The sequence below is a fragment of the Castanea sativa genome, chromosome 1 (genome assembly GCF_040712315.1).
Source record: "Castanea sativa cultivar Marrone di Chiusa Pesio chromosome 1, ASM4071231v1".
Classification (NCBI taxonomy): domain Eukaryota; kingdom Viridiplantae; phylum Streptophyta; class Magnoliopsida; order Fagales; family Fagaceae; genus Castanea; species Castanea sativa.
This window is the reverse complement of record NC_134013.1, coordinates 85,910,823-85,982,626: the sequence shown is the minus strand read 5'-3', so window position 1 is coordinate 85,982,626 and position 71,804 is coordinate 85,910,823. Positions and strand designations below refer to the sequence as shown.

The window sequence follows — 71,804 nt, the reverse complement described above, 5'->3', positions numbered from 1 at the left end:
TTTTCTAGTCTGTAGTCTAACATATGTATAATGTGGAATTTGAACACGTAGGTCTAATGTGGCTGTAAGAAAGGAGCTTCACACTTCTGAATCTGATCGTTCTTGCATCCACCTGGAATTTGATATTTCTGGCACTGGACTTTCGTAAGTTGCCTTTTGTGCTCCCACTTTTTATTAGCTGAGTGTTTTGATTAGTTGCTTTAGTGTGAATGTATTGTTAAATGGTGTAATTACAATGTTCCTGTATGTTTATCATCTATCTCTTGTTTATTGAAAATAGCTGCAACTTGAAGATTAACAAAAAAAAAATGAAAGAAATGCTTGTGCGTTGATAATGCATTAATATTTTCCTCATGTAGTCATACTTGTGTTCTTTCTCAGATATGAAACTGGGGATCATGTTGGTGTTTACTGTGAGAATCTAAGTGAAGTTGTAGACGAGGCATTGAGCATATTGGGTTTGTCACCAGATACTTATTTCTCTGTCCACACTGATAAAGAGGATGGTACACCATTTGGTGGAAGCTCAAGCTCCTTGCCACCTCCTTTCCCACCCTGTACCATAAGAGCAGCATTGACGCGATATGCTGATCTTTTAAGTTCACCAAAGAAGGTTTGTTTTTGGTCAATGTGCCATATGTGTACGTGAAATTAGTTCATTATTTTGAATAATTAACGAACTCAGTGCATATGTTATCCAGTCTGCCCTACTCGCTTTAGCAGCTCATGCTTCTGATCCAACCGAAGCTGACCGATTAAGACATCTTGCATCACCTGCTGGAAAGGTTGTGAATACTTTGATATGAAAATTTGTAGTTTGTTTAGCTTCTCATTGTACATGGGGATAACTTTTCCTGTAAACATGTACAGGATGAATATGCACAATGGATGGTTGCTAGTCAGAGAAGCCTTCTTGAGGTCATGGCTGAATTTCCATCAGCAAGGCCCCCACTTGGTGTCTTCTTTGCAGCAGTTGCCCCACGCTTGCAGCCCAGATACTATTCAATCTCATCATCCCCAAGGTACACATACATGTCTCTCTAGTTTTTAGTTTTCCCTTTTCTTTCTTGGGAAAATCAGAAAGTGTCAACTCCAACCATGTTCTTTGGAGGTGGTGGTTTTCTGTTACATGTGCAGTAGGATGGAGAGCCTTTGCTCCGTGCGAAGTACCAAAAACAAACTTCACCCTGACAAAGGATGTTTTGATATATTTAGATATTAGATTATTGTGATTACAATAGAGGAAGGGAACTTCACTAGGTTCAAAGGATGTTTTAATGTGGGAATACAATGTACTATTTGTGAGTCTGTGACTTGTGTTTAACTACCAGGCACACTCTTTCTGTAGTTTCATTTACATTCCTCTCTATTTTTACTTTCTTACAATAGCCAAATATGTTCTGCAGGATGAATCCGTCACGGATTCATGTTACTTGTGCATTAGTTTACGAGAAAACACCAACAGGACGGGTTCACAGAGGAGTGTGTTCGACCTGGATGAAGGTACTTGGTTTGTTTATATTAAATCTTTCCATTTTTTGTTGAGAAGTTTTACAAACAAGATGAACATTGGAAGCAGGAGATATATATATATATATATATATATATATATATATTTGTGTCAATACTCCAGTTCTGGGGGATGTTGTTCTGTGTATACATATGTATGTACATTTAGTTTTTAGTTTTTACATATCATGTTGTGATTTTCTTTTTTAGATTCATTCTTTTGTCAATGAGCAATCTAATTATGGTGGTGTTATATATGTCAATTGATTTCTTGTGGTCATGCTCTTTTCGCTGTTCCTTCCAGAATGCTGTGCCCCTGGAGAAAAGCCATGATTGCAGTTGGGCTCCTATTTTTGTTAGGCAATCAAACTTCAAACTCCCAGCAGATACTAAAGTGCCTATTATCATGATTGGCCCTGGCACAGGATTGGCTCCTTTCAGGGGTTTCCTGCAGGTTTTACTTTCAAGCTTGATGTTCAGTCACTCTGCTCCTTGTTGATCATATAGCATATGTTAGCTGAGCTAACTGCAAGCAATTATGTAATAACTTTTTTCAGGAAAGATTAGCTCTGAAAGAGGCTGGAGCAGAACTGGGACCCTCCATCTTTTTCTTTGGATGCAGGAACCGTAGAATGGTGAGACATGAACCTATAAAAATTTTATTCTCCCAAAAATAAAAAAGGATTTTACTGTGCCAACGGCACGTAATATTTTTAGAAAAGTATTATGGGGAATTGAAAAGGTTTTATAAATTTTTTAATTTTTCATAATATATTTTAAAAAATAGAAGGTTTAATGTGTACCTACAAATAAAAAACTCCGTTTTCTATAACGTTCTACAAAGTTCTATGGTTCAGTGGGTGGGTGGTGGGTGTTAGGTATGTGTGCAAGTCAATCACAATAACTACATATTTTTTCTTTGTTCAGGATTACATTTATGAAGATGAGCTGAACACCTTTGTTGAGACTGGTGCTCTCTCTGAGCTGGTTGTTGCCTTCTCACGTGAGGGACCCACCAAGGAGTATGTGCAGCATAAAATTATGGAGAAGGTATTGGACCCATGTCATTCTTACCAACCCAACCCTAATATCTCACAATTAAATTTTAATTAATCTACTAGCTGATGAACGCTAACTCAACTGACACCTTCTCCTCCAGCAAGTTCTAGGTGGAGGGTGGAGTCGGGGGTTCATGACCTTATCAAATACGCTTGTAACTTACCAATGAAAAAAATTAATCAGTTGACTAAAATAGAAGCATTAAGCAATGTTTGTTATGTATATACAGGCTTCGGATATTTGGAACCTGGTCTCTCAAGGAGGTTACATTTATGTATGTGGTGATGCCAAAGGCATGGCTAGAGATGTCCACAGAACTCTTCATACCATTGCGCAAGAACAGGTATGTCCACTTGGATGAATTCTGACCAAATTTATTGATTTGACAGATACACGTGGTGGTGTTGAATCTGCCGGTACCTACCCACTATAAAACCAACCTAGTTAAAGAATTACAACCACCCATTGCATTATTGTATATATTAAAATAATATATATATCATAGGCAAAAAAGGAGTTTTTTATATGGTGAAGGGCCATGTAGCGTGGTAATTGGCTTGTTTTTTATGAGACTGGAGCCCCCATTAGAGTCAATACTTTTCTCAAAAGTAATCAATAAGTCTGAGGATACAATGATTTTCTTAGTTACTTAATTTATTTATTTTTATTACAGTTGAAGTGGTATATTGTGAAGTGATATCATAAAATGATACAACTCATGGCAAGTTGTGAGTGGTAGAACTATAGAAGTATCTCCACATGGATCCACTATCACACTTCTACTACTCATAACTCGTCATGTGATAAGTTGCGATAAAAATTATGTCATTTATGTCATTTTATGTGATCTTAGCATTACTTTTCTCCAATCATATGAAAAAATTTGTGGCTTGAATTATTGATCTTGAGTTGGGTTTCTAGTATTTGAAACATGTGACTAATCCAGCTCATTGACTTGTGAATTTCCAGGGATCTCTTGACAGCTCCAAAGCTGAGAGCATGATAAAGAATCTGCAAATGACTGGTAGGTATCTACGTGATGTATGGTGATTATTGTTTCTCCATTTGGAAGAGGAGGATGAAACCTATAGGAATTTGCCGTAAAATACAAAGCTGCAAGGGGCCACCTTGTTTGGGGGTTAGATAAACATTGTGGGGCTCTAATTTGATGCCTTTTCAATTACCGCCATTTACTACCTTTCAAGGACAATTGGAAATGTTGTCTCCCTAGAAGTCGGTTTTGTGATTCTTTTTTTACTTCTACCATATGAAGGATTCTTTTGTTCATGTAATTTAAATATATACATAATAATATATAATAATTATCATTAGGCATATGAGTAATGGATTGGGCTCTAATATTCCTTGTATGAAATGAACCAACAAGATGGTTCAGATGACAAACAAACAATGTTCTCCTTTTATGTAATTGTATTGCATGGATTGAAAACTTGGTATCTGAAGTAAACCAAGTTCTTATTGTCATGACTTATGATATAGTTACAATATTGGAGATTTCCGAGATATGGGTCACATTTATCCATGGTTTTCTGATTTCCTTGAATTAGACCATCAATTGGGAAGGATTCTCCCACTGGGTTTTACATTTAACAACCTTGGGATTTCAGAGAATTCAAGTTGAAGAACATAATTTCTGTAGGGCTGAAATAAAAAATTAAGGTTATGTTTGGTAATAATTTTTGTTTTTTATTTTCAAAAACTTGATTTTGGGAGTATAAAGAAAAAATAATTTTGTTGCATTTTTTTTAAAAAAAGGACATGTTTGGATAGTTGAAACTAAAAAAAATAGTGTTTTGAAGGAAAAAAAAAAATTAAAATATGTTGTTACTATGATTTGAATTCTAGTACTAACTCATTAAATGAGAAAAAAATATTAAATTAAATGTGTGTCTTCATTGACTTATGAAAATTATAAACTGAAAATAGCATTTTGCATGTTTTTAGTTTTTTTCACAAATTGAGGTTTTTATTTTTTATTGTCAAACAAGTTTTTTAATATCAAAACTAAGAAATTATTTTTAAAAACAAAATATAATGAGAAAAACATTTCACAATTTTCTTGTGCAATACTTCTGATGTTATGATATGTGATAAAAATAGACACGTGCAACTATCACATTGGTATTGATAAAGGAACTGTCCAAAACAACTGATTCAGTGATTTGGTATCAAGAGAATAGTCAAAAGGAAAAAGTTTCTCTCCAAATTAGTTTGGAGAGAAACCTTTCAAATTTATCAAATATTTTTTATATTGAGTGTGAAATTTGAAAATCTAACCGTTGGATTGCATGTTTTTATTATATTATTCATACTTGCAAAATTTCAAGAAAATCAAAAATTAATTGCTATGTCATCAAACATATGTTAAAATTTCAAGTTTTTGTAATCTAAAATTGTGTATAAAAAATAAGTTCATTGATCAAATAGTAAATAAAATCCGATTTGAACGAAATTTGATATGCATGTTAAGAACATAAGGAACATGAAATTTAACGGTTAGATTTTCAAAATTCACACCTAAAAAAAAGATATATGATAACTTTGAAGGGTTTCTCTCCAAACTAGTTTTGAGAGAAACTTTGTTCTAGTCAAAATGAGATTTGGAGCCAAAGACAGCTGTTGAATAGTTGAAGAAATTAATAAACAAAAGACATCACTGAACCTAGACATGAGCATATTAATTCTTTTTTTCTTTTGTGAGAAAGAGACATGAAACTTATTGAGGTGGCCGATAATGATATAATAATAGACAAACAATAATTTGCCAACCAATTAATGATTTTGATGATGCAACTGTTGTGGAGCTATTTAATAAATAAATAAATAAATAACACTATCCGGTAGAAATATCTCATTTTCATGTCTCAAATCTGTAAATAGATTAATGGAATATAGATATTTTTATTTAAAAAATCTCATGCTTTCAAAGTCAAAATTGAATTTGAGTGTCAATTTGAGTGTTTGGTTATGATTATGTACATTTTATATCATGTCATATTTATAAGTTCAAGTCTTTCTCTAGTTTTCTCTTTCAAGCAAAAAGAAAATTTAGATTCACAATTGAAAAGTATTTTTCTCCTAAAAGAAAGCATTTTCCTTTTGATTTCTTTTAAGAGCATTAGTACAAGCCCCAAAATGGTATTTTATCTTTCATAAACACTAAAAGCATGCATTACCTCAAGTTGTAATTGTAAAAAATTATACCATTGTGCTACAGTAGCCTCTTACAGTAAGAGGCTACTGAAGCAAGATTGTATTCTTATATAATATTATTTTATTGTGTTTCCAGTTTTTTTTTTAATAGAAAGAGGAGAGATTGTTTTGTGTTGTATATTTTATTGTGTAGATATATATTATTTTAATGTATTGTATAGAAAAATAAAAGTTGAGATGTTGGGTGTGTTGTAAAATAGCATGATATAATAGATAAAGTAACTTTTGAGATGGTAAAATTGAATTTTTTGAAGAAATCAAATGCAAATGCTCTAACTTTCTCTTGTTCTTTAAGAAAACTTCCTTCCTGTAATAGGTTTATATGGTGGTCTATTCATGAAAATATATACTAGTAATAAATAACTTTTTTTTTTTTTTAATTATTGAAAGTAGCGTGTGATTGATAGGAGTAGGACGTTTGAACTTGCACAATTAAAGATGTTTAAGATTTTTTTTGGCCTTTGTCAACAAGCCTGACATTAAAGATGTTTAAGATTTTTTTCCCTCCTAATATTGTAATACGAAACCCTTCATATTGGATGACTATTCTTTTTTTAACACATACACATGGAGAGGAAAGAAGTTTTTTTAAAGAAATTTACAGTGGTGTATATTCAAAAGGGCGTAATTCTTGGATACGCAGCACATACTTTAAAAACCTCTTTAACTTACTCTCATTTTTCAAAAGGGCCTGACTAGTCATGTTTAGAGTCTTGGGGTCGAATTTTATATTATATATTATATCATATTATATACTATACTATATAATAAAAATTGGATTTAGAAGCCGTGGTTGTGTTAAGTAGCTACTTTCACCAATTAATAAATTAATTATATATTTTTTGTTATAATATATTTCCTTAATTAGGGAATAATACTTAAGAACTATTTAATCTAGGTAAAACTTTATCATTTAAATTTCAACAAATTTAAATTCTATTCAAAGTAAAAGTCTTTTATAAAAAATTTCGAAACTTAAATCTCAAACAACTTTCTTTCTTAAAAAAAAACCATGTTTTGACAAAGAGATAAGATTTACAAATAATTTAATACAAATTTAAATTATTTTCAAATTAAAAGACTATTATTAAACATTTATAAACTTAAATCTCACAAGGCCCACGTTTTTGTTTTTGTTTTTACCTCAAGTTGCATGATTTAACATTATATCATTATATCATATCATATATATAAAATAAAAGTTGGACTTAGAAACTGTGGTTGAACCAAGTGATTATTTTCACTAACTAGTAAATTAATTATATATTTTTTGTTATGATATATTTTCTCAATTAGGGGATAATATTTAACAACTGTTTAATTTGGGTAAAACTTTATCATTTAAATTTTAACAAATTTAAATTTTATTCAAACTAAAAGTCTATTATTAAAAATTTCTAAACTTAAATCTCATACAACAACCTACATTTTCTTTCTAAAAAAAACACCTTTTGACTAAGAGATAAGATTTTTTTTTTTTTTTTAAAAAAAATTTAAATTCTATTCAAATTTAAAGTCTTATAGAAAAACTTTCTAAACTTTTTTTTTTTATTATTTGAGAAACACACACACACACACATAGGATAAGGGGGATGAGATAAGGGAAAAACTTTCTAAACTTAAATCCCAGACAATCCACGTTTTTTTTTTTTCCTCAAGTGGCATGATTTAACATTATATCATATCATCGTATACTATATAATAAAAGTTGGGTTTAAAAGTTGTAGTTGCACGAAATAGCTACTCTCACTAAGAAGTAAATTAATTATATACATATATGTGTATATATTTGGATATATTCCCTCAATTAGGGGATAATATTTAGAGAAATGATATGTCCACAACATTTTTACAACAAATCCTAAGTGGCAAGTTGTTACTGGTTGTTATTGTTGGGACAAAAAAGTAATCTTAGTGTTAGATTCAAATTTGAACTTATAACAACTAACCACCTATGATTTGTTGTAAAATTGTTGTAAAAATGTTGTGGACGTAGCACCTCTCTAATATTTAACGAATGTTTAATTTAGGTAAAATTTTAATATTTAAATTTCAACAAATCTCATACAACAACCCACACTTTTTTTTTCCTATATATATAAACTCCACATTTTGACTAAGGGATAAGATTCAACAATAATTTTAAAAAATTTAAATTCTATTCTAACTAAAAGTCTATTATCTAATATTTCTAAACTTAAATCTCACACAACCGACGCTTTTGTTTTTGTTTTTTCCCTAAGTTCCATGATTTAATATCATACATATCATATACTACGTAATAAAAGTTGAGCTTAAAAGCCGTGGTTGCTCCAAGTGACTACTCTCACTAATTAGTAAATAAATTATATATCCTCAATTAAGATATAATATTTAACAACGGTTTAATTTAGGTAAAACATTATCATTTAAATTTTAACAAATTTAAATTATATTCAAACTAAAAGTTCATTATAAAAATAAAATAAAATAAAAAACTCCACACTTTGACTATCTTTTTATATTCTCAATTTTTGAATTCTTTTGTGTATGTTTTGATTTTTGGTTTTGGTTATTGTATTTAATTTGTGAGTATGTTAAATTCTTTCAATTAGACCTATTGTATTCATATATAATATTACTTTATTGTCTCCAAATTTTTTTTTAATAGAAAGAGGAGAGATGGTTTTGTATTGTATATTTTATTTTGTAGATATATATTATTCTAATGCATTGTATAGAAAAATAAAAAGTTTGGATGTTGGGTATATTGTAAAATGATATGATATAATAGATAAAATAACTTTTAAGACAGTAAAATTAAGATGATTAGAAACTGTAGTTTGGCTTAGAAAATGATATGATATAATAGATAAAATGATATGATATGATATCATATATATAAAATAAAAGTTTGGCTTAGAAACTGTAGTTGAACCAGGTGATTATTTTCACTAACTAGTAAATTAATTATATATTTTTTGTTAGGATATATTTTCTCTATTAGGGGATAATATTTCACAACTGTTTAATTTGGATAAAACTTTATCATTTAAATTTCAACAAATTTAAATTCTATTCAAACTAAAAGTCTATTATTAAAAATTTCTAAACTTAAATCTCATACAACAGCCTACATTTTCTTTCTAAAAAAAAACACCCCACTTTTTGACTAAGAGATAAGAATTAAGATTTAATAATAATTTAAAACAAATTTAAATTATTTTCAAATTTAAAAGTCTTTTATAAAAACTTTCTAAACTTTTTTTTTTGTTGAGAAACACACACACACACACACACACACACACACACACACACACACACACACACATATATATATATAGGGGAAAGGAGATGAGATAAAAGAAAAACTTTTTAAACTTAAATCTCAAACAATCCACGTTTTTTATTTTGTTTTTGTTTTTGTTTTTGTTTTTTCCCTCAAGTGGCATGATTTAACATTATATCATATACTATATAATAAAAGTTGGGCTTAGAAGTTGTAGTTGTGCCAAATAGCTACTCTCATTAATAAGTAAATTAATTAATTATATATATATATATATATATATTTGGATATATTTCCTCAATATGGGATAATATTTAACGAATGTTTAATTTAGGTAAAATTATATTATTTAATTTTCAACAAATCTCATACAACAACCCTCTCTCTCTCTCTCTCTCTCTCTATATATATCTCTCTCTCTCTCTCTCTCTCTCCACACACACACACACACACACACACACTCCACGTTTTGACTAAGGGATAAGATTCAACAATAATTAAAAAATAAATAAATTCTATTCAAACTAAAAGTCTATTATCAAACATTTCTAAACTTAAATCTCACACAACCGACGCTTTTGTTTTTATTTTTTCCCTAAGTTCCATGATTTAATATCATACATATCATATACTACGTAATAAAAGTTGGGCTTAAAAACTGTAGTTGCGCCAAGTGACTACTCTCGCTAATTAATAAATAAATTATATTTCCTCAATTAAGAGATAATATTTAACAATGGTTTAATTTAGGTAAACCTTTATCATTTAAATTTTAACAAATTTAAATTCTGTTCAAACTAAAAGTTCATTATAAAAAATAAAATAAAAAACTCCACACTTTGACTATCTTTTTATATTCTCAATTTTTGAATTCTTTTGTGTATGTTTTGATTTTTGGTTTTGGTAATTGTATTTAATTTGTGAGTATGTTAAATTTTTTCAATTAGACTATCACTAGAAAAAAATTGGTATTGAAAAACTATTTTGTTTATTATTTATTATGCTGTCTAAGACATAGATGAAACATTACCCAACTAAGAATGATCAAACCCATTCTATATATCATATTAAGAAATTAACCTAAAGCAAACAATAGAGTAACCTTGATAAAGTCTAAACTCTAAACAATCAAAACATAAAGTACTTTTTTCATCAAAATTATTTACTTATTTATAATTTATTATAACTATTTATTTAATAATTTAGTTTTAATTATTTTAAAATTTTTGAGCTTACATATATATATATATATATATATATATATATATTCATTAAGCCGTGCATTGATGAGAATAATACTAGTTTTATACTATTTTGTGTGCAAATCATGCTTTTTTTTCTTCTTCTCCTTGAATAAATATTTGGACAAAATTTAGCAACAAAATTTGTTGTAATCTTAGGCTACAACCTTACTTAGGACATATTTGGTATACTGTAACGGTAATTATATAGAAATAAAAATAGATATTACAAGGAATACAAAATACTGTAATGTAATACTTATTATTATTCATTTGTTTGGTGATAACACAATAATATTACATTGAAGACAATGGAATGAAAACATTTTAAATAAAACTTAAGATATATTTTAGGAAATATCTTACTTATATAATTATATATCCTAAAAAATAATATATTTTAAATTTGAAAGAGAGATTAGTTATTTTTTATGATGTTTTATTTTCATAATTATTGTGTGCATATAGAAAGTTTTTTTATTTGGAAATATATTAATTTTATAAATTAATACACTCAATAAGGAGTAACTATTACAACCCTTTTAGAGATGAATATTTATTCCTCATTTTAAAGAATAATTATTCATAAGGAATGACTATTAAAAAAAACTATAACCAAACTACTGAATAGCTATATCATAGGAATAACTATTACATTATAGTTCTAATTACAGTCTATCAGACATACCCTTAGGGCACGTTTGGTAGATTGTAATGATGATTACATAAGAAGAAGAATAGATATTACAAAGAATGCAAGATGTTGTAATGTAATAATTATTCCTACTCAATTGTTTGGTAACCCTCTAGTAATAGAACCTTGAATTTGTATTCCACATGTTTGGTACAACATCTTAAAATGGTGTAATGAAAGCTTTTTAAATCAAATTGCCTAAAATACCCTTGTTATAATAAATACATTTTTGATAAGGATTACTTTAATGAACCCAATCTTGAATGGAGACCTCTAATGAGAATCTTTTTTTCTTTTTTCTTTTTTGGTTTAATAATAAAGTGTTACTTTCATTTCATTGCATTAAAATTAACTTGTCCTCATCTCTCTTAAACAAGTTTTGCTTCTCTACGTGTCCAGGGGGTGGGAAATTGGTTAAATTTTCAATGGTCATGCTCATGTCTCACACTTGTAAAATTTTCCCAACAAACACTTGTGGCTAAACTCAAATGGGCCATAACTGCAAAAGATAGCATTGAACAAATTCAAAAATACCATTAATAAAATTTGTACACAATTTAAATAATTGAACAAGATGATAATTAAAATAATATATTAAATATGAATGACCAAGTGCGTGGGTAACCCACCACCAAATTCCTTGAGACTAATGTTCACACTTCAATAGATAACTTTGACACAGATCCACACTTCAATAGATAACTTTCAATTCTTAGCCTCCTAATATTAATTAATTGATTTTGAATTTTGATTATTTAAAGTCATCCTCATAGATTACATTTTGCTACATATCAAACACGTTAATATATATCTGTCTGTGTGTGTGTGTGTGTTGTGTGTGTATCATTGATATGCTTTGTCACTAGATTGGCTAGCTGATCAAGGTCACTATTTCCAATCTAAGTATCAGAGGGCAGTACCAGTAGAAATTGTAGATCTACAGGCAAAAAAAAAAAAAAAAAAAATCCTGAGAAGAGAGAGCAACAACTGAGGGTGAGAAAAAGGAAGTGCCCGTACAAATAGATCTTTAGTAGTAGAAAAGAATAGAGAAAAAGAAGAGAGAAAGGGTGCAATACTTGTGGGAATCACAGACCTAAGGGAAGAAGGAAAAAAAAAAATCGTTGAGAAGAGAGAGTAGCAACTAAGGGTGAGAGAAAGACAATACCCATATAAATAGATCTCTAGTAGCGGGAAAATAAAGTTTTAGAGAGGAGGGAGATAGAAAATTTAGGAAGGAGATGAAATTTTGGAGAAGATGCAGGTAGCGAGGGATTTTGGGAATTTTGTTAACAGAGCAAGGAGAAGGAATTTTGGAGAAAATGCAAATAGTGGGAAATTTTGGGATTTTTGTTAACAGTGCAAGGAGAAAGAAATTTTGGAGAAGACACGGGTAGTGGGGGATTTCCGAAATTTTGGGAATTTTGTTAAATAGAGCGTATTACATAAGGGAATAGGGATTCAGTATTTTTAATAAGTAATGTTTATTCCTCATTTTAAGGAATAGAGATTCATATGGAATGATTATTACATGTAATAAAATCATAACCAAATAATTGAATAGCTAAACCATATAAATAACTATTACATTACAGTGTATATTATAGTCTATCAAACTACCCTTAATATTTTTTTATATTAGAAGTGAATTTTAACAAATCCACCATTGGATTACATCTTCTTCTTATATTCTCTATGCTTGCAAAATTTTCAAAAAATTAAATATCAATAACTATGTCATCAATAAATGTTTAAATTGCAAGTTTTTATACTTTAAAATTATGCATAAAATATATGCTTATAGATCATATAGTAAATAATATTCATTTGACAGAAAATTTGACATGTGTGTATTAAGAGTGTAAAAAACGTACAATTCAATGGTTATATTTTCAAAATATATATTAATTATCATTTTATTGAATAAAGTTGTTGCTTTAGACTAAAACCAAAGTGGGCCTCAGCTATCTCCAACCTTTGGATAGAAAACCCAATCCTATTACGAAGAAGGCCCACTGGGTCAAGTTGTTTGGGTTCACCAGTTTTGGGCTTTTAATTGGGTCAAGTCCAGGTGTGGGTTTGGGTAAAAGAGAAGCTGACCCGGGTCGAGTCTGGGTCAGTTTGACCCGGATTCAAATAGTTACTATAAATTTTAGGTTTGAATAGTTCGATACTCTCTCTCTCAGATAAAACCCTAAAATAGGCCAAAAACCCTCTCACTCGGCGCAAAGCTCAGCCCAGTTCACAGATTCGCCTCACCTCTCTCGTTCCCAATGGCTGTGAGTTTTTCTTTTAATCAAATTTTCAATCTTTGGTACTGTGTTTGAATATTAGGACACCATTTTATTCCAAGTATTTTCAGTTTTTGTTTTTGTTCTAATTAATCAATTTGTGTTTTGGGGTTTGAGAATTAGTACTTAATTTTTGTTGTTTTTTTTGAAAATTTCAGACTATACCAGTTAACCCAAAACCATTCTTGAACAATTTGACTGGGAAGCCTGTCATTGTGAAACTCAAGTGGGGAATGGAGTACAAAGGTTTGTTCTTTTTCTGTTCTTTCAAAAAATTTCATGTAATTTTTTTGTTTCTCTCTCTTTTTGTTTTGATTTAGAAAATGGGTATTAATTCTCTTTTGATTTGGTGTCTATTCAGGTTTTCTTGCCTCAGTGGATTCATACATGAACTTGCAGGTGCTACTTTATAATCTTTTTTATTTATTTTTTTCTTAATTAATATGTACCCACTTCGTGTTTGTGCCTACTTATGTGTTTTTGTGTACTTTAGAGACCTTAAATTGTAGTTTCTAAGCTTTCATTCATGTCACATAGGTTGCTACTTTTAGCAATTATGATGGAGCATTTTAATGTTGCTTTAAGGGTCCGTTTTGTTAGGTGTTTTAGGAGCTTAAAAGAGTGTTTTGAAAACCCAAAACTTTGTTTTGTAACCACAACTCCCTGTAGCTTTTTACAAACGCTCATTTCAAACTCAAAACACCATTTTCTAACAGCTTATGCAAATGCTCCCTAAGATACACAAAATATGTTTACTCATTATAGTAATGCTCCTCGTATATTTTCATAAATTCAATTATCAAGGTTGGTTGTGCTATGTGGTTGGACACTTTCAAATTCTTCACTAGCAGTGGTTCTTCTTATGGAATAAAGAAACACGGAAAAAATCTAGTAGGCTACAAAGTAATATTTACGGTAGAAGATTCTTTTGCACTACACTGAGTCCAAATAGAATAAATCAATAAGATTGGGCTATTATTCCTTGGACGTTTTCATTGTTGCATCTTCTTCTACTAAAAAACTGTAAATTACTGGCCGATCCTCCCAAGGTGAAGAATGATAACTAAAACATTCATCCATGCAATCCAAAATTTGAAAGTACTTACTCTTCTTTACATAAAGAAAAGTGAAAAGATATTAATAAAAGAAAGCAAATTTTTTTTTATACCAAATACTCATTTTTAAGGTTGATGGCACTATGTGATACCATTTAAAATTGTATGAGAAATGGTAGATATAAAATGATAGACTTCTCATCATATGTTTGAGTATGACTTTATACTTTGAATTCATGCCTTTATAGTTTGATCTTTATTTTTGGATCATATATACATGCCAAAAAGAATTAATTGTAATTATGAATAAGACTTATTTTATAGTTTCACATTACCATCTAGTCCAATGTATTATGTTTGAACTATGTTGACAGATGTGAGTAAAGGGGGAAAAATCCATTGTCTTATATATGAAGATGCATGTTTTTTGAAATATGGTTCAAACATCCTGATAATGTCTGAACTTGGAAGTTTCATATACTGGGCTGTTTTCAACCTTCTCATTCATTCAGTACATATCAGCATGTTTTTATTCTAATTCTACACATTTATGATGTGCAGCTGGCTAACACTGAAGAATATATTGATGGGCAATTCACTGGAAATCTGGGAGAGATTTTGATCAGGTAAATTCAGCCTAATGCTGGAATCTCTCTATTATATTTTTACATGAGTATTCCTTTTATTAAAAGGCTTCTCTTATTTCAAGCATATGTTTCCATATGATAAATGAAGAGCTGCTTATAAGACACGATAAGAAGTTACAAACTACTTCATGGTTTTTAATAATGGTGTCACATCATTTATAAGCTTGCTTATTTTCTCCATAATGTCAACAACTGGATTTGAGAGTGAATCTTTTAATATTGTTGCAAATTCACAAGGTTGTCCGGTAGAAGTAGATTTAGTTCATATGGGAAAATCAAGATAGACAACCCAGAAAGATTTGTGAATTGTGACCACCTTGATTTGAAATTGTAGAAGTGGAACAGAAATTTAGTGAGTGTTTGGATAGCATTTTGCATCCACGTTTTGCGCATCTGGCTGAAAATTACCTGGGTCCCATGTTACTGTTCACGAACCCCACAAAAAGATGAAAAACGCAGATCAATTATTCTGTACTGTTCACATTACTATTCAGCTTAAGCTATAGTACTTTCAGCCCAAAAAATCAGCTAGCTTATAAATTATTTTGCTACAATACTTTCAGCAATAAGTTTTAAGTTTTCTTATTTTCAGCAAAATAAGCGGTATCCAAATAGACCCTTAGTTTCTCAAATAAATTTTGTATTTTTATGTTACCTTTAGCCATAGAACTTTTGAGAACACAGTATTTTGATCAATTTGTCAATTTTGGGTGTGCTTTACGAGTCATCAAAACTATACTGTAGTTCAATGGAATAGTCAAAGAGTATCCAGTTGAGGCCTCCAAAAGGAGCGAGTTATTACAAATAATACTTTCACGTCTTTAATAGTTATAATTAGTAATTACCACAAAATATAAAGCCATAGTACCATACTACTGGAGTTTAAATGGAATAGTCAAAGGCTGGTTCAGTCCAAGGCTCTGGCTCATTGGAGTATGGGACAATAACTTCTCCATCGAAAACTTGTAAAAAAGCAAATATTGCTTCCATATCTTTGATGAACAATAGTAATCTATTTATGATTAGAAGAATTATAATTGATGCAAAATTCAAGACTCAATGTTCAGACAACTCACTGCATCTTTTAATGTTTTTCTGGCTGCAGATGTAACAATGTTCTCTATCTTCGTGGAGTACCAGAGGATGAGGAAATTGAAGAAGCTGATCGTGACTAAGTAGGATTCAGTAAGCCTAAGTAGGATTCCAGTATTTTATTTTGCTTCTTCGAGTCATGGCACCTACATTGTACTTGTATCCCATGTAGAGGTCTTCTGGATGTTCCATTGCTCATGCTAACAATGCCTTATAAAAGGACTCTCATAGATGTATTGTTCCCTTAAGTTTGGTTTTGATTGCCTGTCCTTTATCATGGTGAATAGTTCAATGCACTGCAAAAATATTTCACTTTGTGTTAACTTCTCTTCCATTGCATTTCATGACAATGAGAATCATATGAGATTTTAATTTATGGTGTAATTCTTAATTCCGACATATAGAATAATTGGTTTACATATCCACTTTTGGAGATGAGGTCAAGTTTTTACATCCACTTCATTTTATACTTTGGATCTTTGAGTAAACTCTATCAATCAACAAGACAAGGTGGTATTAAATCACGGATGAAGCGAGCTTGTAGGATTGCAAGAAAATGTGATTTCTAATTTGTTTCCAAAAAGATGATTTAAAAAAAAAAACCAATTTCATTTAATCAATGAATGAAAATGAACCTTAACTTTGCCTACTATCTGTCTTGCTGTAAGTAATAACAAAACCAACGTGCATACACAAATGATCAATGATATGTAGAGTGACCCTACTCAGAAGCAGAACGTTTATCTGCTTGTGAGCTCGGCTGTGAATGTGATTGAAGCTTCACTGAAAATTCTATGCTAGCAGGCAACCTTCACTATTCTATTTCTAGCAGTAAAGCCTATCGTGATTTTTGACTAGGCATCTTCTTTCATCTCTCTATTTTTTCCCCCTTCTTATACGGGGGTGTGGGGATTTGAATCCTAAAATGTCTTAATTGCAAACGCCAAGAAATGTTGGTTGAGTTATTAGTTAAAGCATATTATGTATCACATCTCAATGACAAAGCCACCAAATGCATTCCCGAATTTGAATCCCAATACTACACAAGAACTATTAGTCTATTACATAAAACATATTTTTATACACTTGGGTTCTTCGTACAGCTGGCCGGTGAAGTTTAGAATTATTTATTGGTGATTAGGATTAATAAAATTTTGTATTATTGATTGGGTCCTAAGCAATGTAATTTATCTATTGGCTCTCGAAAGACAAAAGACACGAAATCCCACAGACCATCCCATCCCAATGACGGAAACTTATGACAAACTCAATCCTTATGCAGAGAAGAGCTTGCTTTCAGGTGTTGATGAAGTCAATGGCCTTTTGCAAGGTTTCAGATGGAGACTAAAGCTGTATTTTACCTTTCTGTGCTTGCCCGTTTTGAGAAGCTATCTTTCATAGCTTTGTATAGTGATTTGTGTAAATTGTGTGATCATGCATGTATGTTTGTTCCTAAAAAAGAAGTAATTATCAGATATAATATAACTTAAGAAACTGTGTTGTGCATGGTATAATTTGTTCCACAATTTCTTAAAAGTTACTATTACTTGTTAGAATAGTTCATGGTGTATCTTTGTGTTAAAACTTATTTTCTTTTGTATATGTATCTTTTTTTTTAGAGAGGTTTGAATCTAAATTCTCCGATAGCTCAATATCCTAACGAGCCTTTTAGATCACAATGACATGGGCACCAGATTATTAACCTAAAAGGAATGTAACATAGCTTTTTTTCTCCACTCATTTTTTGTTTTGTTTTGTTCTCCATCTACTTCTCTACTTTTACTAACTTCTAAATTTTAATCTTTCATGTGGTTGGCCACAGAGCTATGGTGCATTCTTTTTGGGTTACAAATCTGGTGCTCATGATGTCATTTGAACTCAAAGGGTCAAGGCTGGTAGGGAGAACAAAAGATGTCATCTAGAAGGTATTCAAGTTGGAAATTTGAAATCTCACTTCACCAAATTAAAAATAGCTAGTTTAGTTATTTCTCAATTAAAACATGATCATATGATTGGATGCCTCGTATGATTGAATTAGACATGAACAATGATTTATAAAATTTTCTCCCAAAAAATTCAAATTTCCACTAACATTTAAAAAAAAAAAACCCATTTGGTAAAATCTGTTAAAGGGACTATTAAGCTTCTTGAAGAACTTTTCTAGACCCTTTAATTTCATAAACTTTCCTTGGACCGTATAGAGTAACAAGTTTTTATTGTTCTTGTTGAGGTGTAAACACAACCAAAGGAAACTACCATATGCAATGAGTTTTGGTTTGTACATATATAGGGTCAATTATATCTGGTGACCAAAAGGAACATATGTTTCTACAAACAAGACACCCCATCAAGTCCTTTTCACTGTCCCCATTAAACTTAAGCAAAGCAATTAGGTGATTGGTGATGGTGAGGCCTCACAATAGGCACAAAGTAGGAATGAAGGCTTAAAGTCCTGTTGAGATAGAATAGTTTAGTGGTTTTAGGAACACAAAGTTACAAATTATTTCACAACTTTCTTGTCAGAATTCTAACGTGATAAAAACGTGATTGCCTATTATCACTTATACTCTATTACATCACATTTGTGGCAAGAAGTTGTTAAAAAATTTGTGGTGAATAGTCTTTTAGAAATAGTGATGCTATCCACTATCAATAATGTAAGTGCCCATGCATGTGAATACTTATTATTTTATTATTGTTTGAGAAAATGTGAATGCTTATTAGTTCCGACCATCTGAGAGTCAAAGCAGCGAGCCGTTCGGCGAACGCAGCGTGGTCGTCACCTTAGCCCATGCATTTCAATTTACAAGATTGTGTATTTTCCTTTGCTTTATTAATTTAATCATCCTTAGTATTATTTTACATTTTAATGTTGCTTTTTCTTCACGCATGTAAATTGTTATCACCATCCCCAAAAATATTGTGTATATTATTATTATTCATTCACAACAACACCTACCCTACATAATGCAAAATATATATATTATAAAACAAAAAAGTTTTAAGACACTGACACACCATCTTTTCGCATTTGCATTCACAAGCAAACATCCCCCGCACACCCATTAATTTATTTCCCAACTTGTAGGGGTAGTACCTATTTTATCATCCCACCTCAGAGTAAGTACTTACTCTCCCTCCCAATATTTTTCTTTAATTTTATATAGAGTAATGCTATGAATATATATATATATATAGTCTTGATTTGATTTTTTTTTTCTATATATAAAATTTCAACTTAGGACGTTTGTTTCGGATAATTATACTCTTTATCAAGTTTTGATTTGATTAAATAGTCTTTATAAACCAATGTGTTACCAATAAAAAATCTTTCAAATATTAATTTATTATATGGTTGAAGTAGCATAAATTATATTCATTATTATGTCAATTTATATATTAAAAAAATTAATATTAATTTTAAACATTCCTCTTTTCATATTACTTGTGCTCTTTATTCATTTGATCATAATAAGAAGAGGAGAATAGAGACAGAGTAAGAGAGTAAAAGATCAAAAGAGTTTGTTTTGTTATTTACTATATTACTCCATATATAGATAGTGAGTAATTCACATAGTACATACAAAGAGTTTTATTATTTAATTGTTATCTTATAGTGTTTCTAAGGAAAGTGTCATTTAGAATTTAAGTTCTCTCCCAACTATCTAATTATCAAATGTATATCACGTGGAAACCATTAAGTGACCGTTTGGATACCGCGTGAATACCGCATTTCACGCGGTATCCAAGTCTTTGTATTCTTTATTTTTTTTCTTTTTTTTTGGAAAAGCGCGTTTTAGTGGTTTTATGTCACACCATTAAGTCCATGTACTGTTCACGTGATCCACAAATCTCTTTTTTCAGTAACTTTTTCATTAAAAATGAGTCATATGGTACTATTTACACATTTAAAAATTATTTCACTACAGTGTTTTTAGTTTTTAACAAAATAAGCTATCCAAACGGACCCTAAACAGCACCCTTGAAAAAGGAAAAGGAAAGCACTAGGGCGGTTTTAGACTCTCTACGCTTATGACATTTGTTTTCTTATGAGGAAAAGTCATTGATCTTACTCTTAGAGTCTTCGTGATTTATTTTGTTTTCCATCAACAACAATATATCATATGTTTGATTTTCTTTTATTTTTAAATTTTTTTGATTACTTTATCAAATTAATAAAAAATGTAACAAATTAATCAATATATATATATATATATGTATATGTATATATAAAAGCAGAGACCTTATGCGAGAGTGCATAAGGTCCAGTGATGTGGCGCTCAAATTTTACATTTAGAATTTTTTTTTTTTACATCTTTTCATTAAGTTTTTTTTTTTTTTACTGTTACCCAAAATTTCATATTAACTTATTTTTACTGTTATCTCATTAATTTATTGAGTCACTATATTGGTATTAAAAACAAAAGCATACATACATACATACATACATACATACATACATACGTACATATATATATATATATATATATATATATATATATATATATATATATATATTAAGGACTATTAACTGCCACCTTCGTCATACTGGTCTCCCACTACCATTAAACCGTTGAAACTCTTATAGATAATTTTTTTTCTCTTTTCTTTTTAAATTAGGGGCTTTAATATGATGTAAGTTTGGGTAATTTGGTTGGATTGTTTTTGTTTTGGGTGTATAAGTAGAGAGAATATTTAGTACGTAATGTAAAGTCATATTTTACCACGGTTTTAAACTATCTATAAGACAAATGCATATGCATTTGTTCACACTATGTCTTAATGTCGCACCATTGATGAGTGGAAGAAGGTAAGAGATTTGAACATACTTTCATTCATAGTATACAATTTGTGAACACAACACAAATTAGTTAATTTTCATTATCCTATTACTCTATTGCATTTATTTTTGTTTTCATGATTTAAAAAAAAAAATTACCTATGCAGTAAGTTACTAAACTAATTTTTAATATCTTAAAATGTATATGTTTCTTTACTCTAATTTAATTTTTTTTTATAATATATTTACAACATTCTCCAAAATCGTTTTGCATAAAATATCACAAAATAATCCATACATCATACAGATAACTTACTAGTTAATATTAATGATATTAGTATAAAGTGGAACAAGTGAGACATAACATTTTTATTGCTCTCTCTCACACCCGCACACTCGTGCACCGATCTCATTTATATATCTCCACCAAAAAACTACGTACACACACACACCCCCCCTTGTCCCCCATAAAGCTTTACCATATTTGCTCTTACTGGTATAGTATACTCTCTGACTCTGTCCAACCAAATACCAAATTCTTCTTAGCTTCCCAACTGAATTCCTTCACCTCTCTCTCTCTCTCTCTCTCTCTTAAATCCCACATAGAAACAAACCCATTTCAGCTTCTTATCTATATCGATCTCCTCCCAGCAAGCACACAACTCATACTCATCCATATTTCCCATCAATATAAAGAGACAGAGAAGAAACACTTTATCAAAAAAAGTAAAAAAAACAAAATGAATAGTTTTGTTGCTCAAAGACAAGACTCATCGAAAAGAAGATGGCAAGAAAGGAGATTAATGGTTGGTGCAACTCCAGTTACTTCTTCTGGACCCTTCACTATGGGAAACCCTAAAAGCAACAATCTTATTCAAGGATTCCCTGCAGGGCTTGATGATGATGATCTCGTTTCCACCGTGATTCCACCGGTGACAGTCGTGCTCGAAGGCCGTTCGATCTGCCAACGCATCAGTCTTCATAAGCATGCAAGTTACCAAAGCCTAGCTAAGGCCTTGAGGCAGATGTTTGTGGATATTGGTGACAGTACTAATGGAGTCGCTAATTCGGAGAGCACTGATCATCTTGATCTGTCTAATGCTATTCCTGGTCATCTCATTGCTTATGAAGACATTGAAAATGATCTCCTTCTTGCCGGTGACCTTAATTGGAAGTACGTTTATTCTCTGTCACATTCTGAATGTTTTGCTTTATACTTTCTAATTGTGTCAGACCCATTATATATACTGTAATTGGTATAGTACAAAGCAAAACACTAAAAGTAGATAGAAGATTTTACTCTTTCTTTTTCTTTTTAGATTCTGTTACATCAGCAAGAGCCGCTTAGTCTCATATTGATCCATTGGGGGTGAACTATTTTCCATGACCTTTTAAGCATATGGGTTTTCAAGTTTCTCTCTCTTTTTTTTCTTCTTCTTCTTTTGCAAAATTTGGTTTTTAACTAGTTTTCTTACACTCTTCTTTGTATTCTCTTTGGTTCTTAGTTTCCAGGACTGGATCGACCTGAAACTTTAGCATATAAGTTTATTTTCTTTAAGTTTCCATTGTTGTCTTACCTTCTAGGTTGCGATATGATGGTTTTGTGTTATTCTGACTCAGTGTGTGTGTGTGTGTGTGTGTGAATACACCGAATAGGGATTTTGTACGAGTGGCTAAGAGAATCCGAATACTGCCAGTGAAGTCAAACTCAAGGAAGGGAAGAGGAGTGGCATAGCTCGCCGATTTTTGGCATTTTTTGGTTGGTATTGGCAAGAAAGTCAAGAAGTTACATAATTTAAAAACCAAAAATTATTGGAACTTGTAATGTCATGGTAGGCCTTGGAAGCATAAATATGTGTGTACTTTTCTAAGTGTAGAGCTCCTTGTTTCCTTATATCATGAATAAATTACTCAATAAATTATTATAATCCAAAAAAGTTTAAGTTACTTAAAATATGAATTTATTCCTTACAAAAATGGATTATCGGATTTTCTCTTCTCATCAAAGTTTGTTTTCCACTACTTAGAAAGAGAGAAGACAAGTTTCCTTAGAAGAGTACAACCTCTACCTTAATAATGTATCTATTTTTTATTTACCTCATTTTCTTTTCTTGGCAGGTAGGAAACAAGCTTTTGAGATCTCATATATTTTCATGTCATGTTTCTACATCATCATTTAAATTTGTATTTTTAAATTTAGTTTTCTTTTAGAGTTTTTAGAGTAAAGCATAGTGTTTAACTATGTTAATTAAAATTACCTAAAATAATCGCCTTTTTAGAATCTCTTATTTTTATTTTCTGATTAAGGTAGTTAACAAATTGACATGTTCATGAATAATTTGAGTTGGGCTCGGGGAAATACTTGTTTATGTCTACATTTATTTAACAATATATTATGTAAACTATGTAAACTTGTCAATAAGTTTATAGACTCAAAATTAAATTATGTAAACTTGTCAATAAGTTTATAAGATATCAAATTATTATTTGTAGTTTATTTAAAATATAAATAGTCTATTTATAGTTAAAATTATATATGATTTTAACACCACAAGGTTGGTGAATCGAATTTTCCTAAGTTCATAAAGGAAAATCATTCTATCTAATTAAATTAAATAACTTTTCAACTACAACTTATTAATTATTAGCATATATTTATGAAGGGGTGAAAGAATTAATTTAGCCATTGTTTTACTATATATAAGAAAAGAATAAGTTAATAAAGTGATTTATGAACAAGCTTGATATTGATCAAGACGAAAATGAATTAATTTAGAACGTGAAAAGGTTACATTGATCAATATACATGGACAAGGAAGTATCTGTCATATTAATTAAAATATGAACATTAGAATTGAGCTTAATTAACAAAATTTTAGTCAAATTATATATTTAAAGTTTTTACACAGTACATGAAATTAGGTCTTTTCTATTACAACAGTTTCCTTAACTGTTGAAAAAAGGAATAATGCTTATTTTGTTTTAGTGACATACACATGCAACTTACTATTTTTTTTCTATATTCTTATTTAAATATGATCTTTTAATCTTACTTTTTTATTATTTTCTTTCTTTCTCTCTCTAATTCTCTCTCATCTCTCCCTCTTTTTCACGAACCAAACACACAAACTACCATTGCCATCACCTAATGCATCAACCCCCATCTTCCTATATTCCGAAGGGGTACAAAGCATTCTTGTAGTGCAGGAGTACCTTAAATTTGTGACTACAATCATAATTGAACTCTTAATAGTAGCAAATCAGACTACAATGTGTTATGAGATTCGTAGTTTAGTGGTACTGTACAGTCTTTTCAAAATTGGGAGAATTCGAATTCCAATCCTTAATTTAAGAAAAATTAGTATCCTTTAGAATTTTCGACAAGATGGAAAAGGAAATAGATAGTTTGAGCTTTTTAGGACCCCGTAATAAGTGGTGCTGGTAGGGTATATGGATTATGGACCCTTTACAGGTGGTGATTGTTAGAGCAATAAGCATTTGCAAAGCTATCTCTCTTCATGACAAGGTGTTGGTGGCATATGTAACTATGAGATGTGGTGGCCACTGCAATCAAAACCAATGATTGGCTTTGAAATTTCTATTTTACTGTACTCACCACAAATAGAAATTCATTTTCATAGTTAGAAATGGAGGGTCCATCTGTCCATACTAGATACAGTATTCCATTTTAATTAATTAAGCACATTGAATTAGGTAGAAACACCCTTTCAGTATTGATCATCCATCTGTCCATACTAGATACAGTATTGCATTGTAATTAAGCGCATTGTAATTAAGGACATTGAATTAGGTAGAAACACCCTTTCAGTATTGATCATGAACAGCTTCTCCACCATGTTGGGCATAAATACAATTGATTGCTATGCACGACCGTCCTGTATATGATCTTTATTTCGTTAGCAATGCAACTAGCTACTTGCAACAATTTTGAAAAGGAAAGGAGTTGAAACTGTTATTCTAGCATCATCATTATTCATGATGTCACTAATGAGAAACTTAAACATTAGAAATGTAATAAACAATAAATTGTTCACTAATAAAAATATAACTATGTTAAGAAGAATAGAAAAGAACTATTAAAAAGAGAAAAGAACTATTAATAAATAATAAATAAAAAAAAGGTTTTGTAGTTTGTACCTTCCATGTTCTTAAATAAATCGTCCACATTAAACCAAGTGACAGCTAGAGTTGGGTCTTCACCTCTTATCAAATTTTTATCTTCTTCTTCTGTTTTCTTTTTCTTTTTCTTTTTTTAGCAGAAAACTTTCAACATAGTTGGATTCGGGTTGCCTTGCATTGTATTTGAGATCTAGTCCATTAATGAAAGAAAGAAAGAAAAAAGGTAAAAGAAAATTTGAGATTTCAACTTTCCTTTCCTTTCCTTTTTTTTTCTTCATAGTTCATGCAATTTATTTTTTGAGATAAGAGCAATGACAACTTTTCCTTTCGTGCCAAATCCACATATGCTATTAATTTACCTTTAATGTACGCACTGAATGTCATTGCTACATCAGTTTGAGTTGTATTTTAAGTAAGGATGACAGTGCATGTTCACGTGTAGAATTTGTGTCATGTCAACTAGTCGACACAAATACGATATGTTTATTATTCTTGTTAGGATCTTTCAATCCTAATACGACATGTTTATTAAACATGTAACATGACACGACTTGCTTAACTTGTTTGATTAATAGGCCGTGTTAATGTCAACATAGCTTGACACAACCAATTTGATTCATAAGTCATATTAACATGTTTACCTAACATAAATAACTTGTTTAAGCAATTCTCATATTCTATAACATGTATACTATACAACTAGATTCTAACAAAATCTCCGCCAATTAAAATATAATTACAACCATAAACTTAGAGGTGGCTTGGAGAGAACAAAATTAGAGGAGAAAGTAAGTTTATATAGCTAGGCCTAGGGTTTTGAAAAGTAAATTGTTAAAATGACTCTTAGTTAAATGGATTGAAATGGGTTTCGTGTGTCTAGCTCGAATTGACACATTTATTAAACATGTCAATTCATGTTGATCTAAATCTAACACGAACCCATTAAGTCTGAATTCTAACCTGCTAATTGTGTGTCATTATTATCATGTCTGTGTCATATTCATCGGTCGTATCATGAATTACCACCCCTAACTTATAAGTATCAATATATCAATTTCCAATCCTAGATCTTAAATTTATCGTTTGCTAAGCCAATTAAAGATGATAGTTTTTTTTTTTTTTTTTCATTGGAATTAATGCGTCTCTCTTTAATTTTTTATTGCAAGTCACTTATTCAGTTTTTTTAGATAGCTAAGTTAGCTCCAACATATTCATCGTGAAGGAAACTTTTAGGCGGATCTTTTGGTGAAGAGAGAGTAGCTGTAGGGAGTTTTTTTTTTGAACCCTCATCCTTTTATTGTTAGTCAATTATTGACCGATGCATAGGGTGTTTATTGCCTTAGGCCCAGTTATTCTATTCTCGTTGTTGTTGTTGTTGTTATTATTATTAATTATTACTATTTTGCTGAAAGTCTGTTGTTAATTGCTAGTTTTAAAAAACCATTGCAAAACATATATAAATCTCTTACTTTTGAGTTTTGACATAATCTCAATATAAGGGGTTGTTAGCTTAACTAACAAAGTCTTATTTGTCATCAAATATGAGATATGAGGTTCTAAGTTTGAATTCAACTAATAACCAAAAGCTGACTTATGTTTTAGTTTGATAATAAAAAACAATCATCATGAAGTATATGTTATAAATTAAAATTCAATCATGTCTATATATATATATATATATTTTTTTTTTTAAAGAAAAAAATAGCATTAGGTGTAATCATGACATGGGTATCACCGTTACAATAAATCATTTTTCCAATTTAAGGCCTCATAGTTGGACTAGCATGGGTGAACATAAAGTTGAACACTTGCTTTGTTAATGGGGTCACTATTACACCGCTAGTGTGTGAATAATTCAAGGAACATAGTTAATGAAAAAATTATTAAGTGGGGTACTATATCAAATTCCATTTATGAGAAGAACAATTCATTTCATGCTAAACAAAACCAAAGTTGCGACTTGCCAGTGAGACAGCTTTCATGACTCATAATTAGCCCACCTCAAGTTCTTCAAAAAGTTGCTCTCACTTGCATTCAAACTCCTACAGATCTGCCCCTAATCTCCATGTGCTCTATTGCTAAAAAGCAGCCAATAATTCATGTTTGTGCCCACTGTATTGACATTCTTGCTTGTTGATGTCCTTTTTTCATGCATAAGTGAGATGAAACAAATCAATTTTTCTAAAATGAGACAACTAAAAAGGCCTAGGAGGTGACCAGTTCACCATAAACAGCCATAGGCCCATAGCCATTTTAATGGTTTTTGCACAAACTAGGTCCCAATGGCCATCAATATAAATCATCTTGCAAAGTTGTCAACATACGTGGTTTTATTTATGCTCAACCTCCAATTTTAAATCTACCTTCATTATGGACCTCTACAAATGTGAAATATGGGGAAAAAAAAGAGTATTTGTCTTTTTCGCCAAAAATTTTCAATAAAATGTCCTATATCTAAAACTAATTAAGAAAATGCCCCTATTTTGAAACTTGATTTTCTAAAAATCGAATTTCAATTTAAAACTCAATTTTTGGACAATAGAGTTATAGCAAACTAGAAATTAAAATAAAAAAAAATTGGTACTCGAGTTCCAAAAAAAAAAAAAAATTCTAAATCCACGTTAATCGAGTTTTACATTTGGAACTCGATTTTTAGAAAATGGGGTTTCAAAACAAAGGTTTTGCTCTAATTAGTTTCAGACGTGGGGCATTTTGCTGGATTTTTTAAAAAGAAGGGGCAAAAGCCCATTTTGGCCATGAAATATGTATGATATTATTGTCAAATGGCAATTGAAATGTCCCATATGTTTGAGACTATTTCAGTATTAATTTGTAATATAAAAACAATTAGTAATAATTAAAAAATGACCAAAATGTCAAGCATCCTTATTTGTTAACTTGGTATATATACATCCTTCCTTCATTCAAAATTTCAAATTCGATCTCTATTTGGAAAATCTCGTTGAGATTAAAAGTTGCTAAGCACTGAAATTTTGAAAGTGTACATGGCATATGGACAGGGGCGGAGGGAGGGGGGGGCGAGGCGGGGCAGATGCCCCCTGAACTTGCAAATTTTTTTACATATAATTATAATATAGTATTTTGGTATGTTGTGGAATATGAAGTGGATGAAGTGGTAGTCTGGTAGTGGAGAAAAGTAAAAAGAAAAGTGGTCAAAAATGAAGATAGAGATTAGAGAGAAGGGAAATAATATGTGTGGAGGAGAAAAAAAAGAGAAAATAATAATAAAGAAATGTGTGGATGAAGAAAAAAGAGATAAGGGAAAAATAAAATAAAAAATAAGAAATTAAAATTAAGAAATGCTATCACAATATTTTCACAATATTTTTACAATAAATCTTAAGTGTAGGATAGTTACTAGCTAATACTAGTGAATAAAAATAATTTAAGTGGTGTGTTCAAATTAAATCAATAACAACTTATCACACATGATTTGTTGTGAAAGTATTATACAAATGTTGGGAACATGACACTTCATATTAATATTAGATGATTTTACAAGTCATTATATTATTGCCACAAGTGCTCCACTAGATTTGTTAAAAAATTATCATTGGAAAATTAAAACTATTACTGTTAGGTTTTGTTATTTTTATTCCTAAATTTAATACACGAAAACTAAACTCACGTTATTTTTTAAAATTATATATATATGTTTAATTTGAATATTCTTAGTTAAAAAAACTTAAAATATATATTTTTAATTTTTATTATTTAAAAAAATTAATTATATTATTTATGATGTTATCAATTTGACCACCGGTCTGACCAAAAAACTGATAACTAATCTCTTTTTCGATTCTTTTACCGTACTCGTTTTTAAAACCATGATTTTATGTTAGATTCTATATGGTAATTACATTAGCATATAGTTGTTTATTTCTTTTGTTATTAATATTAATAAAAAAATTTCAGATTCATTTTTTTACTTTTAATCTTGTCTTCTAATCTTGCCCCCTCTGACCTAAATATCTAGCTCTGCCACTGCATATGGAACTAATGAATCCTAACTTCAACATCCCACTGTGATTGCCAGCTATGTTAGTACGTTGTTGTTAGTTAGCCATCGTTTAACCTTTTAAAGTTGGAACTTTGAAGAGAGAGAACTCTACCCTCTCGTTTTTTTCAAGACAACTTAAACTTTCTTAAGAGCATGGTTGTAAAAACTAGAACGGTTAAAGAATCGAAAATGAGTCCGATTTCTGGTTTTTATCGGTTGAGCTGCCAATTTTCACGGTTTTTATTGAACCGATTTTGAGTCCAGTTTCAAACATATGGTTGCATTAATCAATGGAGTAAAACTTACTATCTTTTTCAATAGCAATTAAATTCAAAACAACTATAGTTCGAATTTGATAAATCTAATGTACTTCAACAAAGAAAATTGTATCTATATTTTATTATCCTTCAAGTATTCTTTCTTTTCGTTTATCCATTTTCCCCTCGCGAGAACCTTTGTTTTTTCTTGACACAAGTCGCTCATGGATTGGATAAGTCTTGGACAGAATTCATTAAAAAAAAAAAAAGTTCAACTGTTGTCTTTAAGACGATATATTGCTCCTGTTCAAAAAAGATTGTTATTCTAGAGATTTTAGAATTTCCTTATATATATTTTGTAGTAAAAAACTAAATAGTATAAACATATAAATAAACATTGAAAAGATAAGAATGAAAAAAAAATTGAAATGTCATAATTAAAGACTTACAACCTTCAAAATAATGTTACTAACCATGAGAAATAGTCAACTTTCACTTAAGGCACGACACCACCGATTATTTCTAAGATTGTAAACAAGTTGAACATTGTCCAATTTTCTAAGATTGTAAACAAGTTGAACATTGTCCAATAGTAGATGTTTAAGGTTGGCTCAGCAACAAAAATAGAATATTCAAGTTTGGCTTGAGCTCAAACCAAGTCTACAAACAATGTTCAAACTCAAGTTTATCAAAAAGTCCAAAAGCTTGAACTCACCTTGATTCATTAGTCAAGTTTAAATTAAGCTCAATATCAAACTTTTGAGCTCTTTTTTATGAACTTGGGTGCAGCAACCGGCCCTAATGAAACTTCAGCCAATTCTATTAATTTAACACAAGTACATTATCAAGTTCATATCAAGCTTATTATCCAACTAACTTGGTTTGGACAAGTGGTCCTAACTTCTAATTAATAAGATATAGATTTATTTGTCAAATCCATGTCAAGCTAATAACCAAGCCCCTAAACGAGTGTAGACTCAACTTGTTCTTTATTAAGGCCTATTGTTGCCGAGCCTATTCATGAACAATTTATTTTGCTTGTGATTGACTTGTTTATTAAACAAACTTAAAACTAAGCTTGAGTTTGATTTGTTTATACACAAATATAAACAAATTTTTTATCAAGTCAAACCCAAGCCCGTTCATAAACTGCTTGGTTCAATTACAAGCTTAACTATTTATATTAGCTAGTAACACGTAAGAGAAGATGCACATATCAAGTGCATAAGATAGTCATAGCTTCACATATTCAATATTTCTAAATCGTGAACCTGTTTCTACTTTCTACACTTCAGAGTTCAGAGCAAAGAAACTATCAAAATGCTGCATTCTGACATGAAAATGCATGTCTTGCAATGGTAATTTGTGAGAGAAATAGCATGGAATGCTCATCCAATAATATCTTAAGAATAATCTGAGTTAACACTCACAAAATCTGAATCAAGTTGTCCCTTAAGTTTTTAAAAATAGGCAATAATTGCAATTTTCATCAATCTTCTCCCTCAAGAAAAAGGGGGGGAAAAAACACCACTTGGAGGGATACGAAAGTTTAGCTTGCAGTAACTTCAAATGGAGGCAAACCCCAATCATCTGGGTTGAAATCCAGCAGTGAGCTCAAAACTTGGTCTGCAGTGGCATGATAAGAGCTATCCAGCCTTGGATCTGGAACCATAACCACAGACCTGTATGGGAAATGTAATGAAAGATGACCAATCATGAACAAGAAGAAAATATGCAGTTTAATATGGTGACAATTACAGAGAAGCGTTAATTAAAAACCAAGCACTAGATGTTTAATTAACATAGGAAGATTTGCAGGTTTTCATATTTAACACGAAACTTTAGGGAAGAGGCCTTAATCAACAAGATTTCTTATGAGAACCTAAAAAAAAATATTGATCAATGAAAATAATGAAGTGCAGTAAGGAGATCTCCCTAAAAAAGAAAAAGGAATATTAAGAAACAGGCTTGAAAACAGCAAAGCAAGTGACAAAACAAAATGTAAAACCTCTTAATATATGGTTCCTAATTTTGCAAACATGTCAGCCTCCAATCAGCTCTTCTAGGGAGGAAACAAAAAAGAACCATAATCAATGTTCATATAAATGGTGTTTCTCCAAGCACCAGGAACTAATTTAAAATCCAATAATGGAAAATATCCCAAAAATGAAATATATTGTATGCTTGTTCCTTACAGAGAACTTGTGTGAATCATTTTATAAATTATAGGAACTCTTCTTTTAGACTCTGAATGCACAGCCCACTAAAACCTAACCTTTTTATTTTTATGTAGATCGGTTCTTTTTTAGTACTTTTTTTTAGGTTACAGTGTGATATTATTTTTCATCCACCTGTTTACATACTGATAAGCTGGAAAGTAAGTTTTAACCATTAGATTGTTCCATTAAACGTTGCCAAGCCACCAACATCAAATCAACGTGACATTGGAACATATAGCAGTGACATGTCAACAATTAAGCAATTTTTTTCATTGTAACAATACCTTTAGTTGTACATAAGAATTTTACCCACCAATCAAATTCAGCCATTATACTGAATTTCAGCATGTGTTGTGGACAAAATAAAATGTGCTTTAGCATAATCATTGATGATTTTCACTAGTGAAAAGAAATGTCAATAAATGGACTTACATCCCAGCATTCTTAGCAGCATTAACTCCAGATGGTGCATCTTCAAATACAAGAAATTTATGTGAATCTACAGGGCCACCCTGTTGACCAACAAATTTGTCATGAGCTATCACATTGTCATTCTTAAGCCAAAATTAAAAGAATTACAATGAGAGGAAACAATGTACAGAGCAAACAGAAGTTTCCATCAGACAATACTGTCAACAATCAAAGTCGGAAAGGAACATCTACGAGATGGTTATACCTCAAATCTCTTTGAAGCAGCAAGGAATATATCTGGTGATGGCTTGCCTTGTTTAACTTCTGGATCATCTCCAAGAACAACATGATGCATCAATGAAAAGAGCTCACCATGTCTTTGTGTTTTCAATTCAAAATGCCGCCTGTGAGAACTGTAAGGCACGTAATCAAATGAGTCATATTTGTGAAATTTTGCATCAACTACAAAATTAAACTGGAAATGTGCTACAACAAAAACTGGTCCAAAGCTATTTAAAAAATAAATAAAGGCAATTAAAACACATTAAATATAAGAAAGATGAATAAATTGTACCCTGTTGCCAAGCAAATTGGTATTCCTTTTGCATGAAGATGTTTGATCAGGCGGCTAGCCCCTAGAGATATATAGAAATAAAAAATTGGAATAATATTAACATAACTGATAACTGTATTGGATGCAATGATTTCTGAGTAAAAGTAAATCAAATTTACTTCAGGAATAGTATAACAACTTAAAAACAAACAACACGTTCAGGGCTAGCTAGTCCTGCTTCAATTAAATGTGTTACATTTAGACAAAAACATGCTTAAAAAATGCCAGCTGATGATACAACCTTAGCAAAATAGTTAAAATACCATAAATTTTATAGTGGGTATTTGGTTTAGCCCCCAGGTGGTCCCATTGGAATTTTGAGGTTGAGTACATTGGGGTAGTCAATGAAGATTAAAGATAGTTTCTAAAGTTACTAGTCTGTCATGTTATCACAGCACAACCCCAGAAACTCTAAAGTTACTAGTCTTTATTTGAAAATGTGTTATCAACAGCTTAAAAACATCTATTTGGTAGCATCTTTTCATATAACATCAACTTGTACTTCATTTTGTGAGACTTACTGACGTAGGACAACCACAATATAAGAATAGGGCAGAAAAATGATAGGACAAACCCTAGGAGTCAGCACCTAAGGGACTGGAGTCGGCACCAGTGTAAAAAGAAAGCAAACGTTTTTTTTTATATTTCTCAAACAGCTGTGTTACAATAATCAAAAAAGTGTTTAAATAGCTACAACACAAAACCCTAACAACACAAAACCCTAATTATTAAATGTTCGGGCTTGCTTAATCTCAAGCCCAATAACTAATAGGCTCCATCCATAAGGCCACAGGTTGGGCCGTCTTCTTTTTGTTCTTCCTCCCATATGTGTGTATAATTGGGGGCCTATATCTCGTGTCCGCACCAACTCCCCCCGGGTGAGAGGAACTTGACCCCGTCGAGTGGAAAGCTGAAGAGCTCTGATAGTACTCCAGTAAGTCAGGATCCAGTCGCTGTAGCTCATCTCTAGTAATCCATGTGCAATCGAAATCCGGTCGTCCGCGCCACCGAACTAGGAAACGGTGAACTCCTCCATCCCTGGTAGAAACAATTTGCTCATCTAAAATAGCATCAATAGATTCTTTATGTGCATAGGGCAAATTTAAGGGTAAAGGGGTAGGCATAGGGGCATCAATAGGATTAAGTAAAGGCTCATCAAAAAGAGTATCAGGAATAGCTGTAGGGCTTTTATAAGCAACTAGATCCTCAATATTAAAGGAGGAGCTAATACCATAATCATGAGGGAGGTCAATGACATATGCATTTGGGCCCATTCGTTTCAATACCTTGAACGGACCGGCACTACGAGCCTGCAATTTCTTAACGGTCCCAGAGGGAAACCGTTCAGGTCGGATCCGAATCATGACATAAGAAGACGGCCCAACCTGCTACCTGACTGTGGCCTTATGGATGGAGCCAATTAGTTATTGGGCTTGAGATTAAGCAAGCCCGAACATTTAATAATTAGGGTTTTGTGTTGTTAGGGTTTTGTGTTGTAGCTATTTAAACACTTTTTTGATTATTGTAACACAGCTGTTTGAGAAATATAAAAAAAAACGTTTGCTTTCTTTTTACATTGGTGCCGACTCCAGTCCCTTAGGTGCTGACTCCTAGGGTTTGTCCTATCATTTTTCTGCCCTATTCTTATATTGTGGTTGTCCTACGTCAGTTTTGAATGGACCGAAAATCTGCTCTGATACCAAAACTGACGTAGGACAACCACAATATAAGAATAGGGCAGAAAAATGATAGGACAAACCCTAGGAGTCAGCACCTAAGGGACTGGAGTCGGCACCAGTGTAAAAAGAAAGCAAACGTTTTTTTTTATATTTCTCAAACAGCTGTGTTACAATAATCAAAAAAGTGTTTAAATAGCTACAACACAAAACCCTAACAACACAAAACCCTAATTATTAAATATTCGGGCTTGCTTAATCTCAAGCCCAATAACTAATAGGCTCCATCCATAAGGCCACAGGTTGGGCCGTCTTCTTTTTGTTCTTCCTCCCATATGTGTATATAATTGGGGGCCTATATCTCGTGTCCGCACCACTTACTCTTGTTTATAATAGCTTGTTATTATTTTCGATTAGCGTAAAGGTATTCTAGTAATCTTTCCATATCGCTCTAATGTAATAAAAAACTGATTGATTAAGCCCTGAACCTTTTTTTCCCTACTCTCTCTCTCTCTCTCTCTCTTAACCAAATCTTACAACTCAACTCATTTTATTCAACATTAGAATCATCATGGAAGATAGAATGACAACATTTACCCTAAGAAACAATATGATAACAACTGAACAAAATATCACTTAAAGAACCTTTGATCCTTAATGAATCAACACCCCAAGGAAAAGCAACACGCAAGTAAATAGAACAACATTTTTCATGAACTATTGGTGTAGAGAGAACTTCCATTTCAAAATTCCTAGACTCTTTAGAACCTTAATGCCAGACTTACCACATCAATTAAACACATGCTCACCAACAACACACTTCTCTTCTCTTGATGCTGAGGCAACACACCCATGATTTTGATTAAAAAAAGGTGAAGGAATAAATTCTGCAGAAGTATTCAAACAACCCTTCCATCACCTCCATCATCCCACTACCAAAGATCAAAGCATCCAAACTATAACCCAAATACACCAACAAAAGTTTGATGACAAAAAAAGCAGCAATTTAGGTCTCAAACTCATATCCAACGTCCAATAACACTGTGATAGCTTTACAACTAGAGAAGGAAAAAAGGATGAAAATTAATAATAATCCAAAAGGTTCTCATTGAAATAGTTTAGATTCTGAGAGAAAAATGATTGCAAGAGCAAAAGTTACCAATTCCTTTTTTTAAAACTCTCTTTAATTTCGTTCCACTCTCTCCAGATAACCAAACAAAAGTAAAATAACTTGCTTTCTTTTCTTGTCTCCTTCACAATCTCTTTCAAAACTAGAAGGTGAAACAAAAGGAATGTAAGCTTTTAAAATGGGGGAGAGAATAAAAGATTAAATCATAGTGTTCAAGGCTTTATGCTGGCTAAACTAGAATGCCATACCATCTCTACTAAAGGAACAATTTGTCTGATTGAAGAATGATCCGGCTTGGCCTTATAAAAGTTAAAGGTGGCTCTAAAAATATGGAATTGAACCATCTAAAATTCAAGATGGTTTCAGTGGCTAGGGCCTGGTGGTTGGGTGTGGACAAGTCTTAAGTCGGAATTAAACAAGGATTCAGAAAGAGTTACTTGCATTACTGCACCCATAATTTGTAGAGAAAATTAACATCTCCATCAATTAATATGGGTAAGATAATGTAGTGCTGTTTATAAACATGTTTTGTTTCCCAGATGATCAAAATTACAGGGACAACAATGGTAATCCTTCATCACACTGCACTAATAAGGCTCTCGCGCAACATTCATAAAAATAAAAAAGAGAACTATCTAATTTGGATGTTAACTATCACTACTTATAAAAAAAAAAACTACTAGTTGGCCCAAAAGCTTAAACAATTAGAAAATGGTGAATTGAATAATTTAACCATTGTTTTAAAACTCCTCACTTGTGGACCTAGACTCTCCCTTACTAAGTGGTGCCCAGTACATGGGTTTTTTTAAATTAAAAAAAAAAAAAATTCGATGGGAGATCAAGTAGAGACAGAGTTCAAATTCTAAAGTCCCACTTTAGTGGAGTTTGAGACAGTTCATGGTAATCAGCCTTAACCCCCATTTTTTTTTTTTGAGAGGTTGATTCCCGAAAGCTTAAGGTGTTCGGAAATTGTGAATTCATTCATTTAACTAATATTCTAACAACCTGAAAATAATGTGGAACAAATTCAAGCAGAGTGAGTAACTCCAAAGCAATTTATAATACCTGGCATAAGCTCACTATTGGGAAACAAGTTCTGCAGCATGGCCTCTCTTTCAACAAGAAATTCCTCAGCAGTAAGAGAATCACCGATCCCAGTCTCTTCAACAAAGACCCGAGCAGCTTCTATTGCTTTCATTCCCATCATTTTTGCCTTTAGGGACCAATCAAATGGTTTATTATACCTAGCAAGTATAATTTCCTGGACTTCAGTATAGTACTTCTCAGTATCTGCATCAATATTTGTATCACATTTTAGTTTCTTCACCCAAAAATTCTCACATAAACTATGTGTGTCCCCAACACATCAAAAGCCAAATAATCTGGCATTAATGTTAAAATCTCACAACAATCAAAATATTAGAACTTTAATTACCAGCATAATTGTTGAATCAATTAGTACTACGTTGGACAAAACATGAAACAGTAGGACTATAATGTCTTCTATTATATGCAACTACAATGTTATGATAATATGCGATCTGCTAGCATAAGAAATAGAAAACAGTGTTTGATAAAATTACCGAGCAGGAGACCGTCCATGTCGAAGATGACGTGGGTGATGGGTCCTTTGCCGGAGGAATTGGCCATTGTGAAATGAGGTCTTCGTTCTTCCGAGGTTTGTGTAGAGGAAGTGAGGATTTTTTATAAATCCCAGCTTTCAAGCTTTACTGAAAACTTGGCGTGGTCTTTCCTCTCTGTTTTTGTTTTTTTTTTATTTTTATGCGCGTAGTAAAAAATTAATGAGTATAAATATTTAAGATTATTCATTTAATTTTTTTAAGGGATTATTCATTTAATTTTATTTTTAATGCGAATTGATCTCAACCTTATTAATGAATTATATTATGTGCCCATTTGGTTCAAATTTAAGGGGGCCAGAACACGCATTTTCTAGCACAAAACTCAAAATGTGTGTTTGGTAAATTTTTTCAAAAGTGCATTATACAAAATACATTTTCTAGCTCAAAGAATTTTTACGTTTTGGCACGGCAGCTTTAAGCTGTAATTGCAAAACACACAAATACATTTTCTCAAAACAAAAATATTACGGTTGATAGGTTTTTCCTTTTCCTAAATTGCCCATAATTTTTTCTACTCCTCTATTATTGCTGTGCATCTCGTCTTCTTCTTTTTTTGTGCTGCTTCTTCTTCTTCTTCTCTTCTCTCTTTTTTTCTTTTTTTTTGATTTACGTCTTACATGTCTAATCTCAAAAAAACCTTTTGAATTTGGTAGAGTTTTTGATAAATGGAAAATATGGAGAGAGAGAGAGAGAGACTTGTGTGTGTGTGGGGCTTTGTGTGGAGGAAAGTAAAAGAAAAGAAAAACAAGAAGATGAGGAAGATGTGAGCAAGTGGATAAGAAAAAAAGTGAAAAAAAAAAAAGAAGAGTTTTTGGGTTTGGTCTTTCCTTTTTGTTTTTGTTTTAATTTTTTTTATACACCTAGTAAAAAAATAATGAGTATAAATATTTAAGATTATTTATTTAATTTTTTTAAGGGATTATTCATTTAATTTTATTTTTAATGTGAATCAATCTCAACCTTATTAGAGCATTCCCGTTAAGGATGATAAATGCTAAAAGATATTTTTTTTAAGCATTTATAACCCAAATACTTATTTCATCAAAGATTGCATATACTACAAAATTTACAATACTGCTACAGTGCGCTCTCATTTTTGAGACTGCACTGTAGCAAGTTGCTATCTTTTTTTTAAAATATTTTTCTTTCTCTCTCTTTAGACTATCACTATCACTATCACTCTCACTTTCTCATTCTTGTTCTCTCTCATCTCTCTTTCTCAGATTCTCCCTCTAGTGGGTCTGATGGGTCTCGATGACTACAAGTGGGTTTGGGTCCAACGATGGAGGGTCTAATGGTGGTGGGTTCGACGATGGTTGGGGTTGGTAGAGACCGTGGATTGAGTTAGTTGAGGCTGTGGGTTGAAGATCGAGGTTGAGGATCTGGGTTAAGGTGAGGATCGGGAATCGGGGTTGCTGGGGTGGTGGGTTTTTGTGGCTATTTTGTGGTGGGTTTTCTCTGCAGTTTGTGTCGTGGGTTTTTTGTTTTGGTGGTTGGGGGTTGAGGTTGTGGTTGGTGGTGGTGGCTGTGGCTGTGGTCATGGTTATTGGTGATGAGCTTGAAAAGCTCAGGCCATGAAGATTTTGAGAGCAAATATCAAAGGGAGGGAGAAACTTCTAGATCAGGTTGAGAAAGATGGAGAGATAGTGGGAGAGAGGGAGAGTGAGAATTAATAAAAAAATGAATAAAAAACAATAAAGAAAAAATATTTAAATGAAGTGTTAAAAAAATAGAAGTTTTGATGTAAGAGATATTGTAAAGTGGTGTGTTATATGTTATAAAGATAAGTTTTGAGATGCTAAATGCTAAATTTTTTAGTAGTCTTGATGGGGATGCTCTTAATGAATTATATTATATGCTATAATTTTGTTGGTTTTAATGTCATATAATTATATAAATTTGAACGTGTTCGTAGGCCACTTGAATAATTTATTTACTTTTATATATAATAAATTTAATTTATAAAAATTAGATTTTTTTTTGGAGAAAGTGATTTATTATTCTTAAATCATGACTTTAACTATGAAATGGATTAATTATTTTATCAATTAATTATATATATATATATATATATATATTATAAGTGCACAATTGTACCCGGACCCAAAAACAAGTGTTGGGCTCAGGCCCAATGAGCCTTATGCAATAAAATTTGTAGAGTATGGTTTTGAAATCTAGGTTCGGGATGTTGGAAAATTAATTAACAGGCTAGAGTGCCACTATCTGTGCAAATGATAAACGAATATGACAAAGAGACCTCCTCGGACGTAAGCCAAGGACGAGTTGTATAAATATTCTCTTTCTATGCCAAAGTTTACAATCCTTAGTTCCTATTTTTCTCAGTAGAAGGTGCCAATCCCCCTCTCTTTCCTCTCTCTTCTCCTTACATACTTCTTCTTTTTCACTAGTTTATCCACGTGTCGTACAAATCTTTCCCTTGGATACTTGTCCCATCCACCGCCTTCTTGAAATCTTCAAACAATAGCAAGGAGGCTGAATTCTACTGTTCATAGGTCACTTCCCCATTAATGCGGCCAGGGAAGTAGATGCAGGGTCTTTAATGTGGAGGTAGCAGCCTTTTCCTTATATATTTCTCTCACATCTTTGCTTCTAAAGGGTGCTTGGATCACCTTCTTACCCATCAGTTTTTCCAGAATTTTGCCTCTAACTCGTTTAGTAAGTCCCAAGGTCATTGCTGGGCCTATCCGAGGAGACATTCCTCCTCGGACAACTCCTTGGACCTTTACAGTGCAGACTGACTTGTGGGCCTAAATGCCCTAATAAAAACAAACTGGTACCAGCCAATCAGGCCAAAAACCCAAATGTTTATTCAAGAGTTTTTACCCCCCACAATAGCCCCTCAAAACTTTATTTTGCCCCTCCCATCTGAGGAGAGAAATAGAGTTTTGATCCGACCAGCACACCTCCCACACGCTTTGTAAACCACCACGTGTGTGTGGGTCCTTTCGTTCCCTGAAAACGCTTCTGACGCTTCGAAACCTGGAATGCGCACATTTATGATCGCAAGTTACATCCTGTTCCCCACGTTCAATGGTAAGATGAACATCCAACGATCCAGGTTGGCTCTGAAAATTTGAGCGGGAGAACTTTAATTTCGAGGCCGCCTCCCGCATGTCAAAACGCCTGGAAACCCACGCCTTCATTCACTTCTTCAGAAATCACTCGTATCTAAGTGTCAATCATTACCTTTTCTCTCCAGAAGCTTGTGAAGAATCGCATAACCAACTCCCGTAAGTTTTCGCTTTTCTTTATTCATTCCTTCTCGGCTTCTGTCCTCGGCCACCATTTAAACTCCTTTTCTTCTTTTAACTTTCATTTTCACTCTCACCAAATGGGTAGGTTTAAGTGTTTGGTGGATTCTGACGCCGGTATGGAGGGTTTTAGGGCAAAGTACCAAATTCCCAATGACATAGGCTTGAGATACCGCCCAGTAGAAGCCGTAGGTAACGCTAGGAGAGACGGAGAAGTCATCATTCCCATGATTGCCTTCATAGAAGGTGGGATGACTCTCCCCATGAGAAATGTGACTAGTGAATACCTTCGCAACCATAGGTTATGCCCAGACCAGTGCGCGTCAAACGTGTTTAGGGTCCTAGGTAGTGTCGACGCTCTGAACGAGCAAATGAGCCTAAACCTCACATGGCACGACGTTGCCTATATGTACGAGTGTCACAAACTCAAAAATGTAGGATATTACATTAAATCCCGGTCTAGCATAGTTAGACTGATTTCCTTTCTTCCTAAATCCAACAAAGGCATGAAGGACGACTACCTCATCGCCTCAGGAAACTGGTATGACGGTCCTCACTGCCCAGTCGAATGGGGAGAGCCAGGTGTGACTCCTTAGGAGTTAAATTTATTAACCCGTGATTCAATCCCGTTACCTTTACCGTTTTAATTCATATTGCACACTATTACTTCTTGTCTTAATGTTTATCACTAATCTAACCATGTTTGTCTTCTCGGATGCCTTTTTTCTCACAGATAAACAACACGTACACCCACGCCTCAGCCTTTGCAACGTTGTTGACTTAAACCGTGTCCTCCGCTCTGAAGTATTTGTCAGCGATGACCTACAAGTGAGGGCTGCCCACCTGATACTGGGATATGACCCCATATCAGTGGACTTCCAAGAAATTGAAAACGCAATCATCGCGGGGGATAGACGACGCAGAAGGATATACGTGGTAAGACTAGGCTTCCTTTCTAATCGTGAACTTCCCGACGATCCCACCACCATTCTATACACACGCCCTATCGTAGCGATTCCCCTCTCGGCGCACTCCCAGACAACCGCCGTCCGAGAAGAGCAAGCGTCCTCGCAACACTCGTTGGACAAAGAGATACACCAATTTCAACTCGAGGACGTCGAAAGGCCTCAAGGAGATCCACTTGTTATTCTCTCGGACGACGAGCACGCGCCCGTTGAGACTTCGGGGATACAAGGTCTAGTGATTGCCCAGCCTGACTCTAGTTCCGAAGAAAAAGAAGAGATGGACGCTTTAAAGCAATTGATGCACAAAAGGGGCGCGAGAGTCTCCCAAAAGGGAGCAGGTGGGTTGCAGGTCCCTTCGTCCTTGCCCCCTCCTCCCTCCGATCCTAAGCCTCCCGTTGCGGAGCCTAAGAAGAAAAGGAAGGGTGAGGCCGAGGAAACAGATGGGGAGAGGCAGAAGAAGCTGAAACAACAACAACAACAACAACCCCAGCAACAAAAACCTAGCAAGGGCAAGGGACGTGCCTCTTCAGTAGAAAACAGGGAGAACAGAGACCTTGCCAAGGTGCGTCGTGCACCGGCTAACTGGTCTCCCGAGCTTAAGCTGGACGGGGCACCAATCTCTTGCCAGTCTAACATTAGGGCGTTCCAACAAGGCCATGCTCTCCACCTGGCCGATGCCTTGGAACGTCCCCTTCTTCTGCCCAAGGACATGGAAGCCCTGAACAAGATGAACCAACCCCATCTGTTCTTTTCTCTAAAAAGGGACTTGGCCCTGTTAAGTATTTGCGTCTTATCCTCGCCTTATTTTTCATTACACCTTATTGTAAGAAACATTCTTATGTACTGGAGACTTGTGTTACTAATAGTGCATTGATTTTGATATTTCACCACAGGCCATCCAGGAAGTCTTTGTTACCGAGAAGTGGATAGAGGATTCTCGGAAGAAGGCTGGACTTGAACTGGAGCTTAGGCAGGAGACCGAGAAGTCCTTAGGCCAGGCCCTTGCGCAGAATGAGAAGCTAACCACTCAGCTGGCAGAGCTAAAAAGGGAAAAGGATGGTGCCGAGGCCAACCTGAGGACAATGAGGACCCAGGTGGAGGGGCAACGCAAGCTTCTTCGTCAAAAGGATGAAGAGTTATCAAAAGCTCAACAAGAACACTCCGACTTGAAGAATGAGCTTGCCAGGATGAAGGACGAGGCTTGTACCTTCAAGGACTCCATGGAGGTTGCAAAGAAGGCCGCTTACAAGGAAGGGGTAGTGGCGACAGAAAACCAGCTAACTGAGGAGTTTGTCAGGCTGTGCCGAGAATATTGCTAGCAAGTTTGGGAGGAAGCCTTAAATGTGGCAGGGATTCCCTCAACTTCCGAGTTGAAAAAGCCCGAAAACGTTTGGCTTCCCCTAGACATCTAGGAGATAGAAGAACTTCCTCCTGTCACCCCTGCCCCTGAGACAGCACCTTCCATGCTCCCTCCTAAGATCCTAAAGCCCATTCCTGCTCCTACAGAACCTACGAGTTCCAATAAAGAGAAGGAACAAGTTGAAGGTGCCGAGGAGGCTACGAGCCAAAGCGCCGAGCCTAATGTCCCTCCACCTGTGGCAATAGACAAGGGAAAACAAGCACAGTCCTTATTCGAAGTAGAGTTGAAACGCACAAAGGCTGCTAGGACTTCGGAGCAGAACCTCCCTTCAAAAGCTTAGGGTCTAGGCTAGCTTGGACTTCTCCCTTTTCTTGCTATGTAACAAATTTTTAAATTTTTTGCTTGGAATGTACATTAACAGAAATTAATGACAAACTGTTTGGTTTGGTTTTCATTTGCCTTCCAATTTTTTAATATAATAATGCTCATCAGCACAAAAATGAATGAATGGAACAATTAACACCACTTGCAATATTTTAATTTGTCATGACTTTAAATAGAAGCACACATACTTAGCTTATACTTTGCAAATCATGACCCACGAAAAAAACATATGTGAAACAGCAATATGCAATCAAAAACTTAACTTAGAATTTAACTTGGGACGTATAGCAATCCAAGTGTTTCATTAACTCCTCAGCACTAATGTGATATGGTTTTTTGCTAATGTTCTCAAAGTAAAGGGTTCAAAGACCTGACATAACCAAACTTCATTTCTAGAACAAGTAGGATGCCAATTTTTACAAGGCATGTGGTCCGAGGACCATGCATGTCCAAGTTTTTATCTAATACTTAGAAATTGCAACTTGAGATTTTAATTTCCCCAAAGTAAAAGGTCTGTGGACCCGACATAACTAAGGTTTTGTTTAACACATGATAAAATATCAATTTTCACAAGGTATGTGGTCCGAGGACCATCCATGACCAAGTTTCTGTTTGATACTTAAAAATTGTAACTTGAAATGTTAATTTTTCCAAAGTAGAAGGTCTGTGGACCTGACATAATTAAGGTTTGTTTAGCACATGATAAGATATCAATTTCCACAAGGTATGTGGTCCGAGGACCATCCATGACCAAGTTTCTGTTTGATACTTAAAAATTGTAATTTGAAATGTTAATTTTCCCAAAGAAGAAGGTCTGTGGACCCGACATAACTAAGGTTCTGTTTAACACATGATAAGATATCAATTTCCACAAGTATGTGGTCTGAGGACCATCCATGACCAAGTTTCTATTTGATACTTAAAAATTGTAATTTGAAATGTTAATTTCCCCAAAGTAGAAGGTCTGTGGACCCGACATAACTAAGGTTCTGTTTAACACATAATAAGATATCAATTTTCACGAGGTATGTGGTCCGAGGACCATGCATGACCAAGTTTATATTTGATACTCAGAAATTGTAACTTGAAATGTTAATTTCCCCAAAGTAGAAGGTCTGTGGACCCGACATAACTAAGATTCTGTTTAACACTTGATAAGATATCAATTTCCACGAGGTATGTAGTCCGAGGACCATGCATGACCAAGTTTTTGTTTGATACTTAGAAATTGCAACTTGAAATGTTAATTTTCCCCAAATAGAAGGTCTGTGGACTCGACATAACTAAGGTTCTGTTTAACACATGATAAGATATCAATTTTCATAAGGTATGTGGTCCGAGGACCATGCATGACCAAGTTTCTGTTTGATACTTAGAAATTGTAACTTGAAATGTTAATTTTCCCAATGTAGAAGGTCTATGGACCCGACATAACTAAGGTTCTGTTTAACACATGATAAGATATCAATTTTCACGAGGTATGTGGTCCGAGGACCATGCATGATCAAGTTTCTGTTTGATACTCATAAATTGTAAGAGATAAACCTAAGTACATATTGATAATTTGAACCACGAACGATAAAAGTGCTTTTTATTAATAATAATACCTTTGTAGGTTGTTTACATTCCAGGGGCGTTGTACAATTTTTTCATCTAGATCAGCTAATCGATATGATCCTATGCCTGCAACAGAGATGATCTGATAGGGTCCTTCCCAATTTGGTCATAACTTTCCCCATGCTGGGTTTTTGGTCATACCCTCGTTTAAGCTTCTGCTAATAATAAGCCATTTGGACCATAGCGGCCTCTCGCCGTTCCTCAACCAAATCCAGGCTTTTCTCCAGGAGACCATTGTTATTTTCTGGGCTAAAAGAACTCGTCCTTAGCGTGGGGAAACCAGATTCTAAAGGTATCACCGCCTCGGCCCCATAAGTCATAGAGAATGGTGTTTCTCCAATGGACCTGCGCGGCGTAGTCCGATACGTCCATAAAACATGTGGTAGCTCCTCTACCTATCTACCCTTCGCGTCATCCAGCCTCTTCTTGAGTCCACTGACTATGACTTTGTTAACGGCCTCGGCTTGCTCATTTCCCTGACGATAAGCTGGGGTGGAGTATCTGTTTGTGATGTCCATGTCACTACAATACTTTCTAAAAGCCCTACTATCAAATTGAACGCCATTATCTGAAATAAGTGTATGGGGTACCCCAAATCTAGTGATAATATTTTTCCAGATAAACTTCTTGGAGTCGATATCCCTAATATTTGCTAAGGGCTCAGCTTCGACCCACTTGGTGAAGCAGTCGGTTCCCACAAGTAGCCACCTTTTGTTTCCTATAACCCTCAGAAAAGGCTCTACTATATCCAATCCCCACTGAGCGAAAGGCCAAGGACTGGACAAAGGATTAAGGACTCCCTTAGGCTGATGAATGTTAGTAGCGAACCTTTGGCATTGGTCACACTTTCTCGCGTATTCTTGAGCTTTCCTCTGCATATTAGGCCACCAATATCCCTGAGTCAGAGCCCTATGGGCTAAGGACCTTCCCCCAGTATGGCTTCCGCAAATTCCCTCATGCAATTCTTCCAAAAGTGCCTCCATTGACTCAGGGTGTACACATAACAAGTATGGTCCGGAGAAGGGGCGTTTATACAATTTTTAATCCTCGGACAGCCAGAAACGAGGCGCCTTTCGACGAATCTTATCTGCTTCAGACTTGTCCTTGGGAAGAATGTCACTTTTTAGAAAAGTTACCACAGGGTCGATCTAACTAGGTCCGAGCCTTATCAGATGTATACGGACGGCACTTGCAGTGGTCAGAGTTAGTTCTAGCAAGTCTTCAACGAGAATAATCCTAGGCAAACACTGAGCCGAGGATGTCACTAAAGTGGCCAACGAGTCTGCATGTGTGTTTCCACTTCTAGAAACGTGAGAAAGGATAAAAGAATCAAACTCGGATTGTAAACACCTGACCTGGGTCAGGTACTCTTGCATTCTTGGATTCCTAACTTCCATGGTCCCTGTCATTTGGCCTATGACTAACTGAGAATCCGAAAACATATGAACTTTCTTTTCCCCCATTCTACGTACCATATTCATACCAACCAAGACCGCTTCGTACTCGGCCTTATTATTAGTGGCCGAGAACGCCAATCTCAATGATTTTTCAAAGACAATTCCCTCAAGGGACACCAAAACAAGTCCAACCCCAGACCCCCTTTGGTTGGCTACCCCATCAACATACACGTTCCAAATCGGTGGCCCTTTGCTTGTGATCATGCCAACTGATTTTTCATCCATGTGTAATTCCTTTGCAGTTTCTTCTAATGATGGTTCGGCGAACTCTGCCACCAGATCCGCGAGAACTTGGCCCTTCACCGAGGTTCGTGCCATGTATTTGATATCAAAAGCTCTCAGAATAATTCCTCACTTGGCTACCCTCCCCGAATAGTCAACACTTCACAATACTGACTTGAGAGGCAGTTGAGTCAAAACCACCACAGTGTGGGACTGGAAATAGTGAGGAAGCTTCTGCGTGGTATGGACTACAGCCAGAATTGCCTTCTCTAAAGGCAAATAACGCACTTTAGCTTTATTCAAAGATTTGCTGACATAATAGAGCTGTCTCTGTACCCTGCCGTCGTCTCTTACAAGGACCAGGCTGACTGCATGGACGGCCATAGCTAGGTATGCAAACAGGATTTCATCAACCTACGGCTGAGACATAATGGATGGCCAAGAAAGATATTCTTTAAGTTGCTCGAAAGCTAAAGCACACTCCTCGGTTCACTGGAATCCTTTCCATTTATTCAACAGTTGGAAAAAAGGTCTGCACCTGTCAGTTGAGCGAGAGATAAACCTGCTGAGGGCGGCGGTCATTCCGGTTAACTTCTGAACTTCCTTTGGATTCCGAGGTGATTGTAAGCCTTGGATGGCTCTAACCTGCGCCAGATTCACCTCTAGCCCTCTATGAGTCATCATGTAGCCCAGAAACTTTCCGGAACCCACCCCAAAAGAACACTTTGAGGCGTTAAGGCGAAGCTTGTACTTCCTAAGTATTTGAAAGGTGTCGTCGAGATCTTTTACATGCATAGGCACTGCCTTACTCTTTACTACCATATCATCCACATATACCTCAATGGTTTTTTCAAGTTGCGATTCAAACATTCTAGTCATCATCCTTTGGTAAGTAGCCCCGGCGTTTTTCAACCCGAATGGCATTACTTTATAGTGATAGTTCCCTGTTGGAGTAATGAAAGCAGTCTTCTCTTAATCACCCGCCGCCAATGAAATTTGGTGATAACCTTAGAAGGCATTTAAAAAGCTCATCCGAGGATGCCCGACCGTGGCATCCACAAGTTGATTGATGCGTAGCATCGAGAACGAGTCCTTTGGGCAGGCTTTGTTTAGGTCTGTAAAGTCCACGTATACCCTCTATTTCCCATTCTTCTTTTTCACCACGACTGTGTGCGCCAACCATTCTGGGTAGAAAACTTCTTTAATAGCACCAGCCCTTTTGAGCTCAAGCACCTTTTCTTTGACAGCCTCGTAATGCTCTTTGGAGGATCACCGAGGTGGTTGCCTCCTAGGAACAACAGCAGGGTTGACGTTCAAATGATGACAAATGAAGCTTGGGTCAACCCCCGGGGCCTCATAAGGATCCCAGGCGAAGACATCTATATTGTCTTTCAAAAACTTGACTAATTCCATTTTCTCCTAGTGTGGTAATTGTATCCCCACTTGAAAGAACCTCTCGGGATCATCGGCTATTAGAAACCTCTCCAAATCTTCACACATGGCTTCCTCTGCTGTCACCGCATCGGAGGCATCCAGAGTTGTTAATTGCTATAAGTCCTTCATAACCGAGGTCGAGGACTCTGATTTGGCTTGATGCAGTACTGCAGCCGATATGCATTTCCTTGCCACTGCTTGGCTACCAAGAATTTCTTTCGATGAGTCCCCCCGAAGGGAATTTTACTTTAACATGCAAAGTTGAGGAGACAGCACCCAAAGCGTGCAACCAAGGCCTGGCAAGGATGGCCGTGTATGGGGAATATGTGTCAACCACAATAAAATCCACCTCGACCGTTTCCGAGCCAGACTGTACAGACAATCGAATTTGTCCCTTTGGTATGACAGCCTTCCCTTCGAAGCTTATCAGTGGGGAGTCATAAGGAGTGAGATCCTCCAGTTTTAACCTTAGCCCTTTGAATAAGTCAGGATACATAATATCCGCGCCGCTGCCTTGATCGATCATCACCCTTTTGACGTTGTAATTCCCTATCCTCAAAGTGACCACCAGGGTGTCATCATGGGGTTGGATGGTCCCAACCTTATCCTCCTCCAAGAACCCCAAGACAGGCACAGTCCCTCTAATTCTTTTCGGCTTCGAGCCCAACTCCTCGGCCTGGGAGTGTGATACCGCCATCACCCTGGTAGGACATGAACCGGTCCTGCCAGGTGCAGCAAAGATGACATTAATCGTTCCCAAGGGTGGCCGAGATGAGTTGTTCTTCTGATTATTTGAACCTGACTGACTGCCTTGCCCGTTAGGTTGGTATAGGTGTTGCTTCAATTTTCCCTCGCTAACAAGCTGCTCTAGATGGTTCCAGATGGTCCTACAATTCTCAGTAGTATGACCCACGTCCTGATGGTACTGGAAAAAAAGATTCTGATTCGGTTTCGTAGGGTCCCCTGCCATCTTACTGGGCCATTTGAAGTAGGGTTCCTTACGGACTTTCTCCAGTAGATGGTGCACTGGTTTTCGGAATACAGTATTAGCTGCTTGAGGAGTGGCTGAGCCGGACTGCCCAGAGTAATCTCTCATCGGCTTATTGTTATGGTACCTGTCTGACCTGAAATCCCTTCTCTCCTGCGGGATAACCTTCGCTTTACCCTTACCCTGCTGTTGATCTTCCTCAACCTTTTTGTACCCGTCAATGCGGTCCATGAGGCGACGTACACTCTGTACGGGCTTCTTGGTCAGGGATTTCCTTAAATCATGATTAGTGGGAAGACCCACTTTAAAAGTATTAATTGCCACCTCGTCAAAATCTCCATCTATCTCATTGAACATCTCCCAATACTTGTCGGAGTAGGCTTTCAGTGTCTCACCCTCCCTCATGGCCATAGATAATAGCGAGTCCAACGGTCGAGGAACTCTGCTGCATGTAATGAACCAAGACGCGAATGCTCTAGTAAGTTCCCTGAACGAACCGACAGACCCCGACTTTAGTCCATTGAACCATCTTATAGCAACAGGTCCTAGGCTAGAAGGAAAGACTTTGCACGTCAAGGTTTCATTGTGAGAATACACCGCCATCCTCTGATTAAAGTGGCTCACATGTTCCACCAGGTCTGTTCGGCCATTATAAATGGTGAAGGTGGGCTGGGTGAACCGTCTAGGGAGCCTTCCATTCTCAATCCTGCGTGAGAAGGGTGATTTGGAGAGTTGGTGTAACGCTCGGCTCATAGCATCATTCCCCAAGCCCCTGGAAGGAAGCTTCCTATGCTTACGACCTGGTAGGTCATCCTCTTCGCGAGAGAAGGTTTCGCTAGGGGGAGTCCTGGACCTTGAACTGTAACTGCTTCCCCGAGATTCCCCTGAAGAAGGATTGGATGGGGGTGAAGCCCGCCTTCGTCTGACATGGCGTAGCTTCTTCTTGAGGTGGTCAATCTCCCTCTGCATGGCCTTGGCATCATCCTCATGGGTGGCACTGCCTCCGTTGCGCGTATGACTCGCGCCAGGATATACGGTATGAACACTTCCCTCTCGATCCCTCCGGCATTCAAGACGCTCAAAAAGATCTTTGGGCTGTGATCCCTATGATTCTGCATAATGCGAACCCAAGCCTGCCATGATGTTTCAATTCCTTCAACGCTAGATTTCCCACAAACGGCGCCAATTGTAAGTGCACAATTGTACCCGGACCCAAAAACAAGTGTTGGGCTCAGGCCTAATGAGCCTTATGCAATAAATTTTGTAGAGTATGGATTTGAAATCTAGGTTCGGGATGTTGGAAATTTAATGAACAGGCTAGAGTGCTACTATTTGTGCAAATGATAAACGAATATGACAAAGAGACCTCCTCATACGTAAACCGAGGACGAGTTGTATAAATATTCTCTTTCTATGCCAAAGTTTACAATCCTTAGTTCCTATTTTTCTCAATAGAAGGTGCAGATCCCTCTCTCTTTCCTCTCTCTTCTCCTTACATACTTCTTTTTCTTCACTGGTTTATCCACGTGTCGTACAAATCTTTCCCTTGGATACTTGTCTCATCCACCGCCTTTTTGAAGTCTTCAAACAATAGCAGAGAGGCTGAATTCTACTGCTCATAGGTCACTTTCCCATTAATGCGGCCAGGGAGGTAGATGCAGGGTCTTTAATGTGGAGGTAGCAGCCTTTTCCTTAGATATTTTTCTCACATCCTTGCTTCTAAAGGGTGCTTGGATCACCCTCTTACCCATCAGTTTTTTCAGAATTATGCCTCTAACCCGTTTAGCAAGTCCCAGGGTCATTGCTGGGCCTATCCGAGGAGACATTCCTCCTCGGACGACTCCTCGGACCTTTACAGTGCAGACTGACTTGTGGGCTTAGAGACCCTAATCAAAACAAACTGGTACCAGCCAATCAAGCCCAAAACCCAAATGTTAATTCAAGAGTTTTTACCCCCACCCACACACACACACACACATATATATATATATATTTATATTTACACACATTAATTTGATAACTTAAGAACTTATTTATAAACTTACGCAAATTAATATTTAGTCTATATAACTATATATATATATATATGTATGCATATAAAAAAATAACAATATTATATATATATATATATTTAAATTGATTTCGTGCTCACAAGTTTGTACATAATTACATGGTGCATGATCCTGTAGTTATATGAAATCAAAAGTCCAAAATGTTACAAGGAATCTCACTGACTTTAATAAATATTTACAGAATCAAGACTCATTTTTCACTTAATTAATGGGATAACTATTAAACCATTCTGTCATTGCCTTAGTTGCTAGATATTGGAAAGGGAATTTAGTTTTTGCTCTGTCAAAATGAGTGAAAACCAACTTCCCTTTCTAAGCAACGGTTAAGGTAATTATCTGGGTAGCTAGCCATGGCCTTGCTATGATTGTAATCAAAAGCAATGCCTAAGCTTGTATAGAAGCTCTTTTTATGAGTTTATCCCCTTTTGATGCAATGCCTTGGAGAATTTTAGTCATATTTATTGATACTTTCAGCTGGGTTTCGCACAGTCAGTTTCTTTCAAATGGAACCTTAGTGAAGGAAATAAAGCAGCCCATGAGTTTTTTGCTGAATAGAAGCCCATGTTTTTTTTTGGCTGAATAGCAGCCCATGTTTTAGTCTCTTTTAGTGTTTTAAGAATAAGGTTTCTAGTTTTTGGGTTGTAAGCTATGCTCCAAGCCCCTTTAATGGATGTTATCTTTATTGGAGCAAGCCCTTTTCTTCTTCTTCTTCTTCTTCTTTTTTGTTTTTTTTGTTTGAATAAAAGCTTCAGCTGATCATTAAAATTAAAAAAAAAACCTTATAAATTATCACTTAACATTGTTTTTAGAATAACTTATGAATTAGCATAAAAGACATCATCTAATGTGTCATCATGCTCGTGCATCATTATTCTCACAATGCACATCCCTTCAATTATATTTGTATCCCTTTGAGCTCAAAAATTAAGCACTACTAGTCGAATTTGAGCTTGATATCAAGTGGTGCTTATGATAATCTCATTACATGTTGAGTCTGTCTGGGAATAATTTCTCTAATTTATTGCTAAAAATATTGTAAATAAAAAGTAAAAATAAAATAAAATAAGTGTATGATTTACGTGAAACTTGCAGATTGTAGGAAAAATAAGTAATAAATTAGCTTATAAGTGCATTTCAATTTGACACATTATAATTATAAGAGAAAAATTAATAACTAATATACACAATAATAAGAGAAAAAATATTTAAACAAATGGTTCTTAGAAAATCAATAAATAATATCACTTAACTTTTTTTTTGGGAGAATCATTTAACTATAAGCCTCTGTTTCGATGCCAATAAAAAATATTTTATTATTCAGCTTATTATTTCTACTATTCATGACCCACGATACTTTTTGTTACTATTCATAAGCCTCAGTCTACTATTTCAGCTAACTTTTACTTTTATCTATAATATTTTCAATTTTAACAAAATAAGCGGTATCCAAACAAACCCCTAAAACTATTCTTTTTTAAGCCTTTATATAATTGAGTAAAAAAAAGCCTTTATATAATTATTATTCGGTAAAACATTAGGATCAATACTTTTGTTTATTAGATCCATCAGACTAATGACACGTATCTTTTTTTTAAAACACAATCCACATGTCATGACTTGTAACTCCAATCAAAATTTTCAAATTTTTAGCCAAAACCAAACGCGGTCTTTTCGAGTTTAATTTGTGTTTTTTCCGTCGGCGCTCAAAAGTGTGTTTTCTCACAGAGACAAAAAGTTCCCACCAAAAAGGCAAAATCGTCTCGATCCGCACCTTCAAATTTCCACCAATGAAATCCAAACACTAAAAAATCCAACGGCCAAAAACCCCTACACTTATAATTCACACGGATCGCTCCATCAGCGAACGGCCACAGCACCACCCCTACCCATTATATATACCCTCCAACCTTCTTCCTCACATTTCCATCCCAAACAGAAACAACAAATCAATCTCTCAAAAACAAAGAGTAGAGAGAGAAAATGTCAGGAAGAGGAAAAGGAGGCAAGGGTTTGGGAAAGGGAGGAGCGAAACGGCACCGTAAGGTTCTGAGGGATAACATCCAGGGAATTACGAAGCCTGCCATTCGGCGTTTGGCCAGGCGTGGCGGAGTCAAGCGTATCAGCGGGCTCATCTACGAGGAGACACGTGGCGTCCTCAAGATCTTCTTGGAGAACGTGATTCGCGATGCTGTGACCTACACCGAGCACGCTCGCCGCAAGACTGTTACCGCCATGGATGTTGTTTACGCTTTGAAGAGGCAGGGCAGGACTCTCTATGGTTTTGGGGGTTAAGGAGGGAGGTTAGAGTTAGGGTTAGGGTTTAGTATTTTGGATTGTGTTTCGAAATTAGGGGTTCTGTTGTAATTGGAAATTGATTGTTAATCGACTGATTTTCTTGCTACTCTCTTCCATCCAATTATTTTGGTATTTGCTTTGTTTTGAGTTTATACTATGTATGAAATTATGAATAGAATCTTATTAGTTGGTGTTTTTAATTGGCTGAAGAATTAAGGAACATATGGAAATTCTTTGCTTACTGAGATTTGGGTTCAATTGTATGTTAAAACACATCCCAACGAGGTTCACCGAACCATACATTTGATATTGGGTTTGAATTTCTAAGTATAGTCATACATGAGCTATTTTTGCACATTTGCCAAGGTTCTGAGTGTACACAAAACTCTAAAAAGGTTTTGTATGTAACTAACTCTCAATTTGTTTTCATAAATGTTAAATTGTTTAAATGGTGAATAAAAATGTTACAGATTTTTATGTTGGGTAAAATATAGTTATCATTTTTGAGATATGGGCTAATGAAAGTCAGATTCATAACTTTTTAAAGTTGAATCAACTGTCTCTAAACCCAAATTTGACTTTAAACGATTGAAACAACTTGGTCTTTAAACCCAATTTTGACTTAAGGTAATATTCATTGGTCTTTAGCATAACCCTTATGCAATTTCCCTGTTAATCTTGACTCAAGTTTGTTGAAGTTTAATAAGATATGTTTTTTAAGTCCATTATGAAGTACTAATTTTTCAAAAATTGCGTTTACAATATTATTATAGAAAGCAGCACAGGTATATAGAAATATGGTGTATAAAAGAAGCACGAGCTTATCAGAATGTGAAGAAGCTTTTTTTATGAAGTTTTATCAGAACAAGTTATGGACCATAAATGAGTCTGCGTGTGCATTAGAAGAGGAAAATGAATCCTTCCAAGCCCTCTGGGGCTTCCAAAAATACTTTGCTACAATGTAACGCACCTAGGGTGTCCAACGCCATGAGTACTGTGGGTTTAAGTGGGTTGGGTCAATGATCACGCGTGAGACCCTCTCTTTTTTGTTCATAATTAAAAAAAAAAAAAAAAATCTTACAACATAATTTAATCGAACCTGGTCAAAATAAGAAAACAGGTTGGGTTGAACCTTTGAAAAGCCTAAATGCCTGGTCCAAGTCCACGTCTATGTCTCTAGCACCATATTTGGGATGATTGCTGTGCTTGCTGCAATTACAATTTACAAGTAAGTTGGAAGTTCAAATATATGGTTAAAATTTGTAGCATTGGACTGGGCTGAAGTTCCAAAATTTCCTAAAATGCAGTGAGATCATCCAAAGGCGGGTTAAATTAGAGAGGGGAATCCAAGCCCAGACAGACAATATTTTTTTGAAGTCCAATTATTTGGCCAATATGGATTTAACTTTTTGATTTATGGCCTTTTTTAGGGAAACAATCCAAAGAGGGATTAAATTAGAGTGGGGAATGCAGGCCAGACGCTGACAATTTTTGCTTTCAATATTTTGAAGTCCAATGCGCCTGGGTGCGGTGCATTGGTAGGAGTCCTGCACTTGGTCATGCTTACGAGTTTAGAAATTTTTAGGTTTGAGTTTTGTGTTTCGCAAAAATATTGTGCCATGACAATGATAGCCTTAATGTGCTCAGGGTGCTTCATGCTATCAATAGCAGGTTTAAGTGAGCCGAGTCAATGATCACAAGTGTGAGGTCCTTTTTGTTAAAAAAAAAATCAAAATTTTTTTTTTGAAGTCCGATTATTTGGAAAAGGGATTTAACATTTTGATTATTAACACTTTCTAGTATTTTCAATAGAGACATTAGTGAATTCAGCTCCTCTCCAATTTTAATGTCTAATATTATCTCTTGTTTTTAAACAAATGAAGAAAACGTAGTAGCATCTACAAAATCTAATGGTGAAAAAACATAGTCACATCACAACACTCTTTATTTCTTTTACTCGCATTCTTCAACAATAAACCCACCGAGTGTCATTTATTTCTCTTTTATTTGCATTCTTCAGCAGTAAACCCACTCCCCTTGGTAGCGGATGAAAGGTTTGGCGGCATCCCAAGAGAGGAAGACAATCCATAAGCACAAACAAAAAAGAAGAAATTATAGTGATTTTTAAAATAAAGAAAGAAAAAGGCAAGAGCTTACTTTATTTTCATTTATTTCAAGCCTCCATCTTTATGTTTCTTGAATTGAATTCAGATAAGTTTTAAATTTATTCAATTCCAACATATATTGAAGTATTAAACTGAGTAAAAGCAAAGTCAAAAGCTTAATATGAATTTTAATTAAAAGTGTAATTTACATTTTAACTCTCTTTTTATCAAAATAGGTTATGGACAAGAGAAAAAGAATTAAGAATCCATATGCAATAGAGACAAAAGTTCCCACCATAAAGCAAAATCGCCTCGATCCGCATCCTTTAAATCTTCCACCAATGAAATCCAATCTCAAAATATCCAACGGCCAAGATCCCCCCACTTATAGTTCACACGGATCGGTCCCTCATCCAACGGCCACACCGCCACCCCCTCCCCTTATATAATCGCACTTCTTTCTCACATTCCCATCAAAAACAGAAACAACAAATCAATCTCTCTAAAACAGAGTCAGAGAGAGAAAAAAAAAATGTCAGGAAGAGGAAAGGGAGGCAAGGGTTTAGGAAAGGGAGGAGCGAAACGGCACCGTAAGGTTCTGAGGGATAACATCCAGGGAATCACCAAGCCTGCCATTCGGCGTTTGGCCAGGCGTGGTGGAGTCAAGCGTATCAGCGGGCTCATCTACGAGGAGACACGTGGCGTCCTCAAGATCTTCCTGGAGAACGTGATTCGCGACGCTGTGACCTACACCGAGCACGCTCGCCGCAAGACTGTTACCGCCATGGATGTTGTTTATGCTCTGAAGAGGCAGGGCAGGACTCTCTATGGTTTTGGAGGCTAAGAAGGAGGATAGAGTTAGGGTTAGGGTTTAGTATTTGGGTTGTTTCAAATTAGGGGGTTTTTGTTGTAAATTGGACTTAATTGATGTTGATTTAAGTGAATCATGAATAGACTGATATGAATTTTAAACTTTCATGCTATTCTCTTTCAATGGTTTTGCTATTTTGTTTGTCTGAGTTTAAACCATGATAGTTCTTGTTTGGTGCTGTATTTGCAGGTCCTAATTGGATTCCAATTTTGTTACCTGGATTGGGATAATTAGTTGTTATATATAATTTGAACCTGAAATATGAGCTTTGATGGAATTGGTTCTTGTTTAAAAACTGGGATTCATTTAGGGCTTGAGGAATTTCTGTTAGCGAAATTGGATAAAGATTTTGCATTCATGAAACTGCCCAGAACAGTGTCTAAACTGAGAAATCAAAGATCTAGCATGAGAACTAGGTTTCATCTTTTAAGAAAAGCACAAGTACATGATCTAGATTGAGGTCTTTTATTAGTTTTCAATAGTTGGCTGAACGACCTTCCTTTTTGATGTACAAATTGGTCATCAGCAGCTTTGAGGAACATGTGGAATATTTCTTTAGTAAGCAAGGTGGGAGTGAGATTTGGGTTCAGTTGTATGTTAAAACATCCCAACAAGGCTTCACCAAACCATACGCCTTCCAGAAGAGAGAACGGGGGTTTGAATTTCTAAGTTCATTCACGAGCTATTTCAAAATTCTTAAAATTTTAACACTGACCAAAGTTTCCAAATCTAAAAAGCTTTTGAATGTAAGCAACTCAATTTGATTATTATTATTATTATATTTTTTGTAATTGTTTATTTATACATAAAATAATACATGGTCAATAATGTTACAGTTCTGTCTTGGGTAAAATATAGTTAATAAAAAATGTTACAGATTTTAAAACTCACCAACTTGGTTCTTAAATACTGACCAACTTGGTTCTTTTAATCGGTTACTCTTTTTTTCCTTTGTCTCATAGTGATTTAAGGAGTTGGTCCTGATGCTGTTGACTTTATTTCACCATTTTGTATTTTACAAAAAAATCAAGAGGCACATTTGTTTATGTTTTTTTCTATGTAGTGTCTAAATGACAGTCGATTAAAGATGGGTAAAGATATCCAATTTTTCTGTTAATCTTGATTCTAGTTGAAGTTTTAGGATTTTTTTTTAGCCCACGTTGTATAAGGAACAAGTTGGGTTGAACCTTCGAAAAGCCTATAAGCCTGGTCCAAGTCCACGTAGCCTTAAGTTGAAAGTTAAAAGTTCAAATATTAGTAAAAGTTTTAGCTTTGGACTGGGCTGAAGTTCAGTATATTAATAGGTTCTTCCTTAGCCATCTTAAACTGACGTGGCCGAAGTTTTCAGGTGCCAAACGGGCCTAAACTTCCTATAATGCAGACAATCCAAAGGCGAATTAAATTAGAGATTCAGCAAAAAAAAAAAAAAAACAAGAAAAAGGGTGGGGACTCCAGGGCCAGACAGAGAAATTTTTGGTTTCATTATTTTGAGTCTACGTGTGCGTTAGAAGAGGAAAAAGAATCCTTCCATGCCCTCTGGGGCTTCCAAAAATACTGTGCCACAATGTAACGCACCTAGGGTGTCCAACGCCATGAGCCCTGTGGGTTTAAGTGGGTTGGGTTAATGATCACGCGTGAGACCCTCTCTTTTTTGTTCATAATTATATATATAAAAAAAAATCCTTCCAACATAATCCAATGGTTGGGTTGAACCTTCGAAAAGCCTAAAAGCCTGGTCCAAGTCCATGGCTCTGTCTCTAGCACCATATTTGGTATGATTGCTGTGCTTGCCGCAATTACAATTTACAAGTAAGTTGGAAGTTCAAATTTATAGTTTAAAAGTTATAGCTTTGGACTGGGCTGAAGTTCCAAAATTTTCAGGCGCTAAACGGGCCAAAATGTCCTATGATGCAGTGAGATCATCCAAAGGCGGATTAAATTAGAGAGGGTAATCTAGGCCCAGACAGACAATTTTTTTGAAGTCCAATTATTTGGGCAATATGGATCTAACTTTTTGATTATTGGCCCTTTTTAGGGAAACAATCCAAAGAGGGATTAAATTAGAGTGGGAATCAAGGCCAGACGCTGACTATTTTTGGTTTCAATAGTTTGAAGTCCGATGCGCCTGGTGCGGTGCATTGGTAGAGTCCCACGCTTGGTCACACTTGTGAGTTCAGGAGTTGCTAGATTTGAGTTGTGTGTTTTGTAAAAATATTGTGCCATGACAATGGTAGTCTTAATGTGTTCAGGGATGCTCCATGCCATTAATTACAGATTTAAGTAAGCCAGGTCAATAATTACACGTGTGAGGTTATTTTTTGTTCATTAAAAAAAATCAATTGTTTTTTTTAAGTCCGATTATTTGGGAAATGGATTTAACGTTTTCTTGTTTTTAAACAAATAAAGAAAACGTAGCATCTACAAAATCTAATAGTGAAAAAACAGTCACTTCACAACATTGTTTATTTCTTTTACTTGCATTCTTTAGCAATAAACTCACCAAGTGTCGTTTATTTCCCTTTTACTTGCATTCTTCAGCAGTAACCCCACTCCACTTGGTAGTGGATGAAAGTTTTGGCAGCATCCTAATAGAGGAAGACAATCCATAAGCACAAAAAAAAAAAAAAAATTTATAGTAATTTTAAAAATAAAGAAAGAAAAGGGAAAAAATTTACTTTAATTTAATTTATTTCAAGCCTCTGTCTTCATGTTTGTTCAATTGAATTCAAATAAGTTTTAAATTTACTCAATTCCAACATATATTGAAGTATTAAACTGAGCAAAAGCAAAGTAAAAAGCTTAATATGAATTTTAATTAAAGGGGTAATTTACATTTTAACTTTCTTTTTATCAAAATAGGTTATGGACAAGAATCAAGAAATGAACATGTGTGTGAACCAGAAGAGGAAAAAGAATTATAAAGCAAAATCGCCTCGATCCGCATCCTTTAAGTCTTCCACCAATGAAATCCAATCTCTAAAAATCCAACGGCCAAGACCCCCACACTTATAGTTCACACGGATCGCTCCCTCATCCAACGGCCACACCACCACCCCCTCCCCTTATATAAACCCACGAACCTTCTTTCTCACATTCCCATCTAAAAACAGAAACAACAAATCAATCTCTCAAAAACAAAGAGTTAGAGAGAAAAAAATGTCAGGAAGAGGAAAGGGAGGCAAGGGTTTGGGAAAGGGAGGAGCGAAACGGCACCGTAAGGTTCTGAGGGATAACATCCAGGGAATTACGAAGCCTGCCATTCGGCGTCTGGCGAGGCGTGGCGGAGTCAAGCGTATCAGCGGGCTCATCTACGAGGAGACACGTGGCGTCCTCAAGATCTTCCTGGAGAACGTGATTCGCGACGCCGTGACCTACACTGAGCACGCTCGCCGCAAGACCGTTACTGCCATGGATGTTGTTTATGCTCTGAAGAGGCAGGGCAGGACTCTCTATGGTTTTGGAGGCTAAGAAGGAAGTTAAGAGTTAGGGTTAGGGTTTAGTATTTGGGTTATGTTACAAATTAGGGGGGGTTTTTGTTGTAATTGGACTTAATTGATGCTGATTTTAAGTGAATCATGAATAGACTGATATGAATTTTAAACTTTCATGCTATTCTCTGATATCAATTATTTTGCTATTTGTTTGTTTGAGTTCAAACCATGAGAGTTCTTGTTTGGTGCTGTATTTGCAGGTCCTAATTGGATTCCAATTTTGTTAGCTGGATTGGGATAATTAGTTGTTATATATAATTTTGTTACCTGGATTGGGATTCCAATTTTGTTACCTGGCTGAACGACCTTCCTTTTTGATGTACAAATTGGTCATCAGCAGCAGCAGCTTTGAGGAACATATGGAATTTTACTCTAGGAAGCAAGGTGGGAAGTGAGATTTGGGTTCAATTGTATGTTACTTAAAACATCCCAACGAGGCTTCACCAAACCATACGCCTTCCAGTAGAGAGAACGGGGGTTTGAATTTCCAAGTTCATACACGAGCTATTTTAGAATTCTTAAAATTTCAACACTTACCAAAGCTTCCAATCTAAAAAAGCTTTTGAATGTAAGCAACTCAATTTGATGTTTTTTCTACTCTCTCTCTCATAGTGAATAATGACTTGGTCCTGATTGGCATTAGCCTAAACTTTAGGGTGTTAATTGTATTTCACCATTTTGTGTTTTACAAAAAAAAAAAATCAAGAGGCAGATTTGTTTATTTTTATTTTTTTGTGTATAGTGTCAAGTGTCTAAATGATGGTCGATTAAAGATATGTAAAGATATCCAATTTTCCTGTTAATCTTGACTCTAGTTTATTGAGGTTTTAGGATTGTGTTTTTATAGCCCACGTTGTATAAGAAACAAGTTGGGTTGAACCTTCGAAAAGCCTAAAAGCCTGGTCCAAGCCCACGGCTATGTCTGTAGCTGCAAGTCCACGTAGCCTTAAGTTGAAAGTTAAAAGTTTTTTCTTTGGACTGGGCTGAAGTTCAGGATATTAGGAGGTTCTTCCTTAGGTCATCCTTAAATTGATGTGGCCAAAATTTTTAGGTGCCAAACGGGCCTTAACTTCCTATAATGCAGATAGTCCAAAGGCGAATTAAATTAGAGTGGGTAATCATTTTCACCCCAAAAAAAAAAAAAAAATTAGGGTGGGGACTCCAGGCCCAGACAGAGACAAATTTTTGGTTATTGTTTTGAAGTCCAATTATTTGGGCAACATGGATTTAACTTTGTGATAATTCATACTTTTTAGTGTTTTAAGTAGAGATATCAATGAGTTTGACTCCTTCCGTTTTAATGTCTCCTGGTATTTCCAGATTTAAATAAGTATCCGTTTGGATACAGGGACTACGTCCAACGTTTGCATTTCACTTTTTTTTTTTTTTTTTAGAGATTTCAATGGGTTTCGTTCATTGTTCACGAGACTTACAAATGTCTTTTTTAAATAAAATTTTTATTAAAAATTAGTCTTATAGCACTATTAACATATTTTAAAATTATTTTGTTATAAAATTTTCAATTTTCTACTTTTAACTTTTAGCAAAATAAACGACATTTAAACCTACCTTATAGGAAGAAAACACCACGTCTACAAAATCTAAATGGTGAAAAACATAGCCACATCACGACATCAGCCCACACATCATTGCACTTGATAGTGGATGAAAAGAATCGTCGGAAATCGTGCTAGAAAGGGAGACAACCAATAAGCACAAACAAAGAAGAAATTATATTGATTTTAAAAATAATTAAATAAAGAATAAAAATGAAGAAAACTTATTTCATGCCTCTAACTTTAACGTTTGTTTGTTCAATTGAATTTAAATAAATTTCAAATTTATTCTATTCAGACATATATTGTAATGGGCAAATGCAAAATTAAAAGATGAATACAAATTTCAATCAAATTTTGAGTATGCAATTTGTATGTTACCGACAAAAAATGAATATGCGTGTGAACTAGAAGAGGAAAAAGAATTTAAGAATCCATAGGCAATAGTGATTGATCCTTCACTTTCCATCTTACAATTTATTAATCGATGACATTGCCGCTGAAGTAGATGAAGTGGTGAACTTTTTCAAAATAAGAACACAAGTTGGGTTGAATTTCTGGGCATCTACATCGATGTTTTCTGACCTTGAAAAGCCTAAATGCGTGGTCCCAAGTCCACGGCTGTCTAACACTATATTTGGGATGATTGTTGTGCTTGCTTCACGCTCACGTAGCCATAAGTTGAAAGTTCAAACAATTAGTCAAAGCTTTGGACTGGACTAAAAGTTCAGGACAGAATAGGTTTTTCTGAAGATTAGCCTAAATTGGCATGGCCTAAATTTTCAGTTGCTAACGGGCCAAAACTTCCCATAATGCGGTGAGAAAATTTTTGGTGTCATTATGTTGTATTCCAACTATTTGGTATACATGGGTTTTGTGATTATTGACACTTTTTAATGTTTCTAATAAAGATGTCCATAGTTCAAATCTTCTTTACTTTATTGTTGTAACTATCGAATTATCCAAATAAAAAAATCGCACGTTTGGCATTTGTACATTTGTTATTGGTTCTAATTTTTTCTATATATATAAATAGTCAATTTTGTCTGATTTTCAGATTAATACTACTTAATTATTAATTGTGTCAATTTTATCCCAACTTTGATATTAAAAGTTGATTTGATAAACTAGAGAAATATTACGGTAAAATCACTGACTTAAAAATTTTTCTTTTCGGGAGAATAAAAAAATTTATTGACATAAATACATTTAAATAGCTCATAAATTTAATAGCAAGGAAACAGAGTACCATAAATTTAATAGCTCATAAATACATGTCCTTTTCACAATACCTGCCTGCTTGCATTGTCATGTCCAAAATTTCTGATTTACGTTTTCCTGTTACGTGACATACAAACAAACAATATAGGGAGTGGTTCTATTTTGTTCATTGAAATGCCAAACCATTTATGTATCTTTTGACTTACGTACCCTACTGATTGGAGTAACTTAATTAGGCCTCAACGATATATACGGTGATATCATCAATTTATAAAATTAAAAAAAAAAAAAAAACCTTGATATCATTACTAAGTCTTAATCCCAAACATTTTGAGAAACTACACTCAATTTTGTAGGACATGTCTAATCATGGAACACTTTCAAAGGGCCATAAATTTAGTCTTGGTCTTCGGGATAAAACCAAAATAATATTTCATGTTCTTTATTATTACATTTTTTTTTATTAAAAGGGTAAAAGGAACTATTAACTGTGCTACCTTTATTCATCGTATTTTTATTAGCTATTCGTAATTTTTGATAGTTTATTTACATAAAGTTTATCAAAAGATATAGTTTTTTGGTAATTTTTATATTTTATGTATAGCAAAAAGTTAGGAATTAGCTTATTTTCAAAAAAAGATAATTCCGCTAAACTAAAAAAAAAACTAAGGCAAAAAACAAAAAGCTAAAAGCTATTTAGTTTTTCCCAAATAAATACCTAGTAGCTTATCTACTCACTGATAAACTAATGTTTAACCTTCTCAAAAAATAAACTAATGTTTAAGGGAGCGCTTCTAAACCAAGATAAGGAGGCAGAAGCACACCTTCAGTCAATTTGAGCCATTATCTCACTTTAACTCCATCTAGAAAATAATATTTTCAGGCAACGAGAGGCAAATACTCCATTCGTCTTAATTTATTTGTCATTTATCTTATTTTGAGATGTTTCAAAATATTGTCTTATTTCTAAATTAAAAACTATTAATTTACTAATATTCCTATTATGCCATTTTTTTTATTTCCAAAACCATTGTTAATAAATTTATTTAAGGGTTGTTTTGGAAACTTATATGTTTTTATGCAGTAAACAATACAATAAATGATATTCCCTTAAAATGTTTGATTTTTGAAATAGGACAAAAAAATTGAAATGGAGGGAATAGTTTTTAAGTTGAATCAAACTCTGATTATCACCCCCAAAGCCTTGTTAATTTCTTGATCAATAATAAGAACTGATCTCATCTTGGCACCCACCATTATTAATTAAACTAAAATAACGATATTGACATATTATTTTTCATTTACACTTCCCTTTGATTATAGGAATGCTACGAATTTCTATAATTTCAATTGGTTATAGTTTTTCGCCCTCACCAAATAATCTCAATTTCTGTTAGTGAGTTGACAATAGAGACTAAATTGACTATAAGTCAAAAGTAATATGAATCAAATTAACGGTGGCCCTAAAAAGTAAAAAAAAAATCATTTAATTTAGTTTAAATGCATTGTAGCAATAAATTTTTTTATTATATATAATTGTATGAAATTATTCAGAACTTTTTTTTTCTTTGTTTTGTTAATTGTGGAACTAGTTATATTGCATGCCCTGTTTGGATACTAAGAAAATGAAGGGAAACTAAAAGAACCCAAAGCTATAAGTCTAGAGACATGACATAATTCACGTTAACCACTAACATTACTTTTTATCCATCGTAACAACTTTTCACCTAAAATTTGTTAAAAAATTATTGTGAACTTAACATTACTCATAAATATATAATATGCAAGATAATAGATCTATAACTTAACCAATTTACTACCCAATATATATATATATATATATATATATATATATATATATATATAATAAATACAAATTATAAATAAATAACGCAATAGTGTATATTACATACATAATATAATTTTTTATAACCATTATATATTATTATTATTTTTATTATTATTATTATATGACATTAACTCAATCACAATATTTCTAAGAATGGTTTAAGGGGAAGATTGGGGTTTTGTTAGTGTTTGGAGGGCAAAGGGCTAAAGAATGGGCCAAATGGGAAATGGAATTTTTGTGGTATCAAATTTATTTATTTTGGGATTTCTTTTGGTAACAAACTGATTTTGTGGGTTTTACTTTTATACTTTTATTGGACAAGTTTAACAAATTGAGGACTAATTTTAAATTTTGAGAGAGCTTAGAACATATCTAAAATTTGAAAGAGGGGGGGGGGGGGGTAGATGTAAAATTCTTATTTAATTTGTAGTTTGATTAGGAACTCTCATGAAAACTTTAAAAAGCTAAGGTTCACTCACACAACGTGGCTCTACCACTAGCTAAGACACTAATTGAGTTTTAGCGTAATTAAGGTTCGAACCCCAAATGAAAAAGATATTAATGTCATAGGAAAGCAAAAAGAATTAGAAAGAATTAGAACTAAGACGACTTGAATGAGAAAGAAATTTATGTATTTAAAAAGTAGAAGGAATGAAGGATATTTCTTTGAAACCTAAAAGAATAAAGAAATTTACATCTTAGGACAACCGAAGGATTTATAACTAGGATTGTTGGGGAGATAACACCTTGGAGAGTCTTAATATAACATATGGGGGCCTGACCCAAGAGACTTAAGCTTATGAATTTGAGGCCAACTATGTTATGTTAACCACTCCCTCTTGTCATTCTTATTCAATGTGAGATTTCACTCACACATGTATTCTCAACAATCTCCCCCTCACGTGTGTCTCTTTGTGGGCTCTGACCAAGTCCTACTAGCTTCCTCTTTGCCTAGGAGTTTTTTCCATCACCAACACAGCCTCCATGGGCCTTTCATACGCCATCCATGGGAATAAAGTGTTAACTCAGCACACCTATCCATGAGAATCTATCTATACATTTTTGTCCATTGGAGCTATGTGCTTCATCGTGATCTAGCACCATTGATAATACTCATTTTTTGGGCATTTTTCCATGAAGGCCATTTAGGCTGTCCCCACTAAGAAGGGACCTCGAATACCTTGCCACCTTCATTACACACGACGTAAACTCTGATATCATTTGTTGGGGAGATAATACTCAGATGAGCTTCTAATTGAGTAGTTAATATAATATATAGGGACACCGCGTGATCCAAAAGACTCAAGCCTATAAGTTTGGGCCCTGAACACGTTGCCACTTTCACCACACACCACTTGAGCTCTGATACCATTTACTGGGGAGATGAAACATTGGTGAGCTTCCAATAGAATAGTTAATATAACATATAGGGACTCAACCTAACCCAAAAGACTTAAAGCATATGAATTTGGGCCAAATTATGTTATATTAACCACTCTTCTTGTCATTCTTATTCAATGTGATACTTTACTTACACGTGTATTTCCATCAAGGACCACCTGAGGGTTGAAAAGATTCATGTCATAGAAAAACTTAAGGAATTGCAATAAGGACAACCAAAAGGATAAATAGATTTACGTCTTAGGAAACCCAAAGGAATTACAATTAGACCCACCTGTAGACATCGCACTTTTTACCCCTTACGACTCAAGCCTCTGTTCCCCAATGATGTTAAAACTCTAAGACCTAAGGTTGGTTTAGGACCTAATCAGATGTTAAATTGACTTGAGAAATGTTAAAATGAAAAATATAACTTTTAATAAGCAAATAATTCTATTTTTGGAAAAGTAGAGCCAAGGAAACCCTCAGCCTGTGTGTGTAGGAATCAACTTTCACGTGCGGCTATTATGCATGCACACGTAGGCACAAACCTGTGCGTGCATGTAGGGTTCTAGAAATTATGAAAGGCAAGTTTTTTGCATTAAAGATTGAGGTTTGGAATGAATCTCATATTGTATGTAGGGATGGTAATGGGGCGGGGCGGGGCGGGGCGGGGCGGGCTGGATGATGGGGTCTTCGTTCCCGTCCTGCATGGTTTTGTCTTGCCCTATCCTTGCCCCACCCTACATGACGGGGAAAACCTTTCTAAGCCCATCCCCGCCCCTTGGGGCCCCGAGAAGCCCCACCTCACCCCACCGCGTAAAACTCTACTTTTTGTTAATTTGCCCTACAACTAGTACAATTTTTTTAATGAAGCCTATTTCATTAATAAAAATATATTTGAAATTACAACTAAATTTATCCCATCAAATCAAATCAATTTTTAGAAAAAAAAATTGAATAATATATCCAAGCGTTTAACAAGATAATCACAAAAAAAAAAAAAAAAAAAAAAATCTCATAATATAACACATAACAAATAAAGGTAGAGAACCACATTGGGTAGAATAAAATAAACTAATATTCATATGTTTGTTTAAATAGTATGATTTTAGGGTATGAAAAACTTACAATTATAAACCTTAGCAACGCAGGGCGGGGTGGGGTGGGTCTTAAAAGTCTAAACCCATCCCCTCCCTGCCCCGTGGTGTGGGGCTAAAATCTTGTCTCATCCTTGCCCCACCACCTTTGCGGGGTGGGAAAAACCCACATGGGGTGAAGCAGGGAGGGGGGTTAACCAGGGGGCAAAATTGTCATCCCTAATCATATAGAGCTGTTCCAAACTCCTATTTTCACAATATATATAGCCATATATGGTACCTTTTTAAAAAACATAGAGAAATCCTAAGGGAAAACACTAAGATTCACTAAAAATAGTGAATTAAAGAGGGAGTTTTTTTTTTTTTTTTTACAAAACATTCTCAAGTCAATTTTATTTTTATTGAGGCCTTTTCTGGCCTTGATCTTCGAGTTTAAGATTACTAATCACTTTTTCATTGATTGTGAATAGATTTGACTAAGGGAAACGATCAAAAATCAAGTTTAGGAGCTTTTGTTTTGAGGTATTGAGTTCTAAGTTCTTTTCTCCATTTTCTGTTTTAATTTCATTTTTAATCTTGTTTCTTTGTTTGTTTTATGCTTATATGGCTTAGTTTTAGTTAGCTTTTATATTTCTAAGTATGCTAGGTTGTTAGATTTATTATTTTAAGTGTCATTCTGTTCTTATGTGTTTTCTACGTTCTGGGCTAGGGTTTCTGAGCTAGTCTACACACACATGCATTATGCATGCGCACGCAAGTCAAAGTATGCGCATGCATGCGTTTGACTTGCACATGCAAACCTTTGCATGCACACGCATACCACTGCCTAGAAACCCTAATTTAAGTTTTCTGCTTTGCTTTAGTAATTTGTTTCACATGTTATGCCTCTGTTTTGATTCCTTTTTATAGATATAAGTCCACGTTCTCTGTTTATTGTTTATTTTCCTTTCACATGTTTAAATTAGAGTTTATCTTTTGTTTCATTATTTTGATGTCATGAACACGCATTTACATGTTCATGCATAAATGCCATAGGTGCTGAGATGCAACAAGATAAGTGAGGTAAGTCATGCATTCACATGAGTACACATGATGTATGTTTAATGATAGATATGAACATAAGACACAATAAGTGGAAGCCAATCCTAGAGTTGGGCAGTTTTGGGTGCCTAACTCTTTCCTAAAACAGTACCTAAACTTCAAACTCATACTCTGGTAGTAAGATTAAAAGGTCATTTCCTGAGAGGACGCTATATTCATGATTCCTAGGCCATTGTAAAAGGTGGTGACTCCCGTTTTGTCCCCACCATTGGAAGATGAAAGAAATTTATGTCTGAAGGAAATCCAAAAGAATTACAACTAAGACTACCCGAAGGTGAAAGAGATTTTATGTTTTAATGAAACATGAATGAATTGCACCCTAAGACTCCTAGAAGATGAATGAGATTTACGTCTAAAGGAAACCAAATGAATTACAACCCTAAACCCTTTTGAATATTTTGAAATTTTTTTATGAAACTCTTGAGATTTTTAGAATGAGAGGGTGATAGAAAGTTGGACTTTACCTTGACTATGTTGCAAAAAGGTTGCCTTAGAATCATACCTGGGCTACTTCTACATCTTGTGTATTCTTGTGTGGAAAGATGTGTCCTATCCTCTTCGAGGCTTTTGGATTTTAAGAATGCCATAGTATTGAGCTTTGAGATTGGATCATCCTTTGGATATTTTATGTGATATTTGGATGAGGATTTTCTCTTGGGTCGTGATATGTTGACCGGTTTCAGATAGCATGTGGATGGAAGAACTTTTCGGGTAGAATGGCTAATGTGTCATTTTGGGTCTTTGTGTGGTCTTTTGGAAGTGTGAAAGGGCTTGTACAGGTAGTCTCAATCTTAGAATATTTTCAAAAATCTTTTGGAAGGGAAATGTACAAGTCTCAAGGATTTCATAAATTTGGAAAATTTAGAGGATGAAAAGTTTTCTTTTGGGATCTTGAGGATCATCTTTTTCCGCCTCGATTCTTTATTTGTCTTAAAGACGGAAAATTTCAAATCCTTGAGAACAATTGTAATACCCGGAAAAAAAAAAGATTTAAAATGAAGGGTATTTAAGTAAAGAGAAATGTTAACGAATGCCTTAAGGACATTGGTTAATAATCCATTAAAATGAAGCGATTAATATTTTGACATTTTTTTTCATTTCACATAAAATTGATGTTAAAACTTTTCTAAAATGGATTATTAACCAATGCCCTAAGGACACTCGTTAGTATAATCCTTAAGTAAATCTGTTTATGGGGTTAATTTGATAATTAATATTATTAAGGAGGTTTTTAGAAAATAAAGTTGATACCCCAACTATATATAAGCTAATTTAAGTCAGTGTATAATGACAAATATTTTGAGAGAGGAGACTACCTAAAATACTCAGGCAGAAAAAGTTTGATTGTACACTTGAGGCAAGAGCCTAATAATTTATTTTTTATCAAATTTAAGCTTTATTTGAAATTAGAACCTTTTTTTTTTTTTTTTTTTACGTGGGTATTTTAGCCAAAAGTGATGCTATTTAAATATCTAATGAATTTTATGATGTGAACCAAGAAGGGATTAAATCATATTCTTGATACCTGTACTGTCTCCGTAATAGCTATTCTTTTCGTATGCCTCAATTGCGTTACAGTGTAGATGAGTTTGCAGAAGGTTAGGCATGGCCATAGTGGGTCCGGTTCTGCATAGTTCTGCTTTAAGGAATTGTACCCGAAATTGATGTAGTTGAAAAAATACAGAAGTCTAGAATGACATAGTATTAGGAGTTAGGCATTAATGGTGGCAGAAATATATATATATATATATATATATATATATATATATATATATATAAATATTATGATTAGGTGGAATTTTGGCGTTAGATAAGTGAACAATTATTGGATATTTTTAGTAGTATCTCTTTTGGCCGGATACCGTTATAATTTTTTTTTGAATTATTTAATTATTGAATAAATGGTTCTTGTAAATTGTTTAGGCGATATTTAAGGATATTAGAGAAAGTGTTAGGGAGAAGTTCTTTTGTGATGAGCTAGTTGAGATAAGTAACCTTATCCTAATTGGTTTTATTTTGCTTATACTACTGTATTTTAACTACTGAAAATTGTTTATAATTGTTACAATTTTATTTCAATTGTATTACTGATTTAAAGTAAAAAATAAAGAACTATCACAAATATATTTGATTACTAATTCTTATCTAATTATCAATTTTGTTTTTGTTTAATGTACCATATACCTAGATGTAAGAATGAAAAGAAGATTTTAAGTTCATTGAATTCATTGGCCTTTGTTGACGCCCCATTTTGCAGCCCGCATTTAACTTCACATGGAGGGTAAAATGGTAATTTCACCTTGAAAATATGCATCTTGATTCTGGTCATTAGATCCTTAATTTCATTTCACCAATATGATCTTGATGTTTTAATGATTAAATCGACTGGTCATAAGCCCTAATCGGACCATCAGATTGAAAGTTATCATCAAATCAAGTTTTAATGGCCGAGATGCAATATCACATATAGTCTGACTCAATTTGTGATATTTGAGATTGGTTATAATTATAATCAATTTGAGTTCGACTATATGTGATTATGAAAAATTGATTCCAATTGGTTATAATTATAATTAATTTGAGATTAATGATGTATCATAATTTGATTGGCTATGACTACATTTTATGGTAAGGTTGCACACACTTAATTAATTAGATAGTCAAACATTAATTATTGAATGATTGATTTGTGCAATTATCTTTTAATTAGGGTAAATCTGGAACTAATCAAGCTTGAAACCTATGTTGATTGGAAACTAATTTGGGACCTATTAATGTTAATTGTGCTGAAATTGTTTTCTAACAAATGACATCTGCTCACCATTTCGTTGATATCTCTCAAATTGGTTATAATTATAATCAATTTGAGTTCGACTATATGTGATTATGAAAAATTGATTCCAATTGGTTATAATTCTAATCAATTTGAGATTAATGATGTATCATAATTTGATTGGCTAGGACTACATTTTATGATAAAGTTGCACACACTTAATTAATTAGATAGTCAAACATTAATTATTGAATGAGTGATTTGTGCAATTATCTTTTAATTATGGTAAATTTGGAACTAATCAAGTTTGAAATGGGAGTGATTGGAGCTTATGAATGTTGATTGGAAACTAATTTGGGACCTATTAATATTAATTGTGCTGAAATTGTTTTCTAACAAATGACCTTTGCTCACCATTTCATCGATATCTCTCAGAATATTTTGAATCTGTGAATGAGGTTAATTTTCCCAAAAACTAGACATCCGAGGCTTCAATTTGAGCATAAGAACGAGACAATTTTGATCAGAACTGAGTAAAATATGATTTTTTGAATTTGGCTCTACAAACTGTTACAATTGCTATGGGAAAACCAAATTTTGCTTGCTCCTCACTCCCACCAATCTCTACATTTAGGGCATGTTTGGTTATGTGGGTTTTATGGAGGATGGAAAAAAAGGGTGGAAAAAAAGAGAGAAAATGAGTGAGAGAGATGTTTGGTTGAAAGGGAAAGGGGGAGAGAAAAGTGGTGGGGCCCAGTTATTTTCTCTCCGGGCCCACCAAATCACAATCTTTCCAAAATGGAGAGAAAATAAGAAAGAAAACTTGACAACATTGTGAAAGACTATTTGGCCCTTGATTTTTCTTTGCCTCTTCTTTGTTCAATCATCCTTTTTTTTTTCCCCCTGCTTCCTTTTTAATCATTTCTTCACTTGAGTTCTGACTTTATTTCGTTTCTTCTATTTATATATTTATTTTTGTTTTTTTTTTACGCCTAATAAGCTTGGTTCTTCACTTCTATCTTTCTTTCTTATTCTTTTTTTCTTTCCTAGTTCTTACTGAATTTGGATGTCTGCTTCTCTCTCTCTCTCTCTCATGATTTAAAGGATATGTTTCCGGTTTTTGGGATATAGTTATGGTTAATTGATAGTATTTGATAGTCGTACTCGTACTTATCTTTTTACTCTTCTTCATTGTGTTTTTTTTTTTTGTTATTGACATAGTATTTATTTATTTTTACTAACACTGTAATTTTTTCTTTGTGTGTGTTTACCCCGAAATTTTATAATAAATTGTGTGTGTCTATTTTATTTAAAT

General features: G+C 34.2%; 7 protein-coding genes across 7 annotated transcripts in view; 6 read left to right on the top strand and 1 right to left on the bottom strand.

Moving 5' to 3' along the window:
- Window positions 1-4,053, top strand: part of LOC142617272 (NADPH--cytochrome P450 reductase 1) — a 6,547-nt gene extending 2,494 nt beyond the window's left edge. The window contains exons 9-18 of the mRNA XM_075790055.1: window positions 52-144; window positions 382-613; window positions 702-785; window positions 871-1,022; window positions 1,407-1,503; window positions 1,814-1,963; window positions 2,067-2,144; window positions 2,437-2,559; window positions 2,798-2,911; window positions 3,538-4,053. Coding sequence (XP_075646170.1) covers window positions 52-144; window positions 382-613; window positions 702-785; window positions 871-1,022; window positions 1,407-1,503; window positions 1,814-1,963; window positions 2,067-2,144; window positions 2,437-2,559; window positions 2,798-2,911; window positions 3,538-3,618 — 1,204 coding nt within the window. The 3' untranslated portion in view covers window positions 3,619-4,053. The remainder of the gene's footprint in view (window positions 1-51; window positions 145-381; window positions 614-701; window positions 786-870; window positions 1,023-1,406; window positions 1,504-1,813; window positions 1,964-2,066; window positions 2,145-2,436; window positions 2,560-2,797; window positions 2,912-3,537) is intronic.
- Window positions 4,054-13,036: 8,983 nt separating this feature from the next.
- Window positions 13,037-16,471, top strand: LOC142617261 (putative small nuclear ribonucleoprotein F). The gene is made up of 5 exons (XM_075790042.1): window positions 13,037-13,281; window positions 13,452-13,539; window positions 13,655-13,692; window positions 14,910-14,974; window positions 16,101-16,471. The coding sequence occupies exons 1-5, from the start codon at window positions 13,276-13,278 to the stop codon at window positions 16,168-16,170; spliced, it is 267 nt and encodes an 88-aa protein (XP_075646157.1). The 5' UTR covers window positions 13,037-13,275; the 3' UTR covers window positions 16,171-16,471.
- A 4,999-nt stretch (window positions 16,472-21,470) lies between these two features.
- LOC142622567 (auxin-responsive protein IAA33) lies at window positions 21,471-22,804 on the top strand. Its single transcript, XM_075796061.1, has 2 exons — window positions 21,471-22,041; window positions 22,524-22,804. Exons 1-2 carry the CDS (start codon window positions 21,608-21,610, stop codon window positions 22,600-22,602), a joined length of 513 nt encoding a protein of 170 aa, XP_075652176.1. The 5' UTR covers window positions 21,471-21,607; the 3' UTR covers window positions 22,603-22,804.
- A 7,843-nt stretch (window positions 22,805-30,647) lies between these two features.
- Window positions 30,648-37,100, bottom strand: LOC142622409 ((DL)-glycerol-3-phosphatase 2). Its single transcript, XM_075795871.1, has 6 exons — window positions 36,917-37,100; window positions 36,399-36,623; window positions 32,490-32,550; window positions 32,181-32,328; window positions 31,937-32,016; window positions 30,648-30,967 (listed from the first exon to the last, which is right to left on the bottom strand). The coding sequence occupies exons 1-6, from the start codon at window positions 36,981-36,983 to the stop codon at window positions 30,835-30,837; spliced, it is 714 nt and encodes a 237-aa protein (XP_075651986.1). The 5' UTR covers window positions 36,984-37,100; the 3' UTR covers window positions 30,648-30,834.
- Window positions 37,101-52,683: 15,583 nt separating this feature from the next.
- On the top strand, window positions 52,684-53,242 carry LOC142617250 (histone H4). Its single transcript, XM_075790032.1, has one exon. The coding sequence runs from the start codon at window positions 52,728-52,730 to the stop codon at window positions 53,037-53,039; it is 312 nt and encodes a 103-aa protein (XP_075646147.1). The 5' UTR covers window positions 52,684-52,727; the 3' UTR covers window positions 53,040-53,242.
- A 2,367-nt stretch (window positions 53,243-55,609) lies between these two features.
- LOC142617244 (histone H4) lies at window positions 55,610-56,125 on the top strand. The gene has a single exon (XM_075790019.1). The coding sequence runs from the start codon at window positions 55,680-55,682 to the stop codon at window positions 55,989-55,991; it is 312 nt and encodes a 103-aa protein (XP_075646134.1). The 5' UTR covers window positions 55,610-55,679; the 3' UTR covers window positions 55,992-56,125.
- Window positions 56,126-59,103: 2,978 nt separating this feature from the next.
- On the top strand, window positions 59,104-59,625 carry LOC142639615 (histone H4). The gene has a single exon (XM_075813768.1). It carries the CDS (start codon window positions 59,175-59,177, stop codon window positions 59,484-59,486), a length of 312 nt encoding a protein of 103 aa, XP_075669883.1. The 5' UTR covers window positions 59,104-59,174; the 3' UTR covers window positions 59,487-59,625.
- Window positions 59,626-71,804: the final 12,179 nt, after the last annotated feature.

Excerpts from the sequence above, each read along its gene's own strand:
- LOC142622409 (XM_075795871.1), bottom strand. The coding sequence starts at position 36,983 with ATGGCCAATTCCTCCGGCAAAGGACCCATCACCCACGTCATCTTCGAC. Across the intron at positions 36,624-36,916 it reads CATGGACGGTCTCCTGCTCG|ATACTGAGAAGTACTATACT; the intron begins GTAATTTTATCA and ends ATATTGATGCAG. Across the intron at positions 32,551-36,398 it reads CAATAGTGAGCTTATGCCAG|GGGCTAGCCGCCTGATCAAA; the intron begins GTATTATAAATT and ends ATATATCTCTAG.
- LOC142622567 (XM_075796061.1), top strand. The coding sequence starts at position 21,608 with ATGAATAGTTTTGTTGCTCAAAGACAAGACTCATCGAAAAGAAGATGG. Across the intron at positions 22,042-22,523 it reads GCCGGTGACCTTAATTGGAA|GGATTTTGTACGAGTGGCTA; the intron begins GTACGTTTATTC and ends TACACCGAATAG.
- LOC142639615 (XM_075813768.1), top strand. The coding sequence starts at position 59,175 with ATGTCAGGAAGAGGAAAGGGAGGCAAGGGTTTGGGAAAGGGAGGAGCG.
- LOC142617250 (XM_075790032.1), top strand. The coding sequence starts at position 52,728 with ATGTCAGGAAGAGGAAAAGGAGGCAAGGGTTTGGGAAAGGGAGGAGCG.
- LOC142617261 (XM_075790042.1), top strand. Across the intron at positions 13,540-13,654 it reads GTGGGGAATGGAGTACAAAG|GTTTTCTTGCCTCAGTGGAT; the intron begins GTTTGTTCTTTT and ends GTGTCTATTCAG. Across the intron at positions 14,975-16,100 it reads CTGGGAGAGATTTTGATCAG|ATGTAACAATGTTCTCTATC; the intron begins GTAAATTCAGCC and ends TTCTGGCTGCAG.
- LOC142617244 (XM_075790019.1), top strand. The coding sequence starts at position 55,680 with ATGTCAGGAAGAGGAAAGGGAGGCAAGGGTTTAGGAAAGGGAGGAGCG.